Raw genomic sequence first — 72,089 nt, 5'->3', positions numbered from 1 at the left:
CTTACGAGTAGCAAACCATTTTCAAAATGAACATAGAATGTTTTGTTCCAATTTGGGCATTTTGGTCTATACTTGTTTGCTGCGCGCATAACATAGTAACCTTAGGCTAATAATTGGAATAAGAATACATAAACGTTTTCAAAACTTGATATCACGGTTAGTAGAGGTCGGTCTTCGGACCGGGCGAAAGGGGGTGCTCATAGCTGACCTTCCCCGATCGTACCCAAGCTCCCGAGCCGAGACAACTCCGGTGATGACGGACATGTGGCCTTCGGCACCGAGTCAGGGTTTCCTAAATTCTCCCATTTTAAAATATTTAGGTGGCGACTCTGTATCTGGCAAAGCAGTCCATGTTTGGCACTACTTTTTTTTCAAAAATCTGTTTCTCAAAACGATTTGCCAGATTTGGACTCTTTGGTTCAGATTAAGAACCGTGACACAAATCGAATCCGAACTGTAGCACGAGGCCCCCACCGAGGCGCGTCTACAGTTTCTGGCGACTCCGCTGGGGATTTTTAGAGAGTTTGACTCGAACTGGTGATATCCTGGTTTGATCTCATTTATGTGTTTCTTTGCATTGCATGTGCATTGGTGCGCCTAGGAACACAGTGTTTGCCATCTGCCATTCCTGAACGGTTTGCCGGAGGCTTGTCTTGTCAAGGCATGTCCGTAAGGCTGACCGGCTATGGGCTCTGACAGCATGGGAACACAAACCCCGGTTTACCGAGGCACCCTTTTTGACCATTCGACTTAGTGCATATTCGGAACCATAGTGACCATTCCAAGCTAGGACAGGTTGCTTACCCGATGCTAAGTTGTTTGAAACCGCTGTGTGCGTAGTGAAACCCTAGCTCCTGACAAAATAGGACAGGGAAACCCTACCCCAACATAGGGGTGTTTTGTTCTCTTTTACTTGCTATGTGCTTTTAGAGTGTTGCTCTACAGGAACGCACATGTCAGTTTGCAAGTTTGAGTATCAAACCTGGGGACACCAGTATCAGTATCAGTTGTGAGAATCAGTTATCCGCGGGTATTGGTTCAGCTTTCGGGAATAGTGACTTCTGGGAACAGTGATCAGCAGTAGGGTACAGTTGTTTGGCTACACTCGTGATTGATCAGTTTGGGCTGAAATGCTGTCTGTTTTTCTTTCAGTTCAGAGAATTGCAGAGTTGATACAGAATAGTCAGTGTCTCCCCTTGCTGAGGCAGAATTTATGACGACACAAAGTTCAGAAGAAATTGTGGTTATGACAGCCGCACCGGAGCAGGGAACCACTCCGCAAAGTGAGGCCAGCATCAGTATGTCATATCCGCCCAGGATGCCAGTTGTGCACCCGGTCTGGGCTCCCCAGTTATACCAGGCTCGTGAGCCCACCACCTTCGAATTGATGGGGATGATAGGCGACCTCCAAAGGTCTGTGGCAGACCTCGCCTATGGAATGTCGGCTTCACCGCCAGCGGCGCCGTATGCCGGGAATTTTGTACCACAGGAGCCCCCGCTACTGGGGCGGATTGTGATAGAGCTCAGCCAGCCGGAGGTGGCTTCCGGCTATAGCTACGACATGTCAGTACCAACCCAGACCCTCGATCAGGCTGAGGCCAAAGGAAAGGACAAGGCAAAAATAGACGCCGACCCCATTGAGCAACTGTTGTGGGCAGTCGAGGCTCTGAAAGTCAGAGGAATGAGCAAGCAACAAACATCTGCAATAGTGACCAAAGCTGTAGATGATGCTTTCCCCGCTCCAACCAAGGACAGTTCAAGCCAGACAGAAAACCGGGATGGGCCCCGTCATGCCCAGACAATTCCAGTAGCTCCCACCCCTACACCGGGAAAGGTTCAAAAAGCCAAGGCAGCGCCAGCTGATCCTTTCGCCAGCGCATCTGGCAAGAATCCTCAAACTGCAAAGTACCTGCCCCGAGGGCGCAGGGTCTTTCATGACCTCCACATGCCTTTGTCTAGGGCATTGTTAATATTGGTGAAGAATGGGCATCTTAAGCCTTTGGAGCCCCGGCCACTCCCGAAGAATCTCCCCACCACCCATGATGCTACTTTGTACTACGCGTACCATCAACAGTCCGGTCACATCACCGATGGATGTTCCCGCCTTCGTCATGAAGTGCAGGATTTGATTGATAACAAGGTTATCCTACCACCCACCTCGGGCAAGCCCGTCACCACTCAGTTGTTGGATTTCGAGGGCTCAGATACTGCGAGTATGTAAAGTGAACCGCCTGCGGGCAACATTTGGTACATTTTGGATGAAGCGTCTGGCACGCATTTTTGAGCATCGGTGAAACCGAGTTTTGTAAATTCTGGCTTGGATATCGAGTCGGTCTTTTGTTTTGAATCTGTCTCTTTGTCTTGAGTCAGTCTTTTTTGCTTAAGGGTCTGTCTTGTTGTATCGAGTCAGTCCCCGTTGTATATAATACCCGGTGATTCTGGGGTTGTTGTCCCGAACACCGTTTTGTTTTGTAATTATCTGTTTTTTTTGTTTTGAGTCTGTTTCTGCCGAGGAGCTAGTTGCACCAACAGAGCCGATTGAAACAGTTGTTGCTCCAACAGAGCCGATTGAAACAGTTGTTGTTATCTCAACCTTCATGCTTGCTTTCAGCATAAGGACCAGAGAATTTGAATGGGCTGACAGTACATCTCGCCTGCTCTCCTGCACGCCAAACTCATTGCATTAACCTAAGTTTTTCAAAAAACAAACTTTTTGAACACTGCGGTGATGAAAACGAAGAGGAAAGAATTCCTCGGGTTTTGTAAAAATTTTGATCATTTTGAGAGAAAGAGAGGCGTGCTAAGCCTTTTTATGAATAAAGCCATGCTTGTCGGCGTGAGTACTGAGAAGGACCCTGGCTTGATCCAGATTGGTTCCACACTACCTTCGGCGCGAGCGATTCGTCGCTTCCTTAAAAACTTTCAAAAGCAAATGTTTTACGCGGCCCTGCGAAGACCTGTGTGGAATCGCTCTTGAGACTGCGCAGCCTAGGATCGCTCTCAGCCTCAAGATTTGACCTGTTGTCTTGAACCTCGAACTCATCCGGAACATTCAACAGTCAACCGTTAGAGGAGGCCCGTGTGGCCAGTTTCGAAACAGCCCTCGAGCAAGAGGCACCAAAGCCGAATCAGAAGGAGTAGATCTCGTCGGAAGAAGCTCGTGGAGCAACCGTGATGGATTCTTCCGCAAATCAGTGCAACAGCCGTTCTCCTAGACACAGAGAGGCTTCAATACAGAATAACCATTTGGCATGGACTTGCTACACTTTTACCCTTTGAGAGGCTCGCTGGGCCGAAATCCCGGAAGGGCGGCCCAGGAAAAAGTTAGAGCAAGAGAAAAATACAAAAAAAGAGAAAAATACAAAAAGAAAGATTGGAAAAAAAGAAAAAAGAAAGAGAAAAAGAAATAGAAAATGAAAAGAAGCTCGCAAGGTCGAAAACCCACATTGCGCACCTTGGCAAAAGTGAGAGCCTAAACAAAGTGAAGGTTAAAATACCCGAGTGGACCTTACCCGGAACTACGTAAGGCTTGATTCCCATGTTTGGGATACGTAGGCAACTTCATCATGAAGTCCAGCCCCCAACGCTTTCATAGCGTCTCAGTCCATGCAATGGTTTCGATTTCATCCCAAGGTCCAGTTGCCAACACCTTCCAAGGTGACTGTGTCCATATATTTGTTGTGACCGTCTTCGTCATCGCTGTGTCCAAGAGATCAACCACCGCCAATGAAGACTGTCTGCAGATTGCTGCGGCACCATCCCAAACAAGGGGCAACTTTCCGTTGCCACAAGCCGCTGCGAGCCGCCATTCAAACTAGGGGCAACTTTCCGTTGCCCCCCCCACCCCCTTCAAACCAGGGGCAATTTTCCATTGCCTCCGATCCGAGGTTGCGCATCTCGAAGGGTAAGTTTCATGCTCGTTGAGCATTGACTGTTTGAAAAATAGTTTTTGAAAATTTTTACTGAGGTTGACTATTTTCTCGAAAACTATTCTATTTTCCAAAACTGGACCTTTGTCTTGGACCCAAAAAGGAAAATTTTCAGTGCTTGCTGCCTGACTTGCACGGTTTTCAAATCAAAAATCGAACAAGTACGTTAATCCGACTCTCGTTTTGATCAAAACCGTTTTAGTAGAAGACCAAAACAAAAAGAATGGTCAAAGTGATGAACTAGGGGCACAGTTGAGTCAGGCGTTCTGTCTTTCCCCCGTCACCAACGTACTTGCCAGAAGAGCACTCTGCCCGTCGGAAGAAATAGTTGTGAGCTAACGGCATCAGGCGTGAACCCGCAACTTCCTATTCATCCATTAATCACCCCGGGGAGGGATGAAAAATGAGAGATTGAAGAATAGAGAGGTGTGAGTTGAGAGAAAAGTGAGGAAAAGGGTTTTGAGAGAAAATCCGAGCTTGAGAGTCGAGTGATGTGAGGATCACAAATCAGAAATGGTGGGAAACAATACCCAGATTGAACTGGCTCCTCGTGGTCCGAGGTCTCCCATCTTCGTTTACACGTCTGTGTGTCGTGTCTCTTTCATTTGACGGTCTCGTCTTTTGTTTTGAGTCTCTCCCGAGCGTGTCTCGTTGTGTTTAGGTCGTGTACCTATATTTGAGTCCTCCCCGCTGTGTTCAGTGGTAGGCTCGATATCCCGGTTTGAAAAACCCTCATTCGATTTCAAAAATCGTTTATGCTCAAGAATGCTGTGCCATTCTCTACATTTGAGCGTGTTCTGACTCCAACTGGTTCCACTTTTGAGGTCCGTCCTGACAGATTGGGCCGTTTGTTCAGAATTTGCTGTGTGCAGAATGAACCGAATGCTGTGTTATGGACTGTATGCAGATTAATCCCTAACAGAGTAAGGGCTGTGTGTCTAAGGATCAGGCAGTGGGTTGCTTGGGTTGTTTTGGCTGTTGGCTGTTTAAGTTATCTGATTATTACAGTGCAAGTGTTCAATTTTCAGATAACCAATCAATTTCGTTTACATTGAGGTGTAACATGATGAGATGCGATGCAATGCATGAAATGTGTAAATGTAAACACTTTTTCAGATAAAAAGTCCGTTTCATTTCATTATCTTTTCAAACGTACAAGTTTTGGAAACAAAAATCTGCCTGCGGCAGTACAAGGTAATCTATCTACCAACCAAAAAGAAAAGTACAAGAAAGAAAGAAAAGATAGCAAAAATCTGCATCTATGTCAAGCACTCCAGGGGCTGTCAGTCCGTCCTGGTCCTCTTCCTGGACGAGGGTCCAGGAGCATCATCAGCGTCGTCGTCAGAGCTCGAGCTAGAACCGTCTCCGGTCTCCTCCTCCGATGACCCTGCCTCCGCCTCTGACTCCTCGTCGTCGTCATCGTCCGGAACTGGAGCTCGCGAGCTACTCCCGACGTGAGTACGCCCTCCCCTCGTACGGGGAAATATCCTGCCCTCCTCATCTCTCCCCCGAGCAGGGACAGCAGGTCTAGCTGGAGCACCTCCCGCCATGGGAATCTGAAAAGGAGGCTGAAAAGGTACACAAAAGGGAAATGCATCAGTATACTGTAGACAGTTTATCAGTGCAGAATGCAATACAGAGTACAGCATATGAATGCCGTGGGCAGTTTATCAGTGCAGAATGCAGTGTGTGAGGACAGTGCATGAATGCCGTGAGCAGTTTATCAGTACAGAGTACGGTGCAGAATGCAGCGTATGCAGTGTTCAGATATTGTGAGATCAGTGTATCAGGTGTTGTGCCGTGTGTAACAGCGCCCGGGGAGGGGCCTCGCGCTACAGTTCGGACTCTCGATTTTTCGTAGTCACGGTTCTTAATCTGAACCAAAGAGTCCAAATCTGGCAAATCGTTTTGAGAAACAGATTTTTGAAAAAGTAGTGCCAAACATGGACTGCTTTGCCAGATACAGAGTCGCCACCTAAATATTTTAAAATGGGAGAATTTAGGAAACCCTGACTCGGTGCCGAAGGCCACATGTCCGTCATCACCGGAGTTGTCTCGGCTCGGGAGCTTGGGTACGATCGGGGAAGGTCAGCTATGAGCACCCCCTTTCGCCCGGTCCGAAGACCGGCCTCTACTAACCATGATATCCGTTTTTGAAAACTTTACGTGTTCTTATTCCATTTATTAGCCTAGAATTACTATGTTATGCGCACAGCAAACAAGTATAGACTAGATTGCCTAATTTGGAAATAAACATTGCATATCCGTTTGGTTTGAAAATGCTTTGGAATTTGCTACTCGCAAGTAGGCTAAAATACGGATTCCAACGAGTTTTTCCAACTCAAACAACCCAACCTTCACCCACAGGCATTCAAAACAGTTTAACACATAAGCATCTAGCCACATGTTAAGCATGCTGTTATGGTAACATTCATACTCATGCGATATGCTAAAGCGGAAATACTTACATAGTACTCCGCGCCAAAACAAAGAACTTGTTAGTAATCATGCATGATCCAAGTCCATGTGAAGTGCCTAATGCATCGCATACAAAATGTCGCTAAGATAGGCTCGGCTATCCTAAACATGTCATGTGAAAATGCACAATTATCACGTATTCAGTTTGAAAATTGAAGTATTGATGCAATTAGCGTGATGTACCGAGCCTAATGCATGTAATACAAATGCATGGATGCACACATGCATAGCATAAGGTATGCTAAATTAGACGTGACCTAATACTAACCATCAAAGCAGGTAAGTAAAAGGGAAGAAAGAAGTGGGGATTGGAAGACATTCACACACCCACACACACTTATTACAGATTTGCCCTCGCTCGGAGGGACCAAATAAATATTACAAATTAACTAACTACGCAAGCTAATTTAAATATTACAAATTAACTAATTTAATTAACAAATTAAATTAAATTAATTAAAGCAGGAAAGCGTCTCGGGAAACGCGCCACCATGCGCAAGCTGCCTCTGTTTTCCTCCCTTTCTTCCTCTGGAGGTTGTCAAAACCTCAGGACTACATCCTTGGACAGAGGGGATCACCACCGGCTAGATGAAACTTCCACCGGCAGTGTAGTATGGCCATCGGCACAAAATAGGGTCTGTCGGCAGAGAAAATTGTGCCGGTCGGCACATTACACTACCGGTCGGCAGAGTATTCCTGCAGAACCTGCAACTCACAGCAACAGAGGGCAAAACAAGGCATGACAGCATATTTCAAGACATGTATGCACTAACCATGTCCCTTATCATCGTGATGACTCAAAGGGACATGTGCCTCGGTTCTCGGACCACCAATCACGCATTTCCATGCATGATGGCCCAAAGAACCGAGTATGCATCTTTGATTTCAAATGTATGCACACCAATCAAACAAATAAGGCCCAATTCCTATCACCAATTCAAGGAACAAGGCATGCATGCGAAATGCAATGCAACCTAGGCATACAAGCTAGGAATGCAACATGACATGGCAAGGCACTTATGCAATCATGCAAGCATACATAGAGCAATGCAAATGGATGCAAAGATGGACTTAAACATGAATTAGGTGACTCTAAAATAGGCCTAAAACAGTAGCCAAAAGTGCTAAAGAGTGAGAGCTAAATGGCATGCACACACACATGCTCATAAGGACCAACACTTAAGCATGAATCAAACAACATTCAAGCACACTTGAAAGAAGGAAACATGGACAAATTAGCATGCAACATGAGCCTTAAAATCATGTTATAAAATGATGCCAAATCAAATTATAAATCAAGCCAAGCATGCAACAAAAAGTCCAAGTGTTCAAGGCAAGTTGATAAGGCATTGAACTACACTTATCATGACCAAACATGGCATGCATTAAACAACTAAAAATAGATTTAGCATGTTAAAACAAAGCTAAAGGACTACTTAGATGGCATCTAAGTGGCCCAAATACAAAGGCATACACCATGGCCAAAACATGGAGCATTGCAACACATGCTTTCAAAGCATTAAAGAGACATGCAAGGCAATCCAACAAGCATGGAAATGGGACTGAAATAGCATGTAGGATGATTCCAAATCACCAAAACAATGCAAAGATGGCATGCTACACATGCACATATTCAAGGCCAACAAGCCCAAATGCAAAGGAGCCTTATAATGCATGCTAAAATCGACCCAAACGACTATGGACAGATCTAAAACATGGCAAAATAAGCATATAACCTTCACAAATACAAGCCTAAAACATGCTCCAACAAAGGCTAACAACCTAGACATGTTAAGGCACAAATATGGCATTACAAGGCAACTATGCTAAACATGCATAAGGTTCCAAAACCAACTTTAAATCATGTTATATCATGGATATATAAGCATGAAAAACAAACCAAACATGCTCAACACACACTCAAGCATAGGCTTCCTTAAGAGGCCAAAATGTGCCCTTTTCAAGGACAACAAGGAGAGGGGGTGGCCCTCTCCTTCTTGGGACTTCAAAGCATCATCTTTACCACTGAAATCCCTCAAGATTTCAGTGGTGAAGAGACCTCAACACCAAGATCCCGGAGCTAGCACAAAATGGCTCAAAATGAGGCCTTTTGGGGCTTAAGGGTGGTCAACACCCCTCAAACAACAAAACACTCTTAATAAACAATAAAGAGGGCTTAAAAATAGAACTTTTTTATGTTATAAAATAAGCACAAAAACAGCTCTAAGGTAGGTATAAAATCAAAGCAAAAATAGGGGAAAAAGGGACTAGTTTCTTACCCTTGTAGTCCTCTTCAACAAGGATGCTCCAATGGCCTCCTTTGGCTCCAAATCAGTCAAGAAGCTCAAGAACAACCCCTTAGAACTCTAATCTTAAGAGGAAGGTGAAACACTAGGTGTTTGTGTGCAATAGTAAGGCACAAAACACCTAGTGTGCAAAATGGGAGGGAAAGAGAGATAGATTGAGTGTATCTAACCCTAACCCTAGAAAACCAGAGCTCTCCTCTGTCTTTTCTCTCTCAAAAATGTCTAAGCCTCTCTCTTTCTTGCCTTAGAGAGAGCCCTCTCTATAAGCCTCTTGTAAAGCTTATTCAACAAGCTTTGCAAGAGGGAGATCCCTCCATACACGTGTATGGAGGGGAGAAAAAGTTATACAGCTGTCCTAAAATATCTGCAAAAGCAGATGAACAGCAATCGGCCGGCAAAAAATGCCATCTTGGCCAAACAAAGTGCCGACCGGCACAAAAAAGTGCTGACCGGCAACAAATAGTGCCGACCGGCAAACTATTTTGCCGGTGGCAGCAAAAACCAGCCGGTGGCCTCTAGCCACTGCCGGTGATGGGTGGGGATGGTCTACAAGCCCTACCCTGCCTTTCCAAGGCAAAACACAAGTGTTCGGTGCAAAACCGGACACTGAACGGTCAAGTTCGGAGATTCTGAGGTAGGGCGCGAGAGCCAAAACCTCCGGGAACTCCAAACAAACACAAACAAGGATAATCACCGAGTGTTCAAGCGGTGACGTCCGAGTCTTGAGGACGGTCAAAAATGGGGTGTCTACAGTTGCCCCTCTTTGACAGAACTCGAAAGTCATAACAATGACGGGAGTGAATGTCAAAGCCTAGAGACGACCCATTTTTGACAAGGCCGAAGACTTAGACAAACATGCAATACAAATAAGATATGCGCCCGAAGGCAGGGGCAAAATGCACGACAATGCACAGAGCCGAGCATAAGTTATGATCATGCAAAGAAAGCTGTAATGAAGCAAACATGCAACAATTTTAAGCTAGCATACCAAACTACACTACAATGCAGAAAGGATGTAAGAGAATTATGGAATTCTCAATACGTCTCACTCGGGAGATACAATACCTGCGCGGCTCATCTGGTTGCACCAGCTTCAAATGAACCGTACATACAATATCGTGCCTGAAAAGAAAACAAACTTAACAGGTACAATATTGTTAGCAACATGCATGACAATGCAAAATGGATGAAAAACGAAATGCAATATATACAAAACAATGTATAAACAATGCAAATGCAGATGCAATGTAATTGAAACAATGCAAGCTACATGCAAAGCAATTGAATCGTGATCCAATCACGAGCGGTTCGAAACCACACCTATGTCAAATAGATTGATGGAGGTAACAAGTCTGTCTACCATAGAACGGTCAACTGAACTATGAGTATTGTAGACAGACGCAAGAACAAGTATTGGGTGGAATGACACAAGTGGGGAAACAACCCGCTGGAGAAAGGACTACGATCCTAATGCCGGATGCAAAAATTACACTACAATGTAATGGGTGGATATGGCACGCAGGCCAAACCAAATCTTGCCTAGGAAAGGCATGCATACATACAAGCCATGTGTAACACAGAAAAGGTGCCGCAACCCTCAACCAACATATCAATGTGGAATCGGCGCGATACACATACAGAACTGTGTTCTAACATGAAAAGTAAGGGCACATACCAGACCAAGCTCAACCTGGAAAGGCGCAAGCCATTAGGCGGAAGGTGATGCAATGAATGCATGCAATATTACAATGCAATATTTACAAATATGCAATGGAATGGATACAATGGATATGGCCTACAAGCCACACCAAATCTTGCCTAGGAAAGGCATGCACACATACGAGCCATGTGTAACACAGAAAAGGTGCCGCAACCCTCAACCAACATATCAACGTGGAATCGGCGCGATACACAAGAACTGTGTTCTAACATGAAAAGTAAGGACACATACCAGACCAAGCTCAACCTGGAAAGGCGCAAGCCATAGGCGGAAGGTGATGCAATGAATGCATGCAATCTACAATGCAAATGCATGACAATGCACTATGATGCAATGACTATGATTGCAACTTTCCCTATCTTACCAACAGGGTGATATACTAGGTTGGTTCAGTATCCAGAACTGAGGCGTAGACATGCCGCCTCAACCTATGGGGCTTCCATACAGATTTCAAGCCGAGGGTAAACCTCTGGGTATTTAAACCAGACTTTAGTCTCGGAACTCCCGAACCTTTGCGTTCTAGGCATAAGCCGTTCGAACTCTAGTTTCCACCGTCCCCGTTGGTCTTCTAGGAACTCATCGCAAGCACAGACAGGTGGCTTTACCAGACCACCGAAAGTCGTTCGGGCACGACAAACACCGAAGGAATTGCACCTTCAGAGGATTTAAGGTCTCCTAGACCGGGATGCAAAATGTATGCATGACAATGCATGTTTTTTTGTTGTTTTTTTTTTGAAATGTAAATGATGCAAGTGAAATGCATGTTGCATGAGATGCGCGACAACACGCGGCTTAAGATATGTACAAAGCAATAGTGTGCACACCAATGCAATAAAGGTCTTGCACCTTCCAAGGATTTAAGGTCTCCTAGACCGTACGTGTTTAAGGTCTCGCCAGACCATGCGTGTTTAAGGTCTCGCCAGACCATGCGTGTTTAAGGTCTCGCCAGACCACGGGGGTATTTACAAGACGCGTGACAATGCGCTGAAGGTTTCGCACCTCCAAAGGATTTAAGGTCTCCTAGACCGTGCGTGTTTAAGGTCTCGCCAGACTGTGCGTGTTTAAGGTCTCGCCAGACCGTGCGTGTTTAAGGTCTCGCCAGACCGTGCGTGTTTAAGGTCTCGCCAGACCATGCGTGTTTAAGGTCTCGCCAGACCACGGGGGTATTTACAAGACGCGTGACAATGCGCTGAAGGTTTCGCACCTCCAAAGGATTTAAGGTCTCCTAGACCGTGCGTGTTTAAGGTCTCGCCAGACCGTGCGTGTTTAAGGTCTCGCCAGACCGTGCGGGTTTAAGGTCTCGCCAGACCGTGCGTGTTTAAGGTCTCGCCAGACCGCCGCGCGTGTTTAAGGTCTCGCCAGACCGACGCGCGTGTTTAAGGTCTCGCCAGACCGGCGCGTGTAAAATGTATGCAAGTGTGACACGTATGCCACATGAAATGTGAAATTTTGAAAATTGGACTTACACGCTACGCGAAGCCGGTTTGTATGCAAAACAATGCAATGTACTAACAAGTACAAGTGAGGCGCGCAAGATAACGCGAGGGGATACATGCTAGATGCAATTGAGGTGCACAAAACAGTGCGATGCGCAGAACAGCGCGAACAATACAATGCACAAAACAGTGCGATGCGCAGAACAGCGCGAACAATTTTGAAATGCACAAAACAGTGCGATGCGCAGAACAGCGCGAGGTTTGAAATGCACAAAACAGTGCGATGGTTTGAAATGCACAAGACAGTACGATGCGCAGAACAGCGCGAACAATACAATGCACAAAACAGTGCGATGCGCAGAACAGCGCGAACAATTTTGAAATGCACAAAACAGTGCGATGCGCAGAACAGCGCGAGGTTTGAAATGCACAAAACAGTGCGATGGTTTGAAATGCACAAGACAGTGCGATGCGCAGAACAGCGCGAGGTTTGAAATGCACAAAACAGTGCGAGCGATACAATGCACAAAACAGTGCGAGCGATACAATGCACAAAACAGTGCGATGCTAAGTGTGACACGCATGCCATACGGAATGTAGACGGGCTTAAATGCGCAACAACGCACGTATTCCGGAATGCATGACAATGCATGGAATGGAAATGCAATGATGCATGAGAAATGTGCACGACAATGCAAAGGGGTGCGTGTTGCAACGCATGTAACACGTGCATAACAATGCAAATGTGCGGCGCACAACAGTGCGATGTAATGCACCGAAGTAGTGTGATGAATTCGTGCAACACACATGGGGCAACTTTTGAATTCAAAAGGATACAAAAAGGATACACCTTGCACGAATTCGAGTGCCACGCACTGGAGACACGGCCCGAAGTCAAAACGGAGGCCGGTTGAATGTCGGAGATGCGCTTTCTTGCACTTTCTTCAGCTATGAAGACCCAAAACAACTCAAAAGGCCTAAACAAGGCTGTGGGAACCCCACCGGCCGAAAGGGGAGGCCACCGGCTGGCCATCGGCACAAAAATAATTCTATCGGCACAAAAAAGTGCCGGCCGGCACAAAACATTGCCGACCGGCAAACAGTTGCTGAATCGGGGCAATTTTGTCTTTTCACTTCGGGCATTATAAAATAGGGCTTGAAAACCCTATTCTTCACTTTTCCACCGCCGAAAATTCTTGCCCTCTCTCTCTAGAGTGCTTCTGTCTCATTTTTCGCCCGTTTCTTCGCGTTCTACGCCCGTTTCGTCGTCGGATTCGCGTTTCTCTTCGCGTTTCGGACACTTTCCACCGATCACATTCTCGTTTCGGCGCCTCGTTCAGCGTTCTCGCCTTCTCGGGGTTTGTTCCCCTCACTTTCCTCTTCATTTCCGTGTCCTTTCACATTCCGGCCTTCCCGGCCATTTCCGACCCTCTCGGGAGTTGACTTTTCAGTTGACTCTTCGTATTCCGGCTCGGTTTTCCTTTTCCGGCCATTTTCACACCACTCTCTACATGGCGGACGACATTCCACGTGTCGGGACTCCCCCGGACCACGAGATGGACCCCGGGGTCGAGCTCTTACCACTGAGCGAGCGCCCGTTCGATCCGGCGACCTACCGGCCGGCGATCCACGTTCTGCCCCCTGACGGCCTGCGTCAGTTCCGGAGCTTCGAGAGGTACGCGCCCCCTGAGTTACTGCTACGCGAGCCTACCTCCCACCTTTCATTCGGCACTCCCGAGGTAACTCTTCATCTTCTGCTTTACTTTCTGCAATGTAGGATACAAAACTGCCATAGTTAGCTGCATTCTTTAATTGCTGAAATCTGATATGCCGTAGACCGTAGTTGACTGTAAACATACATACAACTGATATCTGCTTGAGACTGACACATGCACACACACTGCACTAGTCCTGAATCACCCAAACACACGGCACACACTGTATTCTACTGCACACACACTGGCACCCAGTATTTGTCTGAATCTGTTCGATTTGCACACATGCCACATCTGTTCTGAAACGCCCAAACACGCTGACACAGCATACGTATTTTCTATAAGCACACCGGCACCCGGTATCTGCCTGAATCTGACAAACTTGCATACATGCCATATCTGTCTTTTCAAAATCGCATTTTGAATGTTGTCCTGCAATTGTTGTTTTCTGTTTGCAGGAGGGTTCCCATACCATTCGCGGGTATGGGAATACTGGTGCGCGGGAGTGGTATGACGAGCTCCCTGATGCGGTCCAGCGCATTGTGGACCGAGCGGGCTTCGGCACCTTCTGCCGAGGGCTCTCTAGGCTGTCCACATGCAGACCTCTCCTTGCTGCTTTGGCGGAGAGGTGGTGGGACACCACCGATTCTTTCCACTTTTCTGCCGCAGGGGATATGACGATGACCCCTTATGACTTCTCGATGCTCACAGGCATCGGGGTAGGGGGTGATCCGATCCCCTTCGACATAGCGATGGATGAGTGGACCGCCGCTCAGGTTCATTTACTGGGGGAGGCCCCTCCGCTAGCTCGCCCAGGCTTCGTCCGCTATTCCTGGTTCGAGGCACAGTTCAGGGTCCTGCCCGCATTGGGGGAGGAGACTCAGATGACCGAGGAGGACGTGGAGAGATATGCTCGGGGCTTCCTCATGTTCCTTTTCGGGACTACTATCTTCGCCGACCGGGCGAACACCGTGCCTCTCTGCCTTCTCAGTGCACTGGTGGACGTCCGAGATATTCTGCACTTCGATTGGGGCGGCGCTGCTCTGGCCACCTTGTACGGATATATGAGCTCGGCTTCTCGCGGCAGCGGCCAGCTGCTCGGAGGTTACTGGCGAGCTTGGGAGGTACATCTCTTCTCCACTTTTCCTTTCTGTCTCGTACTTTCCGTAGTCTGTACACTGCACACACTGTAGTCTGCGTTACACTTACCGTATACTGTACACACGGCACACACATACATTCTGTTTTACACTGACTGTACACTGCTCACACTGTACACTGCACACAATACACTGCACAACACACGGCTCTGCCATTTCTGCTTTATTCTGTATACCCTGCTTTATCTGAAGGTCATACTGACATCTGTTTTGCAGTTGTGGGTTTATGCCTACTTCCCTAGGCTTGCACCTGTGCCAGTTGCGGAGCCTCCTCCGGCTGTTCCTTTCTCGAGTCGCTTTGACGGGGGATGCACCCGGCGACCTCGGGAGACATTCGGCTTCTTCCGCCGATACTTCGACACCATCACCCCCACAGAGGTATGCTTTACTTTCAGTTCGTTTAGCTTCGCTTTCCCACTGCATGTTTCAATAACAGTAGATAACAAACTGTCTGTTACTTTCAGATCACATGGCGGCCATGGGCTTCCTTGCCGTCGGCGATGCGGGGTCGGTTCCCTGGTGCTGAGGAGACCTCGCGTTTCCGGATTCTGCTAGAGGGCCCGGTCTGTCGGGCTTGGTACCTGGGGGAGCGTTTTCTACGCCAGACCCGCGGGTTACCTGAGCAGATAGTCCCGGCTCACCCTCCTGCAGAGATGAGGGAGACCGAGGGGCTGACCCCTGAGCAGCTGGATGATTACTCCATCGGCTGGGAGGAGGCCGGCTTCCGAGGCACCGGCGACTATCAGGAGTACGTGCGGACGTACCTGATGCGACCTTTGAGCGGTCGTCGAGCAGAGGGGGCCAGGCCTGTAGCATCGGCGGCAGGGGCCGGAGCGGGAGCAGGGGCTGGATCTTCGAGGAGGGCCCGGGTCCGTGGTAGGGGCGGAGTGCGGGGAGGACGAGGAGCTGGCTGGCCTGCCCTGCCTGCTGTACTGACTTTCCAGGGGCAGGGTGGGTCGACCTATCAGATCCCCTTCGCCCCTCCACCGGCTGGTCACGAGTTCATTGACGTCCCCGACTTACCACCGGTATGTATCACTGCATTTTTGTATAGTCATCTCACTTCAGTTTACTGATATTCCACAGAATACTAATGCATCTGATACCTTTGCAGGCTTCTCCTGAGTACACCCGTCAGTCGTTGGCGATGAATGCCTCGATGATGGGGATGCTCCAGCGGACATTTGACCTTCTGGCTGTCTACAGCATACCGGTATGTCCTTCTGACACTGGCCTGAAACCATCCATACACTGATTCGCATAATCTGATGCACGGAACAACACCTGATACACTGATCTCACAGCATCTGACACACTGCATACACTGCATTCTGCACTGTACCCTACACTGATAAACTGCTCACGGCATTCTCATACTGCACTTATACACTGCATTCTGCACTGTTAAACTGCTCACGGCATTCATACACTGTACTCTGCATTGCATTCTGCACTGATAAACTGGCTACAGTATACTGATGCATTTCCTTTTCATGTACTTCTCAGCCTCCTTTTCAGATTCCCATGGCGGGAGGTGCTCCAGCTAGACCTGCTGTCCCTGCCCGGGGGAGAGATGAGGAGGGCAGGATATTTCCCCGCACTAGGGGTGGGCGTACTCACGTCGGGAGCAGCTCGCGGGCTCCAGTCCCGGACGATGACGACGACGAGGAGTCAGAGGCGGAGGCAGGGTCATCGGAGGAGAAGACCGGAGACGGTTCTAGCTCGAGCTCTGACGACGACGCTGATGATGCTCCTGGACCTTCGTCCAGGAAGAGGACCAGGACAGACTGACGGCCCTTCGGAGTGCTTGACACAGATGCAGATTTTTGTTATCTTTCTTTCTTGTACTTTTCTTTTTGTTGGTAGATAGATTACCTTGTACTGCCGCAGGCAGATTTTTGTTTCCAAAACTTGTACATTCGAAAAGCTAAGTAAATGAAACAGACTTTTTATCTGAAAAAGTGTTTACATTTACACATTTCATGCATTGCATCGCATCTCATCATGTTACACCTCAATGTAAATGGAACTGATTGGCTGTCTGAAAATTGAACACTTGCACTGTAATAATCAGATAACTTAAACAGCTAACAACCGAAACAACCCAAGCAACCCACTGCCTGATTCTTAGACACACAGCCCTTACTCTGTTGGGGATTGATCTGCATACAGCCCAAAACACAGCATTCAGTTCATTCTGCACACTGCAATTCTCAAACAAGACAGCCCAATCTAATCAGGACGGACCTCAAAGATGGAACCGGTTGGAGTCGGAACACGTTCCAATGTAGAGAATGGCACAGCATTCTGAGCATAAGCGATTTTTGAAATCGAATGAGGGTTTTTCAAACCGGGATATCGAGCCTACCACTGAACAGAGCGGAAAGGACTCAAATATAGGTACACGACCTAAACACAACGAGACACGCTCGGGAAAGACTAAAAACAAAAGACGAGACCGTCAAATGAAAGAGACACGACACACAGACGCGTAACCAAAGATGGGGGACCTCGGACCACGAGGAGCCAGTTCAATCTGGGTATTGCTTCCCACCCTTTCTGATTTGTGATCCTCACATCACTCGACTCTCAAGCTCGGATTTTCTCTCAAAACCCTTTTCCTCGCTTTTCTCTCAACTTACACCTCTCTATTCTTCATTCTCTCATTTTTCATCCTTCCCCGGGGTGATTGATGGATAAATGGAAAGGTGCGGGTTTATGCTCGACACCGTTAGCTCACGGCTATTCTTCGGGCAGGCAGAGTGCTCTTCTGGCAAGTACGTCGATGACGGGGGAGAGACAGAACGCCTGGCTCAACTGTGCCCCTAGTTCATCATTTTAACCATTTTTTCCGTTTTTGCTTTCTACTAAAACGGTTTTGATCGAAATGAGAGTCGGATTAACGTACTTGTTCGACTTTTGTTTTGAAAAGCATGCAAGTCAGGCAGCAAGCACTGAAAATTTTCCTTTTAGGTCCAAGACAATGGTCCGGTTTTGGAAAATGAAATAGTTTTCGAGAAAATAGTCAACCTCAGTAAAAATTTTCAAAAACTATTTTTTTAAACAGCTGATGCTCAACAAGCATGGAACTTACTCTTCGAGATGCGCGACCTCGGATCGGAGGCAATGGAAAATTGCCCCTGGTTTGAAGGAGGGTGGGAGGCAACGGAAAGTTGCCCCTAGTTTGAAAGGCGGCTCACAGCGGCTCGTGGCAACGGAAAGTTGCCCCTTGTTTGGGATGGTGCCGCAGCAATTCACAGACAGTCTTCATTGGCGGTGGTCGAGCTCTTAGACACAGCGATGACGAAGACGGTCACAACACATATATGGACACACTGGACTTTGGAACGAAATTGAAACCATTGCATGGACTGAGACGCTTATGAAAGCGTTGGGGGCTGGACTTCATGATGAAGTTGCCTACGTATCCCAAACATGGGAATCAAGCCTTACGTAGTTCCGGTTAAGGTCCACTCGGGTATTTTAACCTTCACTTTGTTTGGCTCTTATTTTTGCCAAGGCGCCCAATGCGGGTTTTCGACCTTGCGAGCTTCTTTTCATTTTCTATTTCTTCTTCATTTCTTTTGCATTTTTATTTTTCTTTTCTTTTTGGTATCTTTTGTCTTTTCTTTTCTTTTCTTCTTTTTTTGTATTTTTCTCTTGCTCTAACTTTTGCCTGGGTCGCCCTTCTGGGTTTTCGACCCAGCGAGCCTCTCAAAGGGTAAAAGTGTAGCAAGTCCATGCCAAATGGTTCCTGAACTGGAAGCCTCTCCGTGTCTAAGAGAACGGCTGTTGCACTGATTTGCGGAGAACCCATCAGGGTTACTCTACGAGCTTCTTCCGGCGAGATCTACTCCTTCTGATTCGGCCTTGATGCTTCTTGATCGAAGGCTACCTCAAAACTGGCCACACGGGCCTTTCATGGCGTTTGTCCGTTGAACTTTTTGAACAGTCTGAATGGGTTCAAAGTCGGAGCGGGTTGAATCTTGAGGCTGAGAGCGATCCTAAGCTGCGCGATCTCAAGAACGATTCCACACAGGTCTTCACAAGGCCGCGTAAAATATTTGTTTTTGAAAGTTTTTAAGAAAGCGACGAATCGCTCGTGCCGAAGATAGTGTGGAACCAATCTGGATCAGGCCAGGGTCCTTCTCAGTACTCACGCCGACAAGCATGATTTCATTCATAAAAAGGCTTAGCACGCCTCTCTTTCTCTCAAAATGATCAAAATTTTACAAAACCCAAGGAATTCCTTCCTCTTCGTTTTCATCACCGCAGTGTTCAAAAAGTTTTTTTTTTGAAAACTTAGGTTAATGCTATGAGTTTGGCGCGCAGGAGAGCAGGCGAGATGTACTGTCAGCCCAATCAAATTCTCTGGTCCTTATGCTGAAAGCAAGCATGAAGTTGAGATAGCAACAGCTATTTCAATCGGCTCTGTTGGTGTAACTGGCCCCTCGGCAGGAACAGACTCAAAACAAAAACAGATAATAATAAAACAAGACGGTGTTCGGGACAACAACCCCTGAATCACCGGGTATTATATACAACGGGGACTGACTCGATACAACAAGACAGACCCTTAAGCAAAAAAAGACTGACTCAAAACAAAGAGACAGACTCAAAACAAAAGACCGACTCGATATCCAAGCCAGAATTTACAAAACTCGGTTTCACCGATGCTCAAAAATGCGTGCCAAACGCTTCATCAAAAAAAAAAACCAAATGTTGCCCGCAGGCGGTTCACTTTACATACTCGCAGTATCTGAGCCCTCGAAATCCAACAACTGAGTGGTGACGGGCTTGCCTGAGGTAGGTGGTAGGATAACCTTATTATCAATCAAATCCTGCACTTCATGGCGAAGGCGGGAACATCCATCGGTGCTGTGACCGGACTGTTGATGGTACGCGCAGTACAAGGTAGCATCATGGGTGGCGGGGAGATTCTTCGGGAGCGGTCGGGGCTCCAAAGGCTTAAGATGCCCATTCTTCGCCAATATCAACAATGCCCTAGACAAAGGCATGTGGAGGTCGTGAAAGACTCTTCGCCCTCGAGGTAGGTACTTTGCAGTTTGAGGATTCTTGCCAGACGCGCTGGCGAAAGGATCAGCTGGCGCTGCCTTGGCTTTTTGAACCTTTCCCGGTGCAGGGTTGGGAACAACAGGAACTGTTTGGGCATGACGGGGCCCATCCCGGTTTTCTGCCTGGCTTGAACTGCCTTTGGTTGGAGCGGGGAAAGCATCATCTATAGCTTTGGTCACTATTGCGGATGTTTGTTGCTTGTTCATCCCTCTGGCCTTCAGAGCCTCGACTGCCCACAGCAGTTGTTCAATAGGGTCGGCATCTACCTTTGCCTTGTCCTTTCCTTTGGCCTCAGCCTGATCGAGGGTCGGGGTTAGTGCTGACATATCGTGGCTATAGCCAGAAGCCATCTCTGGCTGGCTGAGCTCTATCACAATCCGCCCCAGTAGCGGGGGCTCCTGTGGTACAAAATTCCCGGTATACGGTGCCGCTGGTGGTGAAGCCGACATTCCATAGGCGAGGTCTGCCACAGACCTTTGGAGATCGCCTATCATCCCCATCAATTCGAAGGTGGTGGGCTCACGAGCCTGGTATAACTGGGGAGCCCAAACCGGGTGCACAACGGGCGACCTGGGCGGATATGACATACTGATGCTGGCTTCATTCTGCGGAGTGGTTCCCTGCTCCGGTGCGGCTGTCATAACCACAATTTCTTCTGAACTTTGTGTCGCCATAAATCTTGCCTCAGCAAAGGGGAGACACTGGCTGTTCTGTATCAACTCTGCAACTCTCTGGACTGAAAGAAAAACAGACAGCACTTCAGCCCAAACTGATCAAACACGGGTGTAGCCGAACAACTGTTCCCTACTGCTGATCACTGTTCCCAGATTTCTGTTCCCCAAAATACTGAATCTGATACCCGCGGATAACTGATTCTCAAATTCTGATACCAATGCCCTTAGGCCTGATGCCCCAAACTTGCAAACTGGTATGTACATTCCTGTAGAGATACACTCTAAAAGCACATAGCAAGTAAGAGAGAGCCAAAACACCCCTATGTTGGGGTAGGGTTTCCCTGTCCTATTTTGTCAGGAACTAGGATTTCACTATGCACGCAGCGGTTCCAAACAACTTAGCATCGGGTAAGTAACCTGTCCTAGCTTGGAATGGTCGCTATGGATTTCAATATGCACTAGGTCGAATGGTCAAAAAGGGTGCCCCGGTAAATCGGGGTTTGTGTTCCCATGCTGTCAGAGCCCATAGCCGGTCAGCCTTATGGACATGCCTTGACAAGACAAGCCTCCGGCAAACCGTTCAGGAATGGCAGATGGCAAACACTGTGTTCCTAGGCGCACCAATGCACATGCAATGCAAAGAAACATATAAATGAAGTCAAAACAGGATATCACGAGTTCGAGTCAAACTCTCTAAAAGTCCCCAGCAGAGTCGCCAGAAACTGTAACAGCGCCCGGGGAGGGGCCTCGCGCTACAGTTCGGACTCTCGATTTTTCGTAGTCACGGTTCTTAATCTGAACCAAAGAGTCCAAATCTGGCAAATCGTTTTGAGAAACAGATTTTTGAAAAAGTAGTGCCAAACATGGACTGCTTTGCCAGATACAGAGTCGCCACCTAAATATTTTAAAATGGGGGAATTTAGGAAACCCTGACTCGGTGCCGAAGGCCACATGTCCGTCATCACCGGAGTTGTCTCGGCTCGGGAGCTTGGGTACGATCGGGGAAGGTCAGCTATGAGCACCCCCTTTCGCCCGGTCCGAAGACCGGCCTCTACTAACCATGATATCCGTTTTTGAAAACTTTACGTGTTCTTATTCCATTTATTAGCCTAGAATTACTATGTTATGCGCACAGCAAACAAGTATAGACTAGATTGCCTAATTTGGAAATAAACATTGCATATCCGTTTGGTTTGAAAATGCTTTGGAATTTGCTACTCGCAAGTAGGCTAAAATACGGATTCCAACGAGTTTTTCCAACTCAAACAACCCAACCTTCACCCACAGGCATTCAAAACAGTTTAACACATAAGCATCTAGCCACATGTTAAGCATGCTGTTATGGTAACATTCATACTCATGCGATATGCTAAAGCGGAAATACTTACATAGTACTCCGCGCCAAAACAAAGAACTTGTTAGTAATCATGCATGATCCAAGTCCATGTGAAGTGCCTAATGCATCGCATACAAAATGTCGCTAAGATAGGCTCGGCTATCCTAAACATGTCATGTGAAAATGCACAATTATCACGTATTCAGTTTGAAAATTGAAGTATTGATGCAATTAGCGTGATGTACCGAGCCTAATGCATGTAATACAAATGCATGGATGCACACATGCATAGCATAAGGTATGCTAAATTAGACGTGACCTAATACTAACCATCAAAGCAGGTAAGTAAAAGGGAAGAAAGAAGTGGGGATTGGAAGACATTCACACACCCACACACACTTATTACAGATTTGCCCTCGCTCGGAGGGACCAAATAAATATTACAAATTAACTAACTACGCAAGCTAATTTAAATATTACAAATTAACTAATTTAATTAACAAATTAAATTAAATTAATTAAAGCAGGAAAGCGTCTCGGGAAACGCGCCACCATGCGCAAGCTGCCTCTGTTTTCCTCCCTTTCCTCCTCTGGAGGTTGTCAAAACCTCAGGACTACATCCTTGGACAGAGGGGATCACCACCGGCTAGATGAAACTTCCACCGGCAGTGTAGTATGGCCATCGGCACAAAATAGGGTCTGTCGGCAGAGAAAATTGTGCCGGTCGGCACATTACACTGCCGGTCGGCAGAGTATTCCTGCAGAACCTGCAACTCACAGCAACAGAGGGCAAAACAAGGCATGACAGCATATTTCAAGACATGTATGCACTAACCATGTCCCTTATCATCGTGATGACTCAAAGGGACATGTGCCTCGGTTCTCGGACCACCAATCACGCATTTCCATGCATGATGGCCCAAAGAACCGAGTATGCATCTTTGATTTCAAATGTATGCACACCAATCAAACAAATAAGGCCCAATTCCTATCACCAATTCAAGGAACAAGGCATGCATGCGAAATGCAATGCAACCTAGGCATACAAGCTAGGAATGCAACATGACATGGCAAGGCACTTATGCAATCATGCAAGCATACATAGAGCAATGCAAATGGATGCAAAGATGGACTTAAACATGAATTAGGTGACTCTAAAATAGGCCTAAAACAGTAGCCAAAAGTGCTAAAGAGTGAGAGCTAAATGGCATGCACACACACATGCTCATAAGGACCAACACTTAAGCATGAATCAAACAACATTCAAGCACACTTGAAAGAAGGAAACATGGACAAATTAGCATGCAACATGAGCCTTAAAATCATGTTATAAAATGATGCCAAATCAAATTATAAATCAAGCCAAGCATGCAACAAAAAGTCCAAGTGTTCAAGGCAAGTTGATAAGGCATTGAACTACACTTATCATGACCAAACATGGCATGCATTAAACAACTAAAAATAGATTTAGCATGTTAAAACAAAGCTAAAGGACTACTTAGATGGCATCTAAGTGGCCCAAATACAAAGGCATACACCATGGCCAAAACATGGAGCATTGCAACACATGCTTTCAAAGCATTAAAGAGACATGCAAGGCAATCCAACAAGCATGGAAATGGGACTGAAATAGCATGTAGGATGATTCCAAATCACCAAAACAATGCAAAGATGGCATGCTACACATGCACATATTCAAGGCCAACAAGCCCAAATGCAAAGGAGCCTTATAATGCATGCTAAAATCGACCCAAACGACTATGGACAGATCTAAAACATGGCAAAATAAGCATATAACCTTCACAAATACAAGCCTAAAACATGCTCCAACAAAGGCTAACAACCTAGACATGTTAAGGCACAAATATGGCATTACAAGGCAACTATGCTAAACATGCATAAGGTTCCAAAACCAACTTTAAATCATGTTATATCATGGATATATAAGCATGAAAAACAAACCAAACATGCTCAACACACACTCAAGCATAGGCTTCCTTAAGAGGCCAAAATGTGCCCTTTTCAAGGACAACAAGGAGAGGGGGTGGCCCTCTCCTTCTTGGGACTTCAAAGCATCATCTTTACCACTGAAATCCCTCAAGATTTCAGTGGTGAAGAGACCTCAACACCAAGATCCCGGAGCTAGCACAAAATGGCTCAAAATGAGGCCTTTTGGGGCTTAAGGGTGGTCAACACCCCTCAAACAACAAAACACTCTTAATAAACAATAAAGAGGGCTTAAAAATAGAACTTTTTTATGTTATACAATAAGCACAAAAACAGCTCTAAGGTAGGTATAAAATCAAAGCAAAAATAGGGGAAAAAGGGACTAGTTTCTTACCCTTGTAGTCCTCTTCAACAAGGATGCTCCAATGGCCTCCTTTGGCTCCAAATCAGTCAAGAAGCTCAAGAACAACCCCTTAGAACTCTAATCTTAAGAGGAAGGTGAAACACTAGGTGTTTGTGTGCAATAGTAAGGCACAAAACACCTAGTGTGCAAAATGGGAGGGAAAGAGAGATAGATTGAGTGTATCTAACCCTAACCCTAGAAAACCAGAGCTCTCCTCTGTCTTTTCTCTCTCAAAAATGTCTAAGCCTCTCTCTTTCTTGCCTTAGAGAGAGCCCTCTCTATAAGCCTCTTGTAAAGCTTATTCAACAAGCTTTGCAAGAGGGAGATCCCTCCATACACGTGTATGGAGGGGAGAAAAAGTTATACAGCTGTCCTAAAATATCTGCAAAAGCAGATGAACAGCAATCGGCCGGCAAAAAATGCCATCTTGGCCAAACAAAGTGCCGACCGGCACAAAAAAGTGCTGACCGGCAACAAATAGTGCCGACCGCCAAACTATTTTGCCGGTGGCAGCAAAAACCAGCCGGTGGCCTCTAGCCACTGCCGGTGATGGGTGGGGATGGTCTACAAGCCCTACCCTGCCTTTCCAAGGCAAAACACAAGTGTTCGGTGCAAAACCGGACACTGAACGGTCAAGTTCGGAGATTCTGAGGTAGGGCGCGAGAGCCAAAACCTCCGGGAACTCCAAACAAACACAAACAAGGATAATCACCGAGTGTTCAAGCGGTGACGTCCGAGTCTTGAGGACGGTCAAAAATGGGGTGTCTACACCGTGCATCAGATTATGTGAATCAGTGTATGAATGGTTTGAGGCCAGTGTCAGAAGGACATACCGGTATGCTGTAGACGGCTAGGAGGTCAAAAGTCCGCTGGAGCATCCCCATCATCGAGGCATTCATCGCCAACGACTGACGGGTGTACTCAGAAGAAGCCTGCAAAGGTATCAGATGCATTAGTATTCTGTGGAATATCAATTAAACTGAATTGAATAACTGTACGAAGTGCAGTGATACATACCGGCGGTAAGTCGGGGACATCGATGAACTCATGCCCAGCCGGTGGAGGGGCGAAGGGGATCTGATAGGTCGACCCACCCTGCCCCTGGAAAGTCAGTGCAGCAGGCAGGGCAGGCCAGCCAGCTCCTCGTCCTCCCCGCACTCCGCCCCTACCACGGACCCGGGCCCTCCTCGAGGATCCAGCCCCTGCTCCGGCCCCAGTCGCCGATGCTACAGGCCTGGCCCCTCTGCTCGACGGCCGCTCAAGGGACGCATCAGGTACGTCCGCACGTACTCCTGATAGTCGCCGGTGCCTCGGAAGCCGGCCTCCTCCCAGCCGATGGAGTAATCATCCAGCTGCTCAGGGGTCAGCCCCTCGGTCTCCCTCATCTCTACAGGAGGGTGAGCCGGGACTATCTGCTCAGGTAACCCGCGGGTCTGGCGTAGAAAACGCTCCCCCAGGTACCAAGCCCGATAGACCAGGCCCTCTAGCAAGATCCGGAAACGCGAGGTCTCCTCAGCACCAGGGAACCGACCCCGCATCGCCGACGGCAGCGAAGCCCATAGCCGCCATGTGATCTGAAAGTAACAGACAGTTTGTTATCTACTGTTATTGAAATATGCAGTGGGAAAGCGAAGCTGAACGAACTGAAAGTAGAGCATACCTCTGTGGGGGTGATGGTGTCGAAATATCGGCGGAAGAAGCCGAATGTCTCCCGTGGTCGCCGGGTGCATCTCCCGTCAAAGCGACTCGAGAAGGGAACAGCCGGAGGAGGCTCCGCAACTGGCACAGGTGCAAGCCTAGGGAAGTAGGCGTAAGCCCACAGCTGCAAAACAGATGTCAGTATGACCATCAGATAAAGCAGGATACATAGAATGAAGCAGAAATGGCAGAGCCGTGTGTTATGCAGTGTATTGTGTACAGTGTACAGTGTGAGCAGTGTACAGTCAGTGTAAAGCAGAATGTATGTGTGTGCCGTGTGTACAGTATACAGTAAGTGTAAAGCAGACCGCAGTGTGTGCAGTGTACAGAGTACAGAAAGTACGAGACATGAATGAAAAAGCGGAGAAGGAATGTACCTCCCAAGCCCGCCAGTAGCCTCCAAGCAGCTGGCCGCTGCCGCGAGAAGCCGAGCTCATATAGCCGTACAGGGTGGCCAGAGTAGCGCCGCCCCAGTCATAGTGCAGAATGTCTCGGACGTCCACCAGTGCGCTGAGAAGACAGAGAGGCACGGTGTTCGCCCGGTCGGCGAAGATAGTAGTCCCGAACAAGAACATGAGGAAGCCGCGAGCATACCTCTCCTCATCCTCCGGGGTCATCTGCGCCTCCTCCTCCAATGCGGGCTGGACCCGAAACTGTGTCTCGAACCAGGAGTACCGCACGAAGCCTGGACGAGCTAGTGGCGGGGCCTCCCCCAGTAGATGGACCTGAGCGGCGGTCCACTCATCCATGTCTGTGTCGAAAGGGATCGGATCCCCCCCTACCCCGATGCCTGTGAGCATCGAGAAGTCATAAGGGGTCATCGTCATGTCCCCTACAGCAGAAAGATGGAAAGAATCGGTGGTGTCCCACCACCTCTCCGCCAAAGCAGCAAGGAGAGGTCTGCATGTGGAGAGCCTAGAGAGCCCTCGGCAGAAGGTTCCGAAGCCCGCTCGGTCCACGATGCGCTGGACCGCATCAGGGAGCTCATCATACCACTCCCGCGCACCAGTATTCCCATACCCGCGAATGGTATGGGAACCCTCCTGCAAACAGAAAACAACAATTGCAAGACAACATTCAACATGCAGTTTTAAAAAGACAGATATGGCATGTATGCAAGTTTGTCAGATTCAGGCAAATACCGGGTGCCGGTCTGCTTGCAGTAAAATACGCGTGCTGTGTCAGCGTGTTTGGGTGTTTCAGAACAGATGTGGCATGTGTGCAAGTTTGACAGATTCAGACAAATACTGGGTACCAGTGTGTGTGCAGTAGAATACAGTGAGTACAGTGTGTTTGAATGATTCGGGGCTAGTGCAGTGTGTGTGCATGTGTCAGTCTCAAGCAGATATCAGTTGTATGTATGTTTACAGTCAACTACGGTCTACGGCATATCAGATTTCAGCAGTTAGAGAATACAACTAACTATGGCAGTTTTGCATCCTACATTGTAGAAAGTAAAGCAGAAGATGAAGAGTTACCTCGGAAGTGCCGAATGAAAGGTGGGAGGTAGGCTCGCGTAGTAGTAGCTCAGGCGCCGCGTACCTCTCAAAGCTCCGGAACTGACGCAGACCGTCTGGGGGCAGAACGTGGATCGCCGGCCGGTAGGTCGCCGGGTCGAACGGGCGCTCGCTCAGTGGTAAGAGCTCGACCCCGGGATCCATCTCGTGGTCCGGGGGAGTCCCGCCACGTGGAATGTCGTCCGCCATGTAGAGAATGGTGTGAAAATGGCCGGAAAAGGAAAACCGAGCCGGAATATGAAGAGTCAACCGGAAAGTCAACTCCTGAGAGGGTCGGAAATGGCCGGGAAGGCCGGAATGTGAAAGGGCACGGAAATGAAGAGGAAAGTGAGGGAAACGAACCCCGAAAAAGCTAGAACGCCAAACGAGGCACCGAAACGAAAATGTGATCGGTGGAAAACGTCCGAAACGTGAAGAGAAACGCGAATCCGACGACAAAACGGGCGTAGAACGCGAAGAAATGGACGAAAAAGGAGAGGAAAAAGCTCTAGAGAGAGAGTATGGGGGTTTTCGGCGTGAGAGAAATGAGAAAATAGGGTTTGAAGCCCTATTTTATAACACCCAAGGTGAAAAGACAAAACTGCCCCGCACCAGCAACTGTTTGCCGGTCGGCAATGTTTTGTGCCGGCCGGCACTTTTTTGTGCCGATAGAATTATTTTTGTGCCGATGGCCAGCCGGTGGCCTCCCCTTTCGGCCGGTGGGGTTCCCACAGCCTTGGTTAGGCCATATGAGAAGTTTGTGGTCTTCATAGCTCAAGAAAGTGCATCTCCGACGTTCAACCGGCCTCCGTTCTGACCGCGGGCCGTGTCTCCAGTGCGTGGCACTCGAATTCATGCAAGGTGTATCCTTTTTGTATCCTTTTGAATTCAAAAGTTACCCCATGTGTGTTGCACAAGTTCATCACACTACTTCGATGCATTACATCGCGCTGTCGTGCGTCACACATTTGCGTTGTTATGCATGTGTTACATGCGTTGCAACACGCACCCCTTTGCATTGTCGTGCACATTTCTCATGCATCATCATTGCATTCCCATTCCATGCATTGTCATGCATTCCGGAATACGTGCGTTGTTGCGTATTTAAGCCCGTTTACATTCCGTGTGGCGTGCGTGTCACACTCGTCATCGCACTGTTTTGTGCATTTCAAACCGTCGCACTGTTTTGTGCATTTCAAACCGTCGCACTGTTTTGTGCATTTCAAACCATCGTACTGTTTTGTGCATTTCAAACCTCACGTTGTTCTGCGCATTGCACTGTTTTGTGCATTTCAAATCGTCGCACTATTTTGTGCATTGCATTCCGTCGCGCTGTTTTGCGCATCTCATTGCATTTTGCGTAGACCGCATGTTAATTCTTTATTTGCGTAGACCGCATCTCCATTCTTTACTTGCGTAGACCGCATGTTAATTCTTTATTTGCGTAGACCGCATCTCAATTCCTTTACTTGCGTAGACCGCATCTCAATTCTTTACTTGCGTAGACCGCATGTTAATTACATTACCTGCGTAGACCGCATGCTTAGTTTCATTACTTGCGTAGACCGCATGTTTTGATTGCGTAGACCGCATGTTAATTCCATTACTTGCGTAGACCGCATGTTTTGATTGCGTAGACCGCATGCTTAATTCCATTACTTGCGTAGACCGCATGTTTTGATTGCGTAGACCGCATGTTAATTCCATTACTTGCGTAGACCGCATGTTTTGATTGCGTAGACCGCATGTTAATTCCATTACCTGCGTAGACCGCATGTTTTGATTGCGTAGACCGCATGTTAATTCCATTACCTGCGTAGACCGCATGTTTTGATTGCGTAGACCGCATGTTTAATTTCAATACCTGCGTAGACCGCATGTTTTGATTGCGTAGACCGCATGCTTAATTTCATTACTTGCGTAGACCGCATGTTTTGATTGCGTAGACCGCATGCTTAATTTCATTACTTGCGTAGACCGCATGTTTTGATTGCGTAGACCGCATGTTAATTCCATTACTTGCGTAGACCGCATGTTTTGATTGCGTAGACCGCATGTTAATTCCATTACCTGCGTAGACCGCATGTTTTGATTGCATAGACCGCATGTTTAATTTCAATACCTGCGTAGACCGCATGTTTTGATTGCGTAGACCGCATGCTTAATTTCATTACTTGCGTAGACCGCATGTTTTGATTGCGTAGACTGCATGCTTAATTTCATTACTTTCATAGACCGCATGTTTTGATTGCGTAGACCGCATGTTTAAATTTTCATTACCTGCGTAGACCGCATGTTTTGATTGCGTAGACCGCATGTTAATTCCATTACTTGCGTAGACCGCATGTTTTGATTGCGTAGACCGCATGTTAATTCCATTACCTGCGTAGACCGCATGTTTTGATTGCGTAGACCGCATGTTTAATTTCAATACCTGCGTAGACCGCATGTTTTGATTGCGTAGACCGCATGTTAATTTCATTACTTGCGTAGACCGCATGTTTTGATTGCGTAGACCGCATGTTTAATTTCAATACCTGCATAGACCGCATGTTTTGATCGCGTAGACCGCATGTTCAGTTTCATCATCTGCGTGGACCGCACGTTTTGATTGCGTAGACCGCATGTTTGTTAAACTTCATTATCTGCGTAGATCGCATGCTTATGATCAATTTCGTTGCCTGCGTAGACCGCATGCTCCACTTACATGTTTGTATTTTCACAGCATTGTTATGCCCCCCACTTGCTTTGCGCTGTCACGCATTTCGAGTATACCACTATCCTTGCATTGTCATGCATGTCGCTAACAATATTGTACCTGTTAAGTTTGTTTTCTTTGCAGGCACGATATTGTATGTACGGTTCATTTGAAGCTGGTATAACCAGACGAGCCGCACAGGTATGGTATCTCCCGAGTGAGACGTATTGAGAATTCCATAATTCTCTTACATCCTTTCTGCATTGTAGTGTAGTTTGGTATGCTAGCTTAAAATTGTCGCATGTTTGCTTCATTACAGCTTTCTTTGCATGATCATAAGTTATGCTCGGCTTCGTGCATTGTCTTGCATTTTGCCCCTGCCTTCGGGCGCATACCTTATTTGTCTTGTATGCTTGTCTGAGTCTTCGGCCTTGTCAAAAATGGGTCGTCTTTGGGCTTTGACATTCACTCCCGTCATTGTTATGACTTTCGAGTTCTGTCAAAGAGGGGCAACTGTAGACACCCCATTTTTGACCGTCCTCAAGACTTGGATGTCACTGTTTGAACACACGGTGATCTTCCATGATTGTGTTCGTTTGGAGTTCCTGGAGGTCTCGGCTCGCGCGCCTTACCTCAGGATCCCCGAACTTGACTGTTTAGTGTCTGGTTTTGCGCCGAACACTTTTGTTTTGCCTTAGAGGGGCAGGGAATGCCTTGTGAGACATCCCCATACACCACCGGCAGCGGCTGGAGGCCACCGGCTGGTCTTTTTCTTCCATCGGCAATTTTGTTTGCCAGTCGGCACACTTTATTGCCGGTCGGCATAATATGTTGCCGGTCGGCACTGTTTTTTGCCGGAATAGCTTTTTTGGGCAGCCGACCACTGTTCCTCCACTTTATGGAGATATTTTGTGCCAGCTGTGATAGCTGGCACCAACTCCTTTCCCCTCCATACACGTGTATGGAGGGATTTCCCTCTAGCCAAGCTTGTTGAATAAGCTTTGCAAGAGGGATCCTTATAAGAGAGAGGCTTTCCTTTTGGTTCTAGGTTAGAAAAACAGAAGCAAAATCAGCCTTTAGAGATATAGATACATATTATCTCTATACCTCTCTCCCTCTCCCTTCTTGTGTGTGTTTCTTGGCCCAAAAGGTGTGTTTTACCTTACTTTTGCACCATTACACACACCATTACACCATAGTCCGAGATTGAGGGACTTGGGGGACTTGTTTCTTGAGTTTTGGACTGGTTTTGATCCAAAGAAGGAGGTTAGGCCATTTGTTCTTCAAGGGTTCTTCAAGGGTGAGCATCTTCCCTTTTATTCCCCAAACTTGCATTGGTTTTCTACCTATTTTGTTTATTGTTTTGGCTCTTGTGTATAACATAAAAAAGGCTCATATTTTCCTGCTCTAACACTTTCATTAAGGTCACTTTGTGGTTAGATTGCAAACTCACCCTCTTAGGCCTTGTTTAGCCTATTTTGGTGCCATTTTGATAAGGTTTTTGTTCACTTCAGCATTTTGATCTTTTGATCACCAAAAATCAATGTATTTTAGTGTCGAAAAAGTTGGTTTGAAGTCTTGCATAGGGGAGGGACACCCCTCTCCCTTTATGATTTTGTTTCCTTGCTTTTTGGGCTCAAAAGGATAGCATGTGTGCTTGTTGTTTCTTGGCTTCATTTTAGTACTTTTTAGGCATCTTAGGTCTTACATAATCTCTGTTTTTGGTCGGATTTGGGCCCTCTTGTATGCTTGTAATACTTGCTTTGTATTGCTCCATCTTGCTTAGAAATACATCCCATGATTAGGCCATGATTTTTGTATGAGTTGGCTTGGTTCCATGAAGCATTTAGCATTGTTTTTCCATGCTTAAAATCTGTTGGTTATCAACTTGGTCATGTTTGGCATATTTGTTATGGTTGCTATGTATTTTGGCTTGTGAGCCCTCAAGTATATGAGTCATAAGTGCTTTGGTTGGTCTACTTTGATGAGTGGAGGTTGTTTGCCATGCCATTTTAGTCCAAAAATCATGCCTACATGTGTGCATGCATGGTCTTTTCCATATCTTGAGGTTGTGTCTTCTTATGCCTAAGAATGAGCCTTGGTGTATTTGTTTCATGGGGTTTATTTTAGTTGCCATATTAGGAGCTTTTGGGGTCCTATCTTGCATGCATAAATTCTGTTTTTACTTGTTTTAATCATGCCATGAATGGCCATGTTGGTGGGGGTAAGTTATCTCCTTTATTGCCTTAGCTTTGGGACCATAAGTTTGCTTGTTAACATGAGTTGATTGTCTATCATTTTAAGCGCTTTTGGCCACTGTTTTGAGAAGGGTGAGGGCCTGCCCCTTTGCCACTTCAAGCCCTCTTGCATGCTTGCTCCATGTTTGTCGCATTTTTGTTCCATTAAGCTTTGTAGCACATCAATTCCATGGTCAATTTGCTCCATGTTTGCATCATGTTTGTATCTTGTGTGCTTGGTATCATACATTTTTGTCATGATAGTTGCATATTGCTTGTTGTGTTTTCCACCTTGGTGGCATGACACATTTGAGGCTTGTGAGCATTACATGCATTGCATTTACTTGGTTTGGGGTGTCAAACCAAGTGCGGGAGTCAAGGACCATTCATACTTCAAGTGATGTAATGTGCCTTGATCCCCGGTCATCGGGACCTTTGACTCCACCTTGATAAGGCCCCGGTTTTCATGTTATTTGTTGCATGCATTTTCATATCAAATGGCAAATTCGATCCTTTGACTCACCATGTACCATTGATGGTTCAAGGATCGAAAGTCATGCTTCTTTGAGTTCAAAATATGATAAGAAGTAGGACCATGCTTACATGTGTCCAAAAACTCCATGCTATGCACTGTCTGTTCTCTGTTTGCTGTCAGATTGTCTTCTGCAGGAAGTTTCTGCCGACCGGCAGAATTTAGTGCCGACCGGCACTATCTGGAATGCCGATGAATCCGATAGAGTGCCGATGAGAATTTTGAAGTGCCGGTGGCAATTCTGTTTGGCCGGTGGTGCTCTGCAGGATGCAAGGAGCTTGTTCCAGTACTTTGGCAATTTTCAGAAAGACGAGGCAGTACAAACAGAGGCGACAAGAGTATAGTACGGGTTTTCCGGGCAGGACGGATTCGAGCATGCATCATTCTCGCATCCCAAGGCGGGCTGTGGCCACTTTCCATTTACATTTAATTTATTGATTAATTAGGAAATTCTGTAATAATATTTTATTTGTTCATTATTTTGGGACTGTAATATTAATTCGAACCCTCTGAGTGAGGGTAAACATGTAATAAGTGTGGGTGAGTGTGTGTATGTCTTCCAATCCCCATTTCTTTCTTCCCTTTTATTTACCAGCTTATGATGGTAGATTAGGGCATTTTTGAAATTAGCATACCTTATGATATGCATGCGTGCATTCATGCATCTGTTAACATGCACCGGGCTCGGTACATCATGCTAACCGCATTCGTATTTTCAAAATTCCAAAATTGAATACATGAATTAGTTGGTTGCATATCAGATGCCATATTTAGGTCAACCGAGCCTAACTAAAAAATTGCATCTTGTATGTGTTGCATTAGGCAAAATAACATGAACTAGGACACGCACATTTGCTAACTAGTTTATTGTTTTGGCACGGAGTACAATGTAAGTGGTTATGCTTTAGCATCCAACATGCGTGTGAATGTTACCATAAAAGTATGCTTGCCATGCGGCTAAGTGTTTACATGAGATAAATTGCTTGAATGCCTGTGGGTGGAGGTCAAACTGCTTAAATTGGGATAATGCGTTAAAACTATATTTGTTTTAAGCCCACTAGATAGTGGCAAAACCGTCTTTTCTAAAAAGCCCACTTGAGGGTGGCAAAACCTGCATTTTAGCCTACTTACGAGTAGCAAACCATTTTCAAAATGAACATAGAATGTTTTGTTCCAATTTGGGCATTTTGGTCTATACTTGTTTGCTGCGCGCATAACATAGTAACCTTAGGCTAATAATTGGAATAAGAATACATAAACGTTTTCAAAACTCGATATCACGGTTAGTAGAGGCCGGTCTTCGGACCGGGCGAAAGGGGGTGCTCATAGCTGACCTTCCCCGATCGTACCCAAGCTCCCGAGCCGAGACAACTCCGGTGATGACGGACATGTGGCCTTCGGCACCGAGTCAGGGTTTCCTAAATTCCCCCATTTTAAAATATTTAGGTGGCGACTCTGTATCTGGCAAAGCAGTCCATGTTTGGCACTACTTTTTTTTCAAAAATCTGTTTCTCAAAACGATTTGCCAGATTTGGACTCTTTGGTTCAGATTAAGAACCGTGACACAAATCGAGTCCGAACTGTAGCACGAGGCCCCCACCGAGGCGCGTCTACATTAAGTGTCATTAAAAAATGCTTTCATCACACCTTTTAAGTGTGATTAATAATATTTAGATCACACCTTTTAAGTGTGGTTAAAAACATTTAGATCACACCTTTTAAGTGTGGTTAAAAATATTTAGATCACACCTTTTAAGTGTGATTAAAAACTTTAGTTCACACCTTTTAAGTGTAATTAAAAACTTTAGATCACACCTTTTAAGTGTGATTAAAAATATTTTGATCACACCTTTTAAGTGTGATCTTTGGAAATGTGATTAAAAATGATCATTTTTAATCACACTTTTTAAGTGTGATTAATAACATTTAGATCACACCTTTTAAGTGTGATTAAAAATATTTACATCACATCATTTAAGTGTGATTAATAACATTTAAATCACATCTTTTAAGTGTGATTAATAACTAATAAAATCTGTGATAAAAAAAAGGTGCTACATATTTGAAAAATAATCAATATTATTTTTGTATGCACATTTGAATAATGTAATACACACTATATACTATATTTTGAATCATAACCACATATTGAATAGAATAACATCATATATTTCATAAATGGAAATTAAATATTCAAAACTATATACAAAAGAATTAAATAAAAAAAATTATCTGTGCTTACATATATTAAAAAATGAAAAAACTTAAAAAACTAAGTTCTTTAATTCTTGGACCATATTTTGCATCTCTCCAAAAAATTTCTGACCTGAAAAATGAAAACACAAATTAATTCAGAAACCGCTGATGCATATGAATAAACTAAAAAGTTAATTCAGCAAACCAAAATAAGAACATTAATCATTTCTACTTGATCTTAATCATTTTGGAAGCATAAAAATGTAACTTAGAAACACAGATGGCAGCTGCAAACACACAAACCATTTAAGTATGTGTATTTCATAAGCAATGTTCTAAAAATAATAATTCATTCTAACTTAGTCTGCATTGTTTCAAGGTAATAAATCCTCTGCATGATGACTTGAGTGATCTCGTGAATTAGTTTGTCATGGATTACATTGTAAAGAGAGAAACCACCTTTACATTAACACCAAGGATGCAAAATATGGATGACCTTTATAAAAATAACCAAGTATTCAACAGAACTCTACTCTGAAAATTTACATTGTAACACTTATACAGGTTTTGGTCATATATAACTTTAAACAAAGTTTCAAAGGAAAAGAAACCACAAATGTGCCAATAACATTAATTAGAGCTTTTGAGTTAAATAAAATCTTGGTAACAGAAAAAAAGGATAAAGTGTATAAAATTCTCTGGAAAGAGCAAGAATGAAACATTAACCAGAAGGCAAAATCTCAACAGGTAAAATTCCTGCATATGCCCATTAAACTACATCTTACTCAGGCATGTGGATAGCAAAACATAAAGCCTTTATGCAGCATATACATATCAAAAAATTATTAATGGATATAGATGCAAAAGCATAAAATTAGTGTTTGAGAGAGAGAGAGAGAGATATAAGCATGTTTAATCCACTAGTTAATTATGAAGAAGAGATTCTGCAAATCAAATCCACAACATACTTTCGTGGTCTTAGCTTCTTTTCAGCTTCCTTTGACCGCATTTTAACATGGTTTTTAGTCAATTCATCCAAGACACGCTGCACATTCAGCTTGCGCCAGGCACACCCTGATTCAACACGCTGCACATTCACCACTTTGACGTTCTTCATATATATCACAGAGGTCTCCCAACCTGAAGTCCTTACCACCCACATCAATAACCTGATGCAATAACAGACTGCTTAAAGCTATGATTGATAAATTACCAAAAGGTCAAAACCACAAGAGATTAATAACAAACACAACATTGATGGCCATCTTGTTGCAATTGCAAATGTCATGGAATCTAATTAGTAGTAATGTAGGAGATATGATATTATAAATCTTCACACAGATTATGAAAAAAGGAAATTGGTCAGGGAAGTATCTAAACAAAATGCTGTGTGGTGACACTGTTTTTGCAGCTCAAACTTAGAGCAGATTCCCATCTTCAAAAAAAAAAAAAAAAAAAAAAAAAAAAAAAAAAAAAAAAAAACAGAGGCAGTTGCCAACAAAATGTGCTTGTGCATAGTTGTGTCTATGTGAGGGAGAGAGAGCTCTTGCAATAGAACAGCAACCAGAAAGTGGCCCTTGCAATAGAACTCTTCTACTTTAGAACTATATTCAAGTTGGGATGAAAGAAAAAATAAATAAAAAAAAAAAATAACAGCCAAAGACTTGGACCAGAAAATGTAATTATGTATACTTGATATATCTGAAGTGATTCAACCAACTAGAATATTGGAAACTTATTTCCCACTTGTTGATCACATCAATGATTAAAATTAATACTGCTTTTGCCTAGGAGAAAAAACAATTATAACTAATTAATAGTGCATTTTGCCAATCATATGAGTATCAACAGCCAAGTTACATCAAGAACAAATTAATCATGTGGAAAGGATACAGAAATTATGTCCAGACAACATCCATAATAAGATAAAGAAGGTTTAATGCACTCCTAAGAAGTAAAATGCTAATCTCACTCTATAATCAATTGCCGAGGTTTTCTAAAAACAGCTATCAAATATTTTGTCCTAACCTTTATCATCAAGAAAATTACGCTTTATAGGCCAAACATTTATGAGATCAAAGATCATAAAATCAGCAAGTAAAAATATGATAATATCCCAAAGATTAGGCATAAATTAACAGCATAGAAAATATACAAATGGACAATAAATGATATGTGAAGGAACCTGTTATGTGCTCCTTTAAGTTAATGAACCTGCATAACAAATTACACAGAAATGAACTAGAAAGTAACCATAAGTTGACCAACATTTAGCACCCTAAAATAATAGCTTCACATATAAAATGAGAAATGGTTCATTGTATGCATAGAACTCAAATGGTTATTCCACCAGTTTTCTGGACATATTTCATGCATAGAACTCATCTCAATGCCCTGATCAGATTAAGCCAGAATGCAGAACTCTACATTGTTGTATGCACAAATCATGAATTTTTCACAAATGATAGAAAATGAAGTGTATTCAACAGGGAATCAAGTGAAATTTAAGGAAACATTTTAAAGGAAAAACGATGGAATGAAACTTCTGAAAAACTGGTCCGTCTGTTATGTAAATGCATTAAGTTTGTGTTTCCATTACCTAATAAGACCTTCTATGAAACAACTGTTGAAGAAAGATATGCTAAAAGGGTGTACCAATTGGAGACCTACAAGACAACACAATATTATCTTGACAAGGAAAATGCTAAAAGGGTATCAATTGGAGACCTACCTGAAAAGGATTGAGTACAGCAATTGAGTAATTGATGCTGATAGTCTCACCCCCTTCGTCTACATCTGACCTGCATCAATAGCAAAAGAAAATGAAGTTACAAGGGAATTGCCTCATTGTCATCAACAAAATCTGAGTTGCTTATAAGCTTCTGGGCAGGGACTTTACTCTTAGGTGTTAAAAATTTTTTCTTTACCTGGAATGAGAGAAAATCAAGGCAATATCCATGAATTTAATCATTAAGTGTTCATCACATTACAGAGCTGCTATCAGAACTAGTTTAATAATTCCAGTTACAACAGGAAATGCTGAATCAATACAAAATTACAATTATAATGGTGGCAAAAAAGTGAAAAGAGCATCTGACAATTCAGACATGCACAATCGAGAATATAGGCATGTAACAGTAAAGAACAAAAATGTGTTGTCTTCTACATGTGAAGCACAAGTAAACCAATTTAATTCAGCCCCCCTCAAGTAGAAGTGTGCTTCCAGATTAAATCAAAGAGAGATGTGCGACCAGATTATAAATGTAATTAATTATATACAGATTAATCCAAAAGTTGATGAATTACAGATTAATCCAAAAGTTTTAGAGAAACTTCAGTGTTATACTACAATGCTCAACTGAATCCAAATTACCAAATTACATTGCCTCTACAAGCAGTAAAATTCGAAAGAAATAGAGCGAGCAAGCAAGAGAGAGAGAGAGAGAGAGTACCGATTAAAGTTCAGAAACAAAGTAGACTATTCGCTGCCATTGGCCGTGTACCTGGATACCTGATGTAATATTAAAGTTTATCAGTGTTCACCTACACTACAGAATTGGATCTTCATTAATTATCTCTCATTACCCCAGGTCCTCCATGTAGCACTTTGAGAATCAATGCCTTCCCAGACAGATATTAGGGCTAGAGGAGCTCCTTGATTTCAGTGCAGATCATAATGTGATCATCACATTATAGGATTCTACAGGTTCAGTGGCAAAAATAAAATAAAATTATTAGTGACCAACATCATACTAACTTATAATCAAGATAAATACGGGCACGAGTCATATCAAAAAGGCTCCTTAGTTGTTGTTTTTCCCATAACTTTGTTTAGGCTTCAAACTTATTGTACTTGTTTACCCAATCAATAGAAACATCATCAATTAGACAATTACCCAACATCTTAATGCATATAAATCTACAATTGAAGATTTCCAATAATTTGTAAAATATGAAAAAGGAGAAAACAAAACCATAGACAATTTTTCTATTGCATGTTTATGGTGAAGAAAAACAACATGAAATTCAAAGGCAAATTACAGAACAGACTATTACTTTCTAATAATATTTCTTTTGTTTCCAATCAAAAAAAAAACAAAAAAACAAAAAATTACCAACTAAAACAGACACCATAACCATAAGTAGCCCCAGAAGTGGTGCAAGTTCGGGGGATAGAGTAAAGAGGATGCATATTGTTCCAACCACCTACATGAGAAACAAAAGTCAGATATGCTAAAATGACCATCATACAAAATTTCCACCCAAAAAAATGAAAAAATACAATACTGTTTGAAAAGAAAAGAAAAAAAAAAAAAACACAAGAAGGGAAGTCATGTTACAATTAATAAAGGCAAATGAATACTATTATTGAATCAAATTCTATTACAATCAAAGAAATTGAAAAAAACAGAGTGTCAGTAACAGTGATGCAACACAGCTTCATACGGCGCTCTCTTAGAGCAAGTAAACCAGCTTCAGTACATATTGCCTTTATATCGGCTCCAGAAAACTCATCCTTGGTCATAACAAATTCTTCTAAGCTGACATCATCAGCCAACGTCATCCTAGATTTGTGTATCTGCATTTCTGACATAAAAGGTTTGCTTGGCACATAAGTTATCATAAAGATAGGGTTAATGGAAATCTATATTAATAATTAATCTTATATTTGCATAATCATGTCATCATTTACCTGGAAGATGCGCCTCCTAATCTTAATATCAGGAAGTGGGAACCTAAGTTTTCCTTCTATGATGCGGTTTAGCCCCATTATCAGATAGAAGTCAGATGGCATGGAAGGTTCCAATAGTGGATTTAACCATATTATAGCATTTTGTAACTAGAACCAAGGCAAGTACTAAACGGTTGTTCATAATGTCGACAGAGACTTAGTGTACAGATATTTGTACTCCATTAAAAAAGTCGAAGTGGGGATAAAGACTAAACTAAAGGGTAATGCATATTTGTAATCCATTAAAAAAGGCGAATTGGGATAAAGACTAAACTAAAGGGCAGTTAAAAAAAATTAAATAAAAATAAAATTACTACAAAAGTTATCCAAATTGCTTACAAAATAATGAGAAATGTTATGTGTCACAAATTTTTTGTTACTGTTTTGTATCACCGCCTACGTGAATAATCATGATTGGTCATTAAGAAAATAATGAAAACAAATACTATCTTGCCATGTGCATGGAGATATCAACGGTGCAAAAAAATGGGTCACATATATCAGTTCTCAAAAACAATAATTTAGCTCATGCAAAAATGAAATAAGTATACATGAATCTAGAATAATTAAAGGGTTAATAGACACCATAAAAAAAATACTAGAAACCAAATATAAGGAATGAAAATCAAAATGGAATTTAAACAAGGCCTACACTAATGAATTATGAACAAACATTTTGGAATGAACTCCAACACTAATGAATTACGAACATACATTGTGGAATGACCTATATATTCCTACAAGGAAAAATGCTAATGCTCCATTAGGCTGCCTAATTACAGCCGGCCAATTATTTCGTCTCAGAAAATCATGTGGTATTGTCCACGTGCCACTCCAGCCAATGAAGCAACAGAAAATTTTATGGATGGTATAATGCTTACCCATGTTTGTTGGGTAGTTGAAAGACAAATGATGACCCACCTAATATGTTTTGTGGTTCTTAATTTGTTGACAGCACACCACATAGGCTAATGGCACATGGTAGTCTGGACAACCTAATAATTTTCCTTCCATGACACAAGAAATAAATAAAACTTGGTATCTCGTAAAAAGTGGGCAGGCAAGTTTGTCTTCTTATCTTCTGTGATTTGTTGGCTTCAAATTAAAAAGAATAAAAAAAAAAGGATAGAGGGGTGGGGGTAATCATGAAGAACTTCTGGTTACGGCTAAGATTATGAAATTTATCCAATATAGTGATCGTTTCCCAAAATATGACTGTATCGTGCTAAAGATCATTTTAAAGCTATACAGAAACAACCACTTCTCTGCATTTATTTCTCAAAGAAATCTAACAGTTGCCCACTTAGCTTACCGTCCATTTCTATCTTTCAGTCTCAACTTCATTGAAAATGCTTAAGATTCATATTTTGTTTGGGAAAGAAAAAAACAAAGTTCATTCTCGCGTTTGATCAAACACGTAATGCCATAAACAAAGTTCATTCATATTTACATAAATCTTTGATACATGGATGACCAATTTGAACCAAAATGAACACAGAATGGTCTGATAATAATCCGATCAAATAATCTAATATAAAAAATTACAAGAACTTACAGCCACACAAGGAGCAAAAGTAAACTGAGCGCCATGAGCCCTAACTTCAAGAGCAGTTGCAACTCCAATCCTCTTAACCAACTCTGCATCTCTGTCACACAAACTAACACTCTCTCAAGCAACAACAATAGTTACATATAATACCTAGTAGCTCCAAGGCCAATGAATCTGAGAATACTCCCTGAGAAATCAATGAATCGAAGATCAAAGGAAAAAAATGCATAAAAACAGAGAGAGAGAGAGAGAGAGACCGATGGAGAGGTCTCGAATGGATTGAGAGGTTGGGTGTGAAGTTGCTTCACTGCACTGGTTGATCGATTTGAGTGATCTGGCCGATCTTCTCGGACAAGGTCATTCGAGAGAGTAAGTCTTTGATTCTGGATTCGATTGGGGAGTTAGGGTTTTTGTAAATGGGATTGTTGTTCATGTTCTTGGCTTTTCTACTACTGCTGCTCATTTTGTTCAGCTTGAAGAACCAGGCGCGATGGATTGAGAGGTTGGGTGTGAAGTTGCTTCACTGCACTGGTTGAAGAGATTGGGAATTTTGGGTTTGGGGTGGGGGAAAACCCGGGCGGGAATGGGGGGGAAGGGATTAGGGATTTTTGAGATTGGGGATTTTGGGTTTGGGGTGGGGGAAAACCCGGGCGGGAATGGGGGGGGAAGGGATTAGGGATTTTTGAGATTGGGGATTTTGGGTTTGGGGTGGGGGAACTGAGCGGGAATGGAAAAGGCAGGAGGGAGAATGAAAATTTTTTTGGATTTTTTTTTATTTTCATTATAAATAAATATTTAAATAATAAAATGACTTTTTTTTTTTGGTAATAGAAGATGTCATTGCTAAAAAAATAATTTTTTATTAAAATAATTTTTTTTATAGTTAATGAATTTTTATTTTTATTTTTTCATTTAGTAAGGTTGAAAATTTATTTGTTTCATATTTATTTTAATAAATAAAAAATTATTATTTTTTATTTGGTAGAAGTAGGGATAATATTTTCCATTAAAATAAAGTTAATTTTTTGTGGTCAATGTGGCATTTGCAGTGGTAGTAATGGTAATAATGGAATGGCATTTGCAGTAGTGGTGAATGTGGTAGAGAAGATGGGTGGTGAGAAAGAGATGAGTGAGAAACAGATAGAGAAGAGAGATAGAGAGAGAGAGAATAGTGATAAGTGAGAGAGAGACAAAGAGATATAGAGAGAGACAGAGAGACAGAGAGAGAAACAGATAGAGAGATATATAGAAAAATAGAGAGAAACAAGAGATAAGCGAGAGATAGACAAAGAAAGAGAGAAAGAGAGCGAAAAGAGATGATCGAGAGAAAGACATAGAAAAAGAGAGAGACGAAGAGAGAAAAAAGATGAGCAAGAGAGACGAAGAGAGAAGAAAGATGAGCGAGAGAGACGGAGAGAGAGATAGAGAGAAGATAAATGAGCAAGAGAGAAGAGAGATAGAGATGAGAGAGATAGAGAGAAGAGAGATGAGCGAGAGATAAAGAGAGAAAGAGAAAGAGAAAGAGACAAAGACAAAGACTGACAGACAGAGAAGAGTGATAAGTAAGAGAGATAAGAGATGTAATATTTTGTGGTAGAGAAGAGGAACGACAGTAGTGGTGAAGGTGGTGGATAAGAGATGATGGTGGTGGTGGTGGTGGTGATGGCGAAGGAGATTAGTGGTGAAGTTGTGGTAGTAGTAGAGTAGATGGAGTAGCTGGTGTGAAAGAGAGGTAATTGTAGTAGTAGTAGTAGTAGTAGTAGTAGTAGTAGTAGTAGTGGCAATAGTGGTAGTGGTGGTAGTGGAGTGGTGGCGATGGTAGTAGTAATGGTAGTCATAGAGGTGAAATGGCGACCGTGGTAGTAGTGGTGGTAGTGAAATGGCGTTTGCAGTAGTAGTGAAGGTGGTAGAGGAGATGAGTGGTGAGAGAGAGAGAGAGTGAGATGAGTGAGAGACACAGAGAGAGAGAAAAAAAAAGAGATGAGAGAAGAGATAGATGAATGAGAGACACAGAGAGAGAGAGAGACAAATAGACAGATAGAGAGAGAAGAGTGATGAATGAGAGAGAGAAAGAAAAGAGAGAGAAAAAAGATGAAAAAATGGGTGAAAAGATATAGACAAAGAGAGAGACAGAGAAAGGAAAAAAAAGAGCGAAAAGAGATAAACAAGAGAGTGACAGAAAGAGATGAGCGAGAAAGCGAGAGAGAAAAAAAGAAGAGACAGAGAAGAAAGATAGAGAGAGAAGATAGATGAAAGAGATAGAAAGAATAGAGATAGACGAGAGACACAGAGAAAAATAGAGAGAGAGAGAGAGAGAGATAGACAGACGGACAGAGAAGAGTGATGAATGAGAAAGAGAAAGAGAAGAGAGACAGAGACATAGAGAGAAAAAGAGAGACGGACAGACAGAGAAGAGTGATGAGTGAGAGAGAGACAGAGACATATAGAGAAAGGGAGAGACAGACAGACAAAAAAGAGTGATGAGTAAGAGAGGGAAAGAGAAGATAGACAGAGACAGAGAGATAGGAAGCTGGAAAAATGGGTGAAAAGAGAAATGTTCAAAAGAGTAAGACGACGTCGTTTATAGTGGATCGATAAATCGAGAAGGAGATCGATAAATAGAGAAGATAGGAGTAAAAAATCTTTTTTTTTTTTAGTTACTATGATTGAAAATTTATTTATTTCATTTTTATTTTAATGAAAAAAATATTATTATTTTCTATTTGGTAGAAGTAGGGGAAATATTTTAATAAAAAATATTTTCCACTAAAATTAAAGATAATTTTCTGTGGTCAATGAAAAATATTTTTCTGCGGCCTATTTTTTTTTTTTTGTTATTAAAAATCATGAACTAATTTTTTGTGGTAGAGGAGATGGAGTAGTAGTAGTGGTGAAGATGGTGGATAAGAGATGGTGGTGGTGGTGGCGGTGGCGGCGGCGAAGGAGATTAATGGTGAAGTTGTAGTAGTGGTAGAGTAGATGAAGTGGTAAGGGTGAAGGAGAGGTAATGGTAGTAGTAGTGGCAGTAATGGTGAAGGTGGTGGATAAGAGATGATGGTGGTGATGGTAGTGGCGAAAGAGATTAGTGGTGAAGTTGTGGTAGTGATAGAGTAGATGAAGTGGCAAGGGTGAATGAGAGGTAATGGTAGTAGTAGTGGCAATAATGGTAGTGGTGGCAATGGTAGTAGTAATGGTACTCGTAGAGGTGAAGTGGTGACAGTGGTAATAATAGTGGTAGTGGAATGGCATTTGCAATAGTGGTGAAGATGGTGAAAGAGATGGGTGGTGAGAGAAAAAGAGATGAGTGAGAGACAGATAGAGGAGAGAGAGAGAGAGACAAAGGCAGAGTGATGAGCGAGAGAGAGACAAAGTGGTCGCTAAAAGTGCATTTTCTTGTAGTGGATAGATAAATCAAGAGGGAGCTTAGTAAATAGAGAAGACGAAAGAGAGAGAGTGAGCAACGCGAACACAGAGGGAGAGAGAAAGAGAGAAAGAGAGAGAGAGAGGGACAAAAAGATAAGGAGATAGAAAGTGGGAGACAGAGAGAGAAAAGAGATGAACGAAAGAGACAGAGACAGAGATAGAGAGAAGAGAGATGAGCGAGAGAGACATAGAGAGAAGAGAGATGAACAAGAGAGATAGAGAAGAGAGATGAGCGAGAAAGACAGAGAGAGATGAAAGATGAGAGAGATAGAGAAAAGAGAGATGAGCGAAGAGATAAGAAGAGAAAAGAGATGAGAGAAGAGATAGATGAGTGAAAGACACAGAGAGATAGATAGACAGAAAGAAAAGAGTGATGAATGAGAGAGAGAAAGAGAAGAGAGAGAGGAAGATGAAAAATGGGTAAAAGATATAGACAAAGAAAGAGAGAGAAAAAAAAGAGCGAAAATAGATAAACGAGAGAGAGACAGAGAAAGATGAGTGAGAGAGATAAAGAGAAGAGAGACAGATAGAGAAGAGAGATGAGAGAGATAGACAGAAGAGAGATGAACGAGAGACACAGAAAGAGAGAGAGAGAGAGAGAGACAAACAGACAGATAGAGAAGAGTGATGAGTGAGAGAGAGAGAAAAATAAGAGAGACAGAGACACAGAGAGAAAGAGAGAGACAGACAGACAGAGAAGAGTGATGAGTGAGAGAGAAAGAGAAGAGAGACAGAGACAGAGAGATAAGAAGATGAAAAAATGGGTGAAAAAGTTCCGTGTCTAACGTCTCATTTTCTAGTAGTGAGTCGTCTCCATCATTCATGGGTAGAATAGAGGCGCGGATTTGGGAATTGTATATTTTATATAAAAATCAAATTGAAATATTTTATACAATCACACCTATTTAGGGAGTGTGATTAAATATATATATATATATATATAATTACACTTATTTAAAAAGTGTGATTAAAAAGTAGTAATGTATATATAATCATACTTTAATTAAAATGTGTGATTAAAAAAAATATATATAATCACACTTATTTAAAAAGTGTGATTAAAAAGTAGTAGTGTATATATAATCACACTTTAATTAGAAGGTGTGATTAAAAAATATATAAATAATCACACTTTAATTAGAATGTGTGGTTAAAAAATATATATATAATCACACCTATTTAAAAGTGTGATTAAAAAGTAGTAGTGTATATATAATCACACTTTAATTAGAAGGTGTGATTAAAAAATATATAAATAATCACACTTTAATTAGAATGTGTGATTAAAAATATATATATATATAATCACACTTGTTTAAAAAGTGTGATTAAAAAGTAGTAGTGTATATATAATCACACTTTAATTAGAAGGTGTGATTAAAAAATATATAAATAATCACACTTTAATTAGAATGTGTGGTTAAAAAATATATATATAACCACACCTATTTAAAAGTGTGATCAAAAAGTAGTAGTGTATATATAATCACACTTTAATTAGAAGGTGTGATTAAAAAATATATAAATAATCACACTTTAATTAGAATGTGTGATTAAAAATATATATATATATATAATCACACTTGTTTAAAAAGTGTGATTAAAAAGTAGTAGTGTATATATAATCACACTTTAATTAGAAGGTGTGATTAAAAAATATATAAATAATCACACTTTAATTAGAATGTGTGGTTAAAAAATATATATATAATCACACCTATTTAAAAGTGTGATAAAAAAGTAGTAGTGTATATATAATCACATTTTAATTAGAAGGTGTGATTAAAAAATATATAAATAATCACACTTTAATTAGAATGTGTGATTAAAAAAATATATATATATATATAATCACACTTGTTTAAAAAGTGTGATTAAAAAGTAGTAGTGTATATATAATCACACTTTAATTAGAAGGTGTGAATAAAAAATATATAAATAATCACACTTTAATTAGAATGTGTGATTAAAAAATATATATATAATCACACTTGTTTAAAAAGTGTGATTAAAAAGTAGTAGTGTATATATAATCACACTTTAATTAGAAGGTGTGATTAAAAAATATATAAATAATCACACTTTAATTAGGATGTGTGATTAAAAATATATATATATAATCACACTTGTTTAAAAAGTGTGATTAAAAAGTAGTAGTGTATATATAATCACACTTTAATTAGAAGGTGTGATTAAAAAATATATAAATAATCACACTTTAATTAGAATGTGTGATTAAAAAATATATATATAATCACACTTGTTTAAAAAGTGTGATTAAAAAGTAGTAGTGTATATATAATCACACTTTAATTAGAAGGTGTGATTAAAAAATATATAAATAATCACACTTTAATTAGAATGTGTGATTAAAAAATATATATATAATCACACTTGTTTAAAAAGTGTGATTAAAAAGTAGTAGTGTATATGTAATCACACTTTAATTAGAAGGTGTGATTAAAAATATATATATATATAATCACACTTAATTGAAAAGTGACATAAAAAATAAATATTATCACACTCAATCAAATTAAGTGTGATTAAAATATCAATCTAATTTTTTTTATCACACTTCCAATATAAGTGAGATCTTTTTTTTTTGTCAAAGTGTGATCTTTAACTATTTTTGTAGTAGTGAACCCATCACAACCCAAATGTGATTTTAAAAACTCCATTTTAAAAATAAATAATAAATATAATTTTAAAAATAAATTATTCATTTTGATAAGATAAACAACAATGATTCATCCCACTAAAAATATCACCACTAATAGCACTAATGCATTAAAAAAATAAAAAAAATAAAAAAAAATTACAACTCCAAGACCAAAACATCACATCATTCATGACGGGACCCACTGCCACCTAATTAGTGGGAGCACTAATTAGTGCTCCCAAGCATTTTTCTAAGATAAATATGTTTAAATCAGGTGGATACAATTATTAAATTAATATGATTTTTTTTAATGAATACCCTATACACAAAATTCTAAAAGATTAATGAATCGAATTATTGAAGTGAGACCCATGGTGAGCCGACTTGTCTAAACTGGACCATCCAATCCCTTTTAGATAACTAGATGGAAATTGCTGCCTTTTTAAAACATCAAATACTGCATTCAATGATGTTACAAACTCAAAAAAAATACTAACAAAACACATCTATGGATCACAATCATTTTAGGTGTGACTCACATTCCACCAACTTTAAATCTACACCATACAAGACGTTTCAAGGTAGATTTTGAAATACCCTTTCATGATTCATAGCATTTCTGATACTCCATTTTTTTTCATCTTTCAACCACAGGGTATGCTCATACTGACACTCACAGCAGCAATCTCAATCCTCCATCCCCTCCATTGTGAATCAAAGGAGTCCTCCTCATGCAAAGGTCCAACCCCATGGCAAATGACTTTCCTGCTAAGTGGCTTTGGACTACTATTAGTTGGAGCCAGTGGCATAAGACCATGTAACCTAGCCTTTGGAGCAGACCAATTCAACCCCAAAACTGAATCTGGAAAGAGGGCAATTTCAAGCTTCTTCAATTGGTACTATTTCACATTCACTTTTGCAATGATGGTGTCATTGACAGTGATTGTGTATGTTCAGTCTAATGTGAACTGGGCTTTGGGATTGGCTATTCCTACATTCCTCATGTTCTTGTCTTGTGCTGTGTTCTTCATTGGTACAAGAATTTTTGTCATGGTGATTCCACAGAGTAGTCCATTTACTAGTGTGGTGCAGGCTATAGTGGCTGCGATTAAGAAGAGGAAAGTGGAGTTACCAGAACAACCTTTGATCTCTCTTTTTAACCATGTTCCTAGTAATTCTATCAACTCCAAGCTCCCTTACTCAGATCAATTCAGGTATAACCAACTCTACTTCCTCATGTTGCAGCTTATAATAATTTGGTTTTTTTTTTTTTGATCATCTTTCAAAAAGATTAAATTTGATTCTCTTCTCTATTTTTGTTTTTTTGGTTGACTTTCTAGTATAGACAAGATGATCCTTAAAATAAATATATATATGAAAAAACACTACCATTGGTAGTTTTTTTTTTTTTTTAAATAATAATAAATTAGGGTCATCTGGCCTAGAGCAATCTAACAATAAATTTTTTTGACTCTGAGCTGAAAAAGTTTACTAAAAGAATATATATGTCGAAAAAATAAGTCAACTTATAAACATGTTGAATTTAGGTAATTTTTAGTCATTTTTAGTCCTTCTGATTTTACAATAAGTCTATGAAAACAAAAAACAATTATAGAATTGAATACAAAAAATGTATTGATGGCTAAAATAAACTTAAAATTTTTAATTTTATCAATTTAAATTCTAATTTATTTATTTATTTTTAATTTAAACCATTCGCCTATTTTGGTTAAATAAAATCGACTGAAAAAATTAAAAAATATATGTATTTTAGCCATTAAATTCAATGGATGTATGCATAAAATATCTAAAATACCCATTTCATTGAATTTAATCACTAAAATACCAAATTATTTATTTATTTATTTTATTTAACATAACTAGCTAAATTGTTTAGATTGAAAACAAATTTTTTTAAAAAAATAGAGTTTAAATTGAATTTTTTTTTAAAAAAAATTCAATTTAAACTCTATTTCTTTTTTTAAAAAATTCAGAATATTTATTTTGTTGCAAAACTAAAACTCTCAATTTTTTTTATTTTATTTTTTTTATAATTTTCCCAAACTTATTCATTCATATATATATTTTTTTATGTCTAGTTTGTGTTTGGTTTTTATATTTCTAATATCAATGTTGATTTTAGGATGATTGACATTAGGTCCATAGTCTTATCTAAAATATACAGTTGATTGAGTTTAATTATTAAAATATTAATTTTTTATTTTACTTAATATAAATAACCAAATAATTTAGATTGAAAATAAATAAAAAGTTACTGTTCAAATTAAAAAAATTTAAAAATTTACAATTTATTTTATTACAAAACTCAAACTCTCAAGATTTTTTATAATTTTCCCAAATTTATTCATTCATATTTTTTTTATGTCTAGTTTATGTTTAGATTTTGAATTTCTTACAAGAGTGATGTTAGGAATCCCAAATAATCTATCAAATTTTTTATCAAACTTTTCACATGAGTGTGTGACCCACATGTGTGAGTCCCACACCTATGCGAAAAATTTTAATAGTTTATTTGGGTCCATAATATTTTACTACTTACAAATCATCGTTGATTTTAGGATGATTGACATCAGGTGCATAGTCTTATCTTCCATTAGATGATGAGGATTTCATATCTTGCATTAGTCACATTCTGTCTATAATACCACATCATTCACTTTTCTCAATACATAGATTAGGCAATCTACAATAATAGTGCCAAGATTTTATTCAGTTAGTCGACAACTCGATCATCCTGGTCTTAATCCATATCATCAAAACGAGTCATTGATTGACCAAAATTTGTGAATAACAGTGGCCAATAAATTACTTTAATTGAAAACTAAATCTTTATTTGTATTCATATCGTAATTTATTTTAATGAATTTGGTAGTGTCTGTGTGGAAGAAATTAAAATTTGCAATGATAAGACTAAATCACGCCTAATATAGCAGAGTCTCAATCATTAGGCAAATTCTTTCGTCTTGTCGGATGTGATCCTAAATGAGTCAATAACTTTCAGAATAATATGGTGTGCACTTTTAAGTGTGCATATCATATGTGCTTTATTTCAATATATAATTTTATCACAAAATTTTATAATATCATCAATTATAAAATGTATAATCTCGTTACAACTTTACGTAATAAAAAATGTGGTAACCAAGTCACTAACTTTTGCAACATGAATTATAAAATTTTGGACATTTATTTTTTTGATCAGCAAAAGTCAGTTGTTAATTGTTAAGCCCTTAGAAAGATCATTGTGACCAATTTGGACATTTTATTACGTCAATTTGTGATAAGATTACGCATTTTATGGTTGATATTACGAAATTTTATGATAAAATTATAAATTTTTGTAGCAGGGTGCATATAATATGCACTCTAAAAGGGATACATACCATAGGATTTCCCATAACGTTTATTAGTATTTTTTTTATATTAATTAACAATATTTGTGATGAAAAAACAAAATCTAAATTTGAAAAAAGTAAAAATGTAAAGTAAATACATGTAGTTGTGACTAGATAATAAATATGCACACCCAAGAGTAAGGGTGAGAATAGTATTGGGTCAATGGGTCTTGATAAGTATTATTCACCCAATCTTACTGTTCACTCAAACAACCCTCTAGCCGAAATTTTTTGAGTACTTTCGTAATTTCTATGTTGCTTCCGTATAACCCTAATTCTGTACTTACAAATAGATGAGGGGACGCCTCTTTTAGGTTAAGAGAGATATTTTTCTGATCATAGTAAAAACTGCAGCAGTCGTGGACGTAACCTTATTCTACGGTGAACCACATAAATCCTTGTGTTTTTGTGTGTGTGATTTGTTTGATTTGTTATTTCTTTCTTGTTTGTTATTTCGTGTCTCACCGATCTTGGATAGAAAGGGTCAATTCCTAGTAAATAGGAGTCATCCAAAGGGATTTTCCAGATTTTGAGATTAATCACATCGTTAATATCTTAGCATTAGATGATAAGGATGCAAAACATTTTCGTATCTTCCAATATTAGTCATGTTCATATCTTGCAACATTCAGATGTTACTCAATACTCACTAGCTAACTAAAAATGCTAAAGATCCCAGATTTCTCAACAAGGCAACAATCATCACCCTTGAAGACCAAATCAAACCAGATGGTTCAGCAGCCAATCCATGGAGACTTTGCAGCGTCCAACAAGTAGAAGAAGTGAAATGCGTATTGAGAGTACTCCCCATATGGGCAGCAAGGATCGTCTACTTCATCTCCATAGTCCAACAACAGACCTTTCTAGTCTTCCAAGCTCTCCAATTCGACAGGCGACTAGGCAACACTGGTTTTCTAATTCCAGCAGCATCGTACAACGTCTTCCAGATGGTAAGCCTCACAATTTGGATACCCATCTACGACAGACTCATAGTCCCAATGCTACGAAAGCTAACAAAAAACGGAAGACGGTATCACAATCCTCCAGAAGATGGGCGTTGGCATGGTTATCGTTGTATTTACTATGATCGTATCAGCAATTGTCGAAAAGGAAAGGCGGACATTGGCTCTTACAAGGCCAACATTGGGGATTGAACCGAGAAAAGGAGAAATTTCTTCTATGTTTAGGTTGTGGTTAATCACTCAGTTGACACTAGCAGGATTTTCTGAGGCATTTACTATCATCGGTCAAGTTGAGTTCTTCTACAAGTAATTCCCGGAAAATATGAGAAGCATAGCTGTATCTTTCTTGTTTTATGGACTCGCATTGTCTAGTTATTTGAGTAGCTTCCTTGTGTCTATAGTTCAGCGTGCGACAGGTGGAGCTGGGAAGGGGAATTGGTTGTCAGAGGATCTTAACAAAGGGAGATTGGATTATTTTTACTATTTGATTGCTGGTTTGGAGGTCTTGAATTTGGGATACTTCTTAGTTTGCGCAAAGTGGTACAACTACAAAGGAGCTAGTGTCAATACCCTTGATGTGGCCCTTGAAAAAATACCAATCTGAAAAGAAAAACCTGTTGTTTGACATAGAAAATGTTCACGCAAGAGCCTATTGAAGAAGTCTTCAAACCAAAATGGTTGACATACAAATCATGGCACAAGAAGCTATAGTGTGTAAAATGGCATACAAAATATGAAAATAGAAAAAAAATTAAAAAAAATAATATGATACATGTATGGCTAGGATATTATCATAAAAGATGGTGAAAAACCGTCTTTAAGAATCAAGTATTAATTTAAGAGAATAACTTGACTCTTCTTTAGTAGCTCCTAGAAAAAATTTCATTCCAATATCAAGTCTATACTATTTTTGTTGTTTTTTATTTTTTATTTTTCATTTTATACTTAAATGTGCTACATGCAAAGATGTTATACTCGAGTTTCCGTGTTTATTGTTGAAATCTGATTTCCGTATCATCATTGTGGAGAAGTGGTTTGGAAATACTCTTCAGATCCTGGGAGACGCTAGTAATCCTCAGCTAGTCACCTGAAAAGATACAAACACTCCGGTCGGGGGTGCCGGAATTGGTACTTCGACGGACAAGTCAGTTCAGACACTCAGGATAGCTTGTTTACTAAGTTAAACAAAAAGTGATTGTTACATACCTTTCTAAATCTGTGGTTCTTGTATTTATACTTGCTTTTTGGGCCTTGGGGCCTGAGCCTATTTTTATCCCATTCCCCTTTTATTTATTCGGAGCTACTGATCTCTGGCTATTCGGCCTTCCTAACGTATTCGGCATCCTAGTCACGCAATATGGAGCCGAATAATATCTGATTTCTGGGGTACGTACCTTCCGACTCTTCTATTTATTCGGCTCCCACAATTGCCCCCTAAGCACTTTACCAACGACAGTTTGGTTGGAGTGCTTGGTTTCGAATTTTGAAAAGTCAGAGCCAAAATTCGGCGGTTGGCCTCATCCTCATGCGGATATCTTAGCGCACCCCTTTTGGTTGTCGTGTGGACTTCCCACCCCCTCGTACATGTCTATTTATTGCGATTTAAAATTTTGACGTCCTTTCGAGTATGTATTTTATGACGCTCGTCGCTGGATTGCCTTTTGAATTGTCCCTGCAACTTTCTTCTCCAATATCCTCTTCGTCCTTTGTAAGTTCTCTCCTTCCTTGCTTCGAAGACTCTTTCTGGTTTATTCCTCCCTTGGCATATTCTTATAAACTGTAGGATATGGCGAAACATTTAAAAGACCTTCTCTCGTCAAATCGAATTGCTGGCTTTAAACTCCATTTCTCCATTCCTGATGATGTCCGTCTGTCGTTTGTGGCAAACGGCACTCTTGATATGGAGAGGGAGGACAAAACCACAATTGTCTTTCCTCTTTTGTCAATCGCAGAGGGTGGAGTCCTTTTTTCCCTTCACCCGTTTCTTAGGGCTGTGCTTCACCATTGGGGTTTAATCCCTTCCCAATTCAATGTGAATTTCTTTAGAATTATAATGGGGGTTATAGCGCTTAACCGTTGCCTTAGAATTAACCTTGGCATTCTAGCCATCCGGCATTGCTATGCCTTGGCTAAGTCTTCTGGTCGGCACGGGCGTTTCTTCCTTAGCGCCAAGGATATCGACCATCAGCTAATTACTATGCTTTTCAGTTCTGGGAAACGAGTTGATGATATTATGGTCATTGTCCAGGGTAACTGGGAATTTGGCGAAGGAGAGGATCACGTCAACCCTATTCCTAGACGGAGAGGGGGAGCCAGGTGGCCGGTTGCCTTCTCGCTTTTATTATTTGTTCATTTTTGTTGTAAAGCCTCTTCTTTGAAACGTTACGGCTTGGCCTGTGCAAGGAACGATTTGAAGAAAGTCCTATCTTCGATTGACGACGTTGTTCTTTCAGATATCAAAGTCGCGCTCACGTATTTCGGCCGTCGAAGTCTTCAGAAACAAGGGAGGGCGGCCCACGTTCTGCTTCGTTACGAGCCGACATATACGACCTTCTTGGCTGCGAAAAATATCCCAGTTCCAGAGGGTGAAGATTCTGTTATCGCTCTTATTTTGTCTGACTTCAAAAACTTAAGGCAGGTTGGTTTTGAAGGGTCTGATTCGAAGCGGGATGTAGCTAATGTTACCGAATCAGATCAGTACGAAACCGAGTCTGGCGAGGTATTGAATTCGGCCGATCCTCCATCCACTTCGGGCCGAGGGGATCTTTCACTTGACGGCATTTTTCACAGCTTAGAAGATCTTCCCGCCGCAGGCCCCGAAGACATGGCCAGGTTAAGCCTGACAAAACTTGCCAAGAAGGCGAATGCGGAAAGGTTGGTCGCGCGGCGAAGAGCGGGGGCCCTTTCGTCTGAAGTACCACCTGCCACCGAATCTCAACTTTCTCTGTCTGTTAGCGAATCAGAGTCATTGGGCGTTATTGAGGTGGAGACGGCAAAAAATCGGAATGCCGAATCTATTTTGATCATACAGGACGGCTAGGAAGTTGAGGAAGAGGCAGAGAAACGCCCTGCCGAGTTTGAGGCCGGCTCAGAAGAACAAGGCGGCAAACGTCCTCGATTAGAGGGATCGAATGTGATCGTTCCTTTTGTCATTCAGCCGATGATAAAAAACATACCGGTTTCTTCTGACGCTTCGGTGCTTAAAGATCCAAAAGTCGTATTCAGCTTGGCTACGTCCATGTCGTTGCTGTCTGACAGGGAGGCTTTCTGGATGGAACCAGATCTAAATGCGACAGCACTAGCCGCCCAATCGGCACTTTTGGTACATATTCGGACTTTGCTTCACTTAATCCAAATACTATTGAAGTTATGGTTTTAAATTCTTGTTTTGTAGACCGTCGGAAGGATAGCCGATATGGGCCGTTACCATCGCGACGCCGTCAAACAGATTGGTCGTTTATGAAAGAAAGTTGAGGGCTAGAGGAGAAGGGCCGAGGTCAAAGCTTTGAGGGCGAACAAGGAAGCCTCGAGGGCCGACGCTGAGGTGGAGAGGGCTCGTAGCGCGGATCAATTGAGATCAGATGCCGAGAAGCAAGCGGACGCGAGCGAAGATGGACTCAAATTGGCCCAGAAGGCGGTCTCCAAACTGGAGGCTGAGTTGGCTGAAATGAAGGCGGCGAAGGAAACAGCCGACTCGGAGACTTCCACAGTATTCGAGGCCGGAAAAAATACTGGACTCGCCGAGTATTTGGACCAAGTCCCCAAGTTTGAAAATCGGGGATTCAAACATGGCTGGCACAAAGCCCTTGCTGCTGCTAAAGTTTCATTAATTATGCCAATACTGTATGAGCAAGTGGATGTTGAGCCATTGGAGTTTGATTTCGATGACTGATCTGGGCAACTGACATAGTTTTTAGGATGTCGAATGTATTTTTACAGTTTTTAATTTGGTATTTTTCACGTGTTGCTACAGTCATAGTTTTTTTGCTAGGCATTTTCATGAGGGCTTGTAGCTTTTTGTTTAGTAATTTGCGTATATAAAATTTCATGAGTTGTGCTCAACTTGCTAAGGAAAATATTGTTGATAAATGATATTGTTTTCGGTTATGGTTAGATCGGCTGCTTAGCTTAGGTATTTGGCCAACCAGATTAGCAAATATGCCCTTGCCTTAGCCAGGGCGCGAGCTTGCAAAGCCGAATGGGCCTAACTCGTGGGCTGGCTGAGGCACAAATTGATCGGCATTTACGCTTGAAAACATGGCCGACCGGATTATTAAATCTGCTCTTGTCTTAGCCAGGGCGACCAGATTAGTAAATCTGCCCTTGCCTTAGCCAGAGCGCGAGCTTGGGAAGCCGAATGGGCCTAACTCGTGGGCTGGCTGAGGCACAGATTGATCGGCGCTTGCGCTTGAAAACATGGCCGACCAGATTAGTAAATCTGCCCTTGCCTTAGCCTGGGCGCGAGCTTGGAAAGTCGAATGGGCCTAACTCGGGCTAGCTGAGGCACAGATTAATCGGCGCTTGCGCTTGAAAACATGGCCGACCAGATTAGTAAATCTGCCCTTGCCTTAGCCAAGGCATGAGCTTGGGAAGCCGAATGGGCCTAACTCGTGGGCTGGCTGAGGCATAGATTGATCGGCGCTTGCGCTTGAAAACATAGCCGACCAAATTAGTAAATCTGTCCTTGCCTTAGCCAGGGCGCGAGCTTAGGAAGCCGAATGGGCCTAACTCGTGGGCTGACTGAGGCACAGATTGATCGGCGCTTGCGCTTGAAAACACGGCCGACCAGATTAGTAAATCTGTCCTTGCCTTAGCCAGGGCACGAGCTTGGGAAGCCGAATGGGCCTAACTCGTGGGCTGGCTGAGGCACAGATTGATCGGCGCTTGCGCTTGAAAACATGGCTGACCAGATTAGTAAATCTGCCTTTACCTTAGCCAAGGCGCAAGCTTGGGAAGCCGAATGGGCCTAACTCGTGGGCTGGTTGAGGCACAGATTGATCATCACTTGCGCTTGAAAACATGGCCGAGCAGATTAGTAAATTTGCCCTTGCCTTAGCCAGGGCGACCAGATTAGTAAATCTGCCATTGCTTTAGCCAGGGCACGAGCTTGGAAAGCCAAATGGGCCTAACTCGTTGGCTGGCTGAGGCACAGATTGATCGGCGTTTGTGCTTGAAAACATGGCCGACCAGAAGCACGACTGGATCAAGGCCCTTCAAACCGAGAAAGCTCTCGAAGCCGTGGGCATTGATTCGGCTTCGCTCCTGTATCATCGTCACTACTTACCCTATTCCGATTTCGAAATTGAGAAGAGTGACGAGGAGGGTGCCGAATAAATAGACTTTGGAACGTAAGAACAGACTTCGCGCCGAACAAATTGAATTTCTTTTATTTTCAACGTTCTTATTTGGTCTTGAAATGTTATGCGCTTAATTAAATGTATTATTTCAACTTACTGGCAAGTTTTGTGTTGCATGGTGCAAATGTTTAAACATACATTGACCGGCTCGAATTAAAAACAATTCTCAGTGAATATTTATTCGGCCAGTGAAGTGGTCCGAATGCATCTCTCACAAAGGCTTCGAATCTGGAGACTATTTTGGCCAATCGTGATATCCACGAAGGGCGCTCTGAATTCGGAGTCTTAATCGGCCTTAAGAGGATTAATCGGCCCTAAGATGTTATGCGCCAAAAGGGGCTCCGAATCCGGAGACTTTATTTTGGCCAATCGTGATATCCACGAATGGCGCTCCGAATCCGGAGACTTAATCAGCCCTAAGGTGTCATGCACCAAAAGGGGCTCCGAATCCGGAGACTTTAATTTGGCCAATCGTGATATCCACGAAGGGCGCTCCGAATCCAGAGACTTAATCGGCCCTGAGGTGTCATGCACCAAAAGGGGCTCCGAATCCGGAGACTTTATTTTGGCCAATCGTGATATCCACGAAGGGCGCTCCGAATCCAGAGACTTAATCAGCCCTAAGGTGTCATGCACCAAAAGGGGCTCCAAATCCAAAGACTTTAATTTGGCCAATCGTGATATCCACGAAGGGCGCTCCGAATCCAAAGACTTTATTTTGGCCAATCGTGATATCCACGAAGGGCGCTCCAAATCCGGAGACTTAATCGGCCCAAAAGTGTCATGCACCAAAAGGGGGCTCCGAATCTGGAGACTTTAATTTGGCCAATCGTGATATCCACGAAGAGCGCTCCGAATCCGGAAACTTAATCGGCCCTAAGGTGTCATGCACCAAAGGGGCTCCGAATCCGGAGACTTTAATTTGGCCTTAGAAGGCTTAATCAGCCCTTAAAGGCTTAAGAGCGAGCTTTAGAAAACGAGAAGCTTTGTATTGCAACGGTGGAACATGTACAAGTATCAAGCCCACAAGTCAGGTCAATGATAGAATTTACGTAAATGTGTTGAATTCCAAGGCCGTGGCAGGCTTCTTCCTGACATGGCTGAGAGCCGGTATGCCCCTGTTCCTGCGATGGATTCTATCTGATAGGGGCCGTCCCAGTTTGGACCCAATTTTCCATCGGTCGGTCTCCTGTCGGCTGGAAGTACCTTCTTTAGGACCAACTCTCCAGGCGTGTATCGGCGCAACTGAACTCGCTGATTATTCCACTTGGCGAGCTGCTGCTGATACCGTGCCATGGATGCTAGGGCGCGGTCTCTTCGTTCTTCGATTAGAATCAGATCCAGGGCAAGCATCATGTCGTTTCGACCCGTATCAAAAACTTGCAATTTCAGAGTTGGGAGGCCGATTTCCAGGGGTAAGAGTGCCTGGGTTCCAAAGCATAGAGCAAACGGCGTTTCTCCAGTGGATCTCCTCGGCGTAGTACGATGAGCCCACAATACACTCGACAATTCTTCGACCCATTTGCCTTTAGCTTTTTCCAGCCTCTTTTTGATGCCGTCCAAGATGGATTTGTTAGAGGCTTCAGCTTGACCATTGCTTTGGGGATAGACCGGTGTAGAGAAGTAAGGCCGAATGCCATATTTGCTGCATAACTCTCGATATACGCCATAATCGAACTGGGTGCCATTGTCTGAGATGAGAGCTCTCGGGATGTCGAATCGTGTTATAATGTTTCTCCATACAAAGCGTTTAATGTCGACATCTCGTATATGTGTTAAAGCCTCCGCTTCGACCCATTTTGTGAAGTAATTTGTCGCAACGATTAAGAATCGCTTGTTCCCTGGGGCCCTTGGTAATGGTCCTACGATATCAAGTCCCCACTGAGCAAACGACCAGGGGCTGGTGATAGAGTTCAACCCTTCGGCAGGCAGATGGGTTAATGGGGAGAACTTTTGGCACTGTTCGCATTTTTTTACATAACTCTCTGCGTCAGCTCTCATTGTCAACCAATAATACCCCTGTGTTATAGCTCGATGGGCCAGGGAGCGTCCACCAGAATGGGCATCACAACTGCCCTCATGTATCTCTGTCAGAAGCTCCTCCACTTTGTTGGGGTGCACGCATTCCAAATATGGACCAGAGAAGGACTTTTTATAAAGCCCTCCTTGCGGATCCAGATAGTATCGCAGGGCTTTATTTCGCAGCTTGTGTGCTTCTTTTTTGTCCTTTGGGAGTTGTTCAGAAGAGAGGAATGCAGCAATGGTGTTCATCCAGCTTGGTGCGGATTCTATAACGTTGACATGGATTTCCTCCGAAGGGCCAATACTCGGCTCCAGGATGAAACCTACTTCGATGGTCCGTTTGATCTCAGAATTGATGGTGGAGGCTAGGCACGCCAAGGCATCCGCGTTTGTATTCTGGTCGCGTGTTATTTGGTTCAGTTCGTGATGGTCAAATTTTACCAGCAAGGAATTGGTCATTTTCATGTAGGCCACCATACGGTCATTTCTTGCCACGTACTCCCCTTTTAGCTGACTAATTACCAATTTTGAATCACAAAACACAAGCAGACGCCGAGCGCCGAGAAGGTGCGCATTCCGCAGACCGGCTAGAAGGGCTTCATATTCGGCTTCATTATTTGATGCTTCGAAGCCAAGCTTGACGGCTTGCTCAATTACTACGCCGTCTGGAGACATGATTACAACTCCGGCGCCGCTGCCCCTTTGGTTAGATGATCCATCACAGTATAATTTCCAAATATTCCCGACATAAATTCTTCAGTTCGGCTTTGGTCAAACTTCTGCCTTTGGTCAAAGTTCGTCAGGTTTGAGGTTGGCAAGCTCGCCGATGAATTCAGCAACAAAGTCGGCCAACACCTGCCCCTTGATTACGGTTCTAGGTAAAAACTGAATGTCGTATTGGCCGAGTTCAAGAGCCCATTTTGAAACACGTCCTGATGCTTCTGCACTCTGTAGTACTGATCGGAGGGGATAATCTGTTAGAACCCCAATGCTATGTCCCTGGAAGTAATGCATCAGTTTTCTTGCCACCATGACTAGGGCTAAGATGAGTTTTTCCAGCGGAAGGTAGCGTGTTTTGGCGTCAACCATTGCCTTGCTTACATAATACACTGGTCGTTGCTCCCCCTCCTCCTCTTTTAGCAGTACGGCACTGACGGCCATATCGGAAACTGCCAGATATAGAATGAGCGGGTCACCAGCGGCAGGTGTTTTCAAGAGAGGTACTAAGCGGAGGTAGGTCTTGAGTCCGTTGAAAGCTATTTCGCATTCGGCGGACCATTCAAAAGCCTTACCCTGCCGTAGTGCCTGAAAGAATTTGTCGGCAGCGATTTGTAAATCGGCTGATGAACCTATTGAGTGCAGCGGCCATCCCCATCAACTTTTGGACTTCTTTTACTGAACAGGGGGAGTCGAGTTCCAAGATTACTGTGACTTGCCTCGGGTTGGCTTCAATTCCTCGGTGATTGACGATGTAACCCAGGAATTTTCCAGAGCCGATTCCGAACGCACACTTAGAAGCGTTCAGTTTCATTCTGTATTTGCGTAAGATGCTGAATGTCTTTTCTAGATCGGCTATATGATTTCGTTCTTCTTTAGACTTGACCACCATATCGTCGATGTATACTTCCATAGTGTAGCCGAGTTGCTCTTTGAACATGGCGGTGACCAGTCTTTGGTAGGTTGTCCCTACATTCTTCAGCCCAAAAGGCATAACTTTGTAGCAGTAAGTTCTTCTTGGGGTGAGGAATGTGGTTTTGTCCTAGTCATCTGGATGCATGGCGATTTGATGGTATCCTTTGTAAGCATCGAGGAAGCTCATGCGTTGATGGCGTGCCGTCGCATCGACAAGCTGGTCGATTCTGGGTAGAGGAAAACAGTCTTTGAGGCAAGCTTTGTTTTGATCTGTGAAATCAACGCACACTTGCCAAGTCCCATTTTTTTTCTTCACCACCACTACATTGGAGAGCCACGTAGGGTAAGTGACTTCTCTAATTGCCCCAGCATCAAGCAGTCTATCTACCTCCTCAACAACGGCGGCAGTGTGCTCCACGGCTGACCGCCGGCCTTTCTGAATGATCGGCTTACATTTGGGATCGACATTCAGATGGTGCTGTGAAACTGACGGGTCTATTCCCGGCATTTCGTACGGAGTCCACGCAAAGACGTCGAGGTTGTTGAGCAAGAAAGAGATCAGCTGCTGCCTATCAGCCTAATTCAGAGAAACGCCGATCATGAAGAACTTTTCTGGGCTTCCATCGATGTCAACTCGGTCTAAACCTTCCGTGGCCTTCTCGTTTGGATGCCGCCCAATGTCATCAAGGAGCTCCCGATTCGGCACCTCAATGGAGTTTACTTGCAGTTCCTTTGGCATTTTGGCGGCAAGGAGATAACATGCTTGTGCCAATTTCTGGAAGCCGCGGATTTGCTCAATGCTGTGTTCTGTTGGGAAACGTAGCAGTTGATGATAGGCGCTTAGGACGGCCTACAAGGTATGCAACCACGATCGCCCCATGATGAGATTGTACAGCGATGGCAGCCTAACGACCAAGAATTCCACATCCACCATTCTGGAACCTCCTCGAACGGGTAAGCTTATCTTTCCCAATGGGTACTCTGGATTGGCATTGAAGTCGAATAGTGGATAAGGAGTCGGAGTCAGGTTTGACTCATTGAATCCGAGTTTGATGAAGGTTTTATAATACATAATCTCCGAAGTACTACCCTGGTCAATAAGAACGTGTTCGATGGTGAACCGGTTTACGCGTAGCTCAACAACCAATAGATCGATGTGAGGGAGTGTTAAGCCGATCAAATCAGAGTCGTCAAAGGTGATACTTGGCATTTCTCGGAGCCGCTTTGCTGGCGTGAGTTGCTGTTGAGGGCCTGGATATGATTGGATCGCATGCACGGCCGGGGCTGCTGGCAGGCTGTATATCATGTGGATGGTGTCAAGCGGAAATGCATCCTTCGAAAGGGCAAGTGTTTTGGTCGCACTCCTCCGGACGCATTGTTAGAGACGTTCGTCCTTTGCCAACTCCTCAAGAGGATCTGTTGAGGCATAGCTGCCGTCAGTTTCTTGCTATCGGGCTCGAGATCGTCGATCATCTGCCCTCAGGGGTCGCTTAGAAGCCTGGCGCACTGTTTGTTTGGATTTTGTTATTTCCGAGGCCAAATCGCGACGAAGGCATTTGTTCTCAGCGATGATGTTGTCCAACCTCTTTTTGGTTTGCCTAGCTTGTGCCATGGTCTCCTGTATTGTCTTTTGTGTTGGGTTTGAAGATGAGTAGAGGTCCAAGGCAAGTCTTGCTGCGATGGTTTTTGGTCCATGTGAGTTTGCTGGAGTGAGGTCATCTCTCTGTGTGGTCTTGTCAGTGGCTATCGGAGGATCTTCAGTCACGCCTGCCATGGATGTATTTGAGTATTCCCACTGACGACGCCAATTGTGGAGAAGTGGTTTGGAAATACTCTTTAGATCCTGGGAGATGTTAGTGATCCTCAGCTAGTCACCTGAAAAATACAAACACTCCGGTCGGGGGTGCCAGAATTAGCACTCCGACGGACAAGTCAGTTCAGACACTTAGGATAGCTTGTTTACTAAGTTAAGCAAAAAGTGCTTGTTACATACCTTTCTAAATCTGTGATTCTTGTATTTATACTTGTTTTTTGGGCCTCGGGACCTGAGCCTACTTTTATCCCATTCCCCTTTTATTTATTTGGAGCTACTGATCTCCGGCTATTCGGCCTTCCTAACGTATTCGCCATCCTAGTCACACAATATAGAGCCGAATAATATCTGATTTCTGGGGTACGCACCTTCTGACTCTTCTATTTATTCGGCTCCCATAATCATATTTTTTATTATTATTTATCTTTGCTTTTTAAAAAGTATAGACATGAATATGAGATTACATATATGACACATTTATAAAAATACGTCACTTTGATAATTTTAAAAAAATAGGGTGTACTACTTTAATCACATTATTTTCTTCATCTCTAAGAAGTAAGCAAAGTATATTGAAAAGTTATTATTGTATTTATCTTTACAATTATAGTCTAATAGTATGCAATAATTATTACAATCTTACTTTCATAATAATTTAGATACATGACAAACTATCAAAAATTTATCTGATTCTTCGGGGAAAAAAAATAATATTAAGTGAAAAATCTAGAAATCCCCTAGATGTTGATTTGTGATTATGTATCAATTTTAAACTATAAATAACAATCCCAATCAAACAATCAAGACAAATCGACACAACGATTTTACGTAGAAAAACCACAATTGGACACCTCCAATTGTGATAAAAAAAAAACCACGGGCAACAGCCACAAAACAACTACTAAGAAGATATAAAGGAACTACACAGGTATACTCTCAATTACCTAGCGAATCCATGCCTGAATTGAACCAACCTCTATGTGCCTCTTCCAACCCCGTCTTCACCTCGAAATTGTCTTGACGATGAGCCACTTCGGAATCCACAAAAGCTTCAGGCTCAAATTCTTCAGAATCCACCAAAGAACAACTCTCTCTTTTTTGTGTACAACAAACAAATAATCATTTGATGTATACTCTTTAAACCATGAGTTGAATACTCAATCAAAACATCAAAGAAAACTAGCAAAATATCTCCAGATATAAACCTTAGAACCCAACGAAGAAGATCTGGAGAAGTAAGTAAAGTTTTGGGAGAAAACCAACTACTTATAGAAATCCAAAGTAATCCTAGTTTTGGAAGAAAACCAATTCCTTATAGAAATCTGGATTTTGAAGCTCGCTCGAGCGAAGCTTCTCTCGCTCGAGCGAGAACCTTAACTCGCGTGATTTCCACTAGTGCCTTCGCTCGAGCCACGAACCCTTCGCTCGAGCGAACAATGAGCTCTTTCAGGTTTTTGTATAGACGCAATCCTTCGCTCGAGCGAGGACTTCTTCGCTCGAGCGAGCAAGGGCGGACAGCCAACTTTGAATGCAATTTTGCATTTCGCTTCGGGCGCGAGCTGACCGGGCAGCTCGACCCCCGTCATAATCAGCGAAGTGACAATCTTGAAAGCATTAACATCACAAACTTCTCTGCAAGGCTCAATTCGGCAGGTTGGATTCACATCTAAAAACTCATATCCTCACTGAAATACAAGAGCGAATAAAATTACAACTGAAAGGAGTTTTGTCAAACGGAATTGCCAAGAATAAAAACCTAACATTAAGTATCAAATGTAGATGTTTACGAGTATCCACATAGAGTTAATATCATATGCAAATACAATATAGATACAACTCTCTTTTAAAAATATTTGTCTTTCATAGCACAAAATCAATTTTTGTCATCCTTCTTCACTTCTCTTATTTTCATTTCTTCTTGTAAAGGTGGAAAATGTCATGAGTGGTTTAGGGTTTAGGGTTTAGGGTTTAGGGTTCTGGGTTTTATTTGTATTATAATTTCCAATCCCATGTTTGAAGTTTGTCTAGACTTTTCTTGTCCAACTTCCTAGGCTGTTATTGGATTAATTCGATTTGAAAATTCAAACTCGTTAATGAATATTTGATTCAATAATCCAAGAAAATCTTAATTTAATTGATCTAATTATTGTCAGATTGGATTCATCTAAATCCCATCCATTATTATTATCAATTTGATCCCAAGTTCATACTTAAATTTAGATGTAAATTACATTCACCACTCTTAAGATTTGGAAAAAAATACAACAAATTTCACAATTTTAGCATAATTATACCATGTAGAGTTTATTGTGTTTTCTCCAAAACTGAAAAAAGGTCAAGTGTAAATTACCATATATACGTGAATATTATATTTAAAAAATAATAAGCAACAATTAAAAAATTACAAAAATAAATTTTGAATAAGAAATAAGATTATAATAAATCAAGTCATGTTAGATTTTTATATTGGATGACGAGATAAATCAAATTCAAATTCATATGATTTCTAATTAGATTTGTCATAATGAGATCAAGGCTGGGTTCAAACTATTTTGTAATAGGATCGGATTTAGATTATATCAGATTTGGTCCAAATCTAATCCATTAATTAGCCTACGCCTTCCCTAGAGGTGTAAATTTAGCCTAGCCCGACCCACTCGAGCCCGAGCTCAGGCTGACCCATGTCAAGCCGCGCAGGCTCTCGTCAAAATTTGATCCAGCCAGAAAATTAGGCCCAGACCTAGGGGGTATTCAGGCTTGGACAGGCCCTCGGGCGGGGTTGGCGAGCCTAGGCCTAGGCTCGAACTTGGGTCGGGCTTGAGCGGGTTTGAACATTTTTGTAATTTTTTTTAAATTTTTTTTTCACTAAAATTTTATTCTTTTCTACTAAAAATGACATTAGGCCTCGGGTGGGTCAGGTTTCGGGCCGAGATTTGAATGGGTCTTGAGCGGGTTGATGGACCAGGTTACGAGTCGTGTCGAGTTTCAAAATGACAGCCCAGACCTAGAGTCCAAGATTAGGCTTAGGCCCAAACCTAACCGGGCCTGGCCCACACTAAACCGTGAGCAGATTTCGGGTCGCCCAAGAGCTGCGGGCCATTTTTACACCATTAACCTCTCCCAACAGATAATAATGACTCTAATGATCACGTACAAGAAGGGTTGCCACCCTCTGTGGTCCTCCTTTCTACAATTTTTTTATTATCAAGCAAAAATGGCACTGTTTTGCTCTACCATGGATACTATGACCCTACTTTTGTTTATATTGATGATTCATAGGGGTGTAACACTACAAAAAAAATTGTTTTTTGCAACGGCAAAACGCCGTCGCAAATACCCCGAACGCCGTCTCAAAAGGTTTTTGCGACGGTAAAATGGCTTTTTGCGACGGTAAGTGGGGGTCGCAACAAAGGGGGTTGCAAAAAGGTTTTAGCGACGGCACAGTGCCGTCGCCTTTGTTTTTGCGACGGGAAAATGCCTTTTTTGCGACGGCAAATTTCTGTCGCCAATAATGAATGAAAATTTGAGTTTTTTGCGACGGCACAGTATTGCCGTCGCTAAAAGTGTTTTTTGCGACGGCAAAAATACCATCGCTAAAGGCGTTACGTTTCAAAAAAATTACTTTTTTGCGACGGCAAAACGCCGTCACTATAGGTATAAGGCGTTTTATAAACGTCACTGATACTTATAGTGGCGTTTTGAACAAAAACGCCACCTTTTTACTTAATTTCATAATTTAATTAATATAAAATATGCTCTGAGTTGGTTATTTATATTCCATTCACAAAAACATCATAACAGAAAATAAAAATAAAAACAAAAATTGATAAAACCATCAAATTCAATATTTTACAAAGAACAATTAAATTGTACATGTTCATAAAAGCATATTTAAATTATAGAATTCACCCCAATCCTAAAAAAAATAAAATAAAATATGAAATTCACCAATCAGCACACTTGCATATTTAAATGCTCTTACAAAAAATAAAAGATTTCCAACAAGATTTCAATTTTGGGCCTATTTCAAAAATCAAGCTGCAAATTCCTTCTAGAATCAGATCTTCCCCTCCGCAAAAGTTATCCTTTTGACCTACAAATAAATAGATAACAGTTGCAAATTATAATCTTTTTGAAGAAAATCTAGAACAAAGCAATAAATACCATCAAAATCATGAAGAGATAAAAGCTAATACATAAATCCCCATGATAATAAGAACATGTATAGTAAGATTTTAAGGTCAGTTTCATCAATCAACGTTTAGATAATCAAACACCAAAACACAATTATAGTACATTGCAAATGCTGTCAAGTACTTATTGTCATCTTGTATTCCGGTATGCCATCTGGTATTCCAGTCATAAATTAAGCAAATCACATGTACTTATTGTAAAACAAATCAAAAAAAAAAGGTAAAATTTATTTATATTGCCTGGATGGAGTTGGGGAGCAACTAATAAGGATAGGCACATATCATATTATTTTCTTGGTTATTATTATTGGATAGAATAGGCACGTATCGTCTCAATTACAGGTGCTAGGCACATTGGACACTTTACTCTTCCTTGGACCAGATTGTCTGCGCATTTTGAACACATGCACATGTGCCCACATCTGTGACAATATGGTATACAGAAGAGAGTTACGTAGAATTTTATCTAGTATGCCTCTAATCTATATCAAGAAGTCATATAGATTTGTTAATTTTATAGGGTGATCCTTTTGTCGACGGATGCTCCTATTATACCCGTAGTCTCTGAAGGATGAGAACCAACTATGTAGCATCTACATCGAGAATTCAAGAATTGTATACGTCATTAGTCCGATCCTTTGTAGGAACTACCCGTAATAACGAACTTGCAAAATGGATCTGTTTATCATAAAGAGATTCGTCGTTCCTGACCCTGCTTCACCTTAATTGTCATTTGAACAAGTAAAAGTTCTGTCTTGGTCTGAGTGGGGATAGCATTTCTCTTCTGCATGTCCATGGAGTCTCTATGAGATCGAGTATGGAATTCTGTTTACTCACTTTAAATTGAGTATCCCTTTCCCTCATTTGCCTGCTAGGATTGGAAATCCTGTATTTTACGTATCCATACGATTGAGTCCTTGGGTTTCCGAAATAGTGTAAAAAGAAGTGCTTCGAATCATTGCTATTTGACTCGGACCTGTTCTAAAAAAGTCGAGGTATTTCGAATTCTTTGTTGACCCGCTTTCTTTTTCTTTTCTGATGGACAAATCGCTCCCGGAAGGAATTCTATCTTTCGTACTATTTCTATTTTTTTTATTTATTATTCTATTAAATTAGAAAATAATAGATTTCTATATCTATCTATTTAATATAGATATATAATAGAAATAGAATGAATGGCGATTATAATGAATAATTCATGAATAACGAATAAAAAAAATTATGAAATTCTGAAAAATAAAGAATCTATACTGGTGTCATATATATTTGTTAATTTTATACCTTTACGATTCACGATTCGATTCGATTCAATTCGCGATTCGGTACAAGGTCATTTCGATTCATGATACAAATCTCGATTTGACAATTAAGGTTGCGTCCATAAAAGGAGGTGCTTAGAAGTGAATGAGTAATCTTAAGGTCACAAAAATAAGTTTCAAATGCAGATATTCTACACACTTCAAGAATTTTATTAAGCAAATATAACCAAGTCCACCAAACATATGTATGAGTGAACAAAACGAACACCGGTAAACAGATGTTAATGAAATAATAGAAATAAAATGGATGATCACATGAAAAATTATAACTTATATTTTCTTGGCATTCCTATGATCAAGGTTTGCTACAAATCTTTAAAACCTGGTCCATGCAAATAGGAAACGGTGCATCACAAAGGAATTTTGGCAAATGAAAAGAAAAAAAAAACACAGGAATAGCAGGGATAAAGAAAGAGGGTACATAAATTCTAGTAAGCAGAGAAGGAAATCACTATCTCACCTTATCATTTTGGCAGCACCAAAACCAAGAGTGTCATGGAACAAATCTTTCATGAATTTCTGTTTTACAAGTAGCTGAAGTTGAGAGTTGTTATAAATTGCTGGAAGATAAGCCTCACCAGAGCCATCCTTGTGTTTGTCCCACGAAGCAGTAAATTTTTTGTGGAATAAATTCCAAGTCTCGTCAATTGTCCTCAAGATCCAATCTTTATATGCCTGCAGAACAACATGCATTTAATCATAAAGCACAATAGTGGAGTAACCATTAATATCAATGTTAAGTTTAATATGGTGAAACACCTATAAAAGCATGCAAGCACACTTGCATATACACAGACCACTGACACAGTTTCTCAATGAGAAAAATAAAAGGAAAAACCATACAAGGATTGCAAGTTATCCTTTTCCATTACACAGCAAAAACAAATGAGCAGTGACTTCTTGACAAGGAATTACCTAAATAAGGTATCTTCAAGCAAAAGTGATCTACTAAAAAATCAACAAAATGATATAACCATACTTCCTCTTTCTGCAAAATGTTTAATCATGCAAGCCCTACATCTTATCTTAGGTCATATTTCATTGATCATTAAAGCTGAGAATACTTCATTTCAGGACATGTGAACATTGGAATCATTTTTGTAGTAAAAAAAGCTTATGCGCGTAGCTCATTGGAAGCTAAGAGTCTTCTAGCCCAAAAACGGGAACAGTGGTTTTAGTAGTTCCTTAATACCTTATTACTAATCTATTTATAGTCAAGAAAGCCTTTCACCTGGCTAACACACAAAAAAGCACCAGCTGGGAAAAAGGATGAAACACCGATGCAAGGTACATGAGAGTTATTTGTGGCAAAAAAGAAATCAAAATATAATTACGGAATTTCTGTATATTAATGTGCAACACAAAAGAGAAGGTTTAAGAATTACTAAACATGTGACTACATAATGACACTTACACATCCAAACAAAACATCTGGATCTGATTGAATATTGAGTGATCAAGGAATATAAGGGAAAATACCGCATGAAGCAGTTTAAACTTTTTTATACTTGAGGAAATGCATCTCTTACCTGGATCTTTTCCAATATGGTACACAAAGAGCAATATCAACAGGGTAGACCAGCAAATTTCTTCAAGTACAAGAAGCTAGGTAGACAAGTTAGTCACATCCACCTACTAGACTCATCAGTCACCTTTGCTTTGATAGGTGTATTTTCTATATTTTTTTGAAAAGAAAATTCATTCATTTCTTTATTCCCCATTAACCAAAAAGGAGATGGGCCAATGATTAGGAACTTGGGAGAAGTCAGGCTGATCAGGTTTCTCCATTCAAGAAATCATAAAGAAAAAAAGAAAAGAAAAAAAAAAGTGCAGTGACAGACCAGAGGGCAATGAAAAGTTCTAGATCTATTACACTTGATGAACAAGAGAAGCCCCAAAACAAATCATTATTTGTCCAAAAAGGAAAGTATGATAATAAGATGAGTTAAATGACGAATAAGAAAAAAAACAAGAAAATGACATCTTTTATAGAGACAAAAGCATACAGATAAGAACCCAGCTACATACAAAATACATGCTTAAAGCATACTGTGCATTTCTCTTTGGACAGAACTAGATTTCACAAAGTATAAACCCCAAAGTAAACGTGAACAATTAAAGAAGGCATACTGTGCATTTATCTCAAGGCCGTACTTCTCTTGCAATTGAGATGGACTTCAATGTCTTTCTTTAATATCACAAAAAATAAAATAAAACAAAATAAAAACTCTATTAATGCTCAGAATATCATAAGGTCCATTAACAAATGAATTCTAGTAGCCAGCACATGGCATATTTCTCCATCCAAAAATATAAAAAATATTTTAAATTCCACAAAACAAATGCAATAAATAGAATATAGGATCCAACAATGAAGACTCTTATCCATAACCCTCTTCAAATGCACTTAAAGAACCTGCACAATTACCATCAGAATCCAAAACATCTCCAATATTAATCTTCGCTAATGCTTGCCCCTGATTCACTACCAAACTACCAGTTCAGAATAATAATATATGAAGTATAGAAATAACATAATAACATAAAGTTTCATATTCATGTACAGAGCACCAATATTTGTGAAACAGACAAAGTCATAGCTATTAAAAGTACTTTTTAAAACCACGTATTCCAAAATCCCTAAGACTGATCGGACGATCGGACGATTTGGAAGAGAGAAGATCAAGCTTGCCTTCAGCCATGAGATTGTCGATAAGTCAGGGAGTTTGGTGAGAATATCGAGAGCAGGGGAAATGAGTGATTAGGGATGGAGGAAACAAAGCAGCGAGAGAGCAATACACACAGAGCAGAGCTTGTAGAGATATGAGTGAATGAGATTCGAGATTTGAGAGATTCCAAGGGTTTCGAAGCTTTTGGCAGTACACTCGCAGAGAGAGAGAGAGAGAGAGAGAGAGAGAGATAGCGAGAGCGAGAAGGGTGAAGGTGAAGAGAAGGGTGAGGGTTTTAGGGATTTTGGGTTGGTTTGGGTTTGAGATTAGGGATTTTTTTTTTGGGGGGGGGGGGAATGGAAAAAAATAAAGGGGCAGGAATGAAAAATAAAAATAAAAATAAAAAAAATAATTAAATAAATTTATTTTTTGTTAAAATATATATATTTTTTGTAGTTAATGAATTTTTTTTTAAATTTTTTTTTTTTTAGTTACTAAGATTGAAAATTTATTTGTTTCATTTTTATTTTAATGAAAAAAAATATTATTATTTTTTATTTTGTAGAAGTAGGGGTAATATATATTTTAATGAAAAATATTTTCCACTAAAATAAAAGTTAATTTTCTGTAGTCAATGAAAAATATTTTTCTGTGGCCTATTTTTTTTTATTACTAAAAATCATGAACTAATTTTTTGTGGTAGAGGAAAAAGAGCGGCAGCAGTAGTGAATGTGGTGGATAAGAGATGATGATGGTGGTGGTGGTGGTGGTGGTGGTGGTGGTGGTGGTGATGGTGATGGTGATGGCGAAAGAAATTAGTGGTGAAGTTGTGGTAGTGGTAGCGTAAATGGAGTGGCAGGGGTGAAAGAGAGGTAATGGTAATAGTAGTGGCAGTAGTGGTAATGGTGGTAGTGGAGTGGTGGCGATAGTAGTAGTAATGGTAGTCGTAGAGGTGAAGTGGCGACAGTAGAAGTAATGGTGGTAGTGGAATGGTGTTTGCAGTAGTGGTGAAGGTGGTAGAGGAGATGGGTGGTGAGAGAGAGAAATGAGTGAGAGACAGATAGAGGAGAGAGAGAGAGAGAGAGAGAGAGTGAGTGATGAGCGACAGAGAGACAAAATGGTCGCTAAAAGTGCATTTTCTTGTAGTGGATCGATATTTTTCTGTGGCTCATTTTTTTTTTGTTATTAAAAATCATGAACTAATTTTTTGTGGTAGAGGAGAGGGAGCGGCAGTAGTGGTGAAGGTGGTGGATAAGAGATGATGGTGGTAGTGGTGGTGGTGGTGATGGTGAAAGAGATTAGT

At 41.7% G+C, this 72,089-nt stretch overlaps 1 long non-coding RNA gene and 1 pseudogene across 4 annotated transcripts; one reads left to right on the top strand and one right to left on the bottom strand.

Annotated features, from left to right (window-relative positions):
• Positions 1-35,063: 35,063 nt before the first annotated feature.
• Positions 35,064-40,079, bottom strand: LOC145813635 (uncharacterized). 4 transcript variants are annotated; one of them, XR_014356828.1, is made up of 8 exons: positions 39,153-40,079; positions 38,623-38,737; positions 38,490-38,548; positions 37,769-37,838; positions 37,637-37,703; positions 37,223-37,251; positions 36,006-36,206; positions 35,064-35,167 (listed from the first exon to the last, which is right to left on the bottom strand). It is a non-coding gene; the product is annotated as an uncharacterized LOC145813635 (long non-coding RNA). The 4 variants fall into 4 exon arrangements; XR_014356829.1 differs by lacking the exon at positions 37,637-37,703; XR_014356827.1 differs by having other exon boundaries at positions 37,223-37,838.
• A 7,668-nt stretch (positions 40,080-47,747) lies between these two features.
• Positions 47,748-52,385, top strand: LOC114296746 (protein NRT1/ PTR FAMILY 2.11 pseudogene; annotated as a pseudogene).
• The last annotated feature ends 19,704 nt before the right edge of the window (positions 52,386-72,089 follow it).

This window comes from Camellia sinensis, chromosome 15 (genome assembly GCF_055761805.1).
Source record: "Camellia sinensis isolate YWXY chromosome 15, ASM5576180v1, whole genome shotgun sequence".
Classification (NCBI taxonomy): Eukaryota; Viridiplantae; Streptophyta; class Magnoliopsida; order Ericales; family Theaceae; genus Camellia; species Camellia sinensis.
Note: the sequence above shows the minus strand (reverse complement) of the source record. Positions and strands in the feature narration are given on the sequence as shown.